The sequence below is a fragment of the Stenella coeruleoalba genome (assembly GCF_951394435.1).
Source record: "Stenella coeruleoalba genome assembly, chromosome: 11".
NCBI classification, from domain to species: Eukaryota; Metazoa; Chordata; class Mammalia; order Artiodactyla; family Delphinidae; genus Stenella; species Stenella coeruleoalba.
The window spans coordinates 11,565,983-11,636,768 of NC_137157.1; the positions used below are offsets into that span (position 1 = coordinate 11,565,983).

General features: G+C 51.4%; 1 protein-coding gene and 1 pseudogene across 2 annotated transcripts; both read left to right on the top strand.

Annotated features, from left to right (window-relative positions):
* The first annotated feature begins 1,874 nt into the window (after window positions 1-1,874).
* On the top strand, window positions 1,875-12,541 carry TXN2 (thioredoxin 2). The gene is made up of 4 exons (XM_079937559.1): window positions 1,875-2,018; window positions 2,498-2,760; window positions 4,584-4,707; window positions 11,646-12,541. Exons 2-4 carry the CDS (start codon window positions 2,498-2,500, stop codon window positions 11,757-11,759), a joined length of 501 nt encoding a protein of 166 aa, XP_079793685.1. The 5' UTR covers window positions 1,875-2,018; the 3' UTR covers window positions 11,760-12,541.
* A 10,025-nt stretch (window positions 12,542-22,566) lies between these two features.
* Window positions 22,567-22,772, top strand: LOC307194461 (serine palmitoyltransferase small subunit A-like; annotated as a pseudogene). Its single transcript has one exon. The product of its transcript is annotated as a serine palmitoyltransferase small subunit A-like (transcript).
* Window positions 22,773-70,786: the final 48,014 nt, after the last annotated feature.

The following is a 70,786-nucleotide window of genomic DNA, read 5'->3' on the forward strand; positions in this document are numbered from 1 at the left end:
CGCCCTCCCCTGGTCTCCTGTCTGTGATGGATGAGGAACTCTATTTAGCGGAAGGCTGAGCAGGGGATGTGAACCTGTTCCAAGGAGTCCATCACCCCATTCCAGAGGGAGGTCCCTGCACAGCTGTGGCTGTGGCCCTGCCTGCCTGGGGAGTGAGGCAGTGAACCTGCCAGTTGGACAGAGGACAAATAACAGCACGATGTGGCCAAGATGAGCTGGAGAAAAACATGGCAATGATTTTGGAAGGGCACAATGGGCCCATGCAATGTGGTGGGGGAAGTAGGATTTGGAGTCAAAGATGTGATTTGGGTCCCTGCTCTTTGTTCACGGAACAAATAATCACTGAGCACCTATTACGATGCTCCAAGCCCCAAAGTAAGCATTGACGCACTGGTGACAGAGTGGTAAGCATAGCTGCCTCCCAAGTAAGCAATGGAGAGACACAGACCCCCAGGTGCTTATAGTGAGTGAGGAATAAAGAAACTGTAACAATCCAGGGTACTGAGTCTGGTGATTGATAGACACACAGGGGCTGTGGAAGCTCAGTGGACGGAATCTACCCCTGCTCGAGGAGGATCAGGTTTGTGTCTCCAGAGACGATGCCTCATCTGGTACCTGGTAGCATTTTCTCAGATGGACAGTAGAGGGAAAAGCCTTCCAGTTGTAGGGAGTAGCAAGTGCAAAGCGCAGGGATGGGAGAGACATTTAGGTGAACTATGGTTCTGTGATTCCCACTGGCTGGAGTGGAGGTGTGAGATAGGGCTCTGCCAGTTTACCTGCCTCATGACCCTGGACAAGTCCTGGAACCTCTCAGACTATAAACTGCTCCCTGGGATATCAAAAGATACTTGGTTTAATTAGCATCTATGGAACATCCTCTGTGAGCCAGGCACTGTATCAGGTTGGTGCTGGGCATACGGAGATGTGTCAAAGCTACAAATCCCTACTCACAGGAAGCACATGGTCTCGTGGAAGAGACAGACACTATGCACTGTGTTACTAAGAACCATGAACAAAGCACCGGAGAGAAGGAGGCAATTAACGCTGCTCAAAGAAGAGGTGATGAGTAAGTGCTCTACCAAGTGGACAGAGAAAAAAGCATTTCAAATTAAGCAAAGGCAAGGAGGAAGGAAAAGGCATTGATGTATTCATAGAACAGGTCAGGAATGGTTGTAAGGTAAGGTACAGGGTGCAGGGGAGACAAGGGGTGACTGTGACACCAGCCTGGGACACACAGGTGCCTGGACCCCTGTTGTCCATGGCAGTGACAATGGGTGTGAAAGCAAGGCCCAGGCCCAAGCAGGTTCACAGGTCACCACACTTTCTGTGGGGCCTCAAAGGCAGGCCCTACAAGTACTACCACCATCTGACATCTTGTCCGGGCCCAGTTCCCCAGCACTCCAAAGAGACAAGCTTGAGGAGCCTGGGTGGAGGACAAGCCCAGCCATTTATGCCACGTATTGGGAAACAGAAGCCCCCAAGGGCATAGTGACTTGCCCGAAACCACGAGGTGATACAGTCGCAAGTGACAGACAATGGCCACAAAGCGTCCTCTTGTTGCTCCGAAGCCGCACTGAGACAATGAGACAAAGGGGTGCGATGCTGGCTGACATATACCGCAACAAGAGTTTGCAAACTCCAGAAGCAGCCCTCCCTCCCGCCCTTCTTCTCCAACTAGTACCTCCCTGTCGCTCCCTCCTCCTTCACCTCCTCTTCCGGACCCTCCTCTGGAGCCCGACAGCCTCTTCCGGTCCCTCCCCCTGAGGACCCGCCCCTCTCGCCGGTCCCTTCCCTAAGGGCCCGCCCCTCTTCCGGTCTCTCCCTCCAACAGCCCTTCTCTTCCGATTCCTAACTGAGGCTTCGACCCCGCCTCCCGTCACGTTGCAGAAAGGCTTGCTCTAGGTAGCCTGTGCCCGGAAGTGACGCTTAAGGCCCTCCCCTGAGGAAGTGACAACAGGAGTGCCCTTGACCGGTGGGGAGGGCCGCGCTGTGCATGCCTCCGCTCTCGCTGCAGGGAGGTAGGAGGCCCGTGGGGGTGGCGCGAGGTGGTGTCAAGGCGGCTGAGGCACTCTGCTGGCGCGATCCTGCGCGGGCCGGCGGCCGAGCGGACAGAGACCTTGGGCTGGGGGAACTTGCTATCCGGGGAGCCGGGGTCCCCGGTGGCGTCCCGTTCCTTCCACACACACGTTCCTCCTTTTTTAGTTCCCCCCTCCTACCCCGTGCCTCTTCGTTCCTCCTTGAATTGTTGCGGTTCCTCTTTCCTGATCCTTTAACAGCCACCCCCTTTGTCCTAAATTTCCCATTAAAACACTTTGAAAAAAAGTAATCGATAGAGTAAGGACTTCTCAGACCGCCGTGGGTTCCAGCGTTGATTCTCATTTAATAATTGGGTTATTTTGGACATGTCACGATTTACCTGAGCCTCGGAGTTTCCCGTATACCTCTCTTTTAATGGTGTATTGACTGCCCCTACTCTTCCTGCCTCTTCCCCTCACAGATGGCTCAGCGGCTTCTCCTGAGGAGGTTCCTGGCCTCCGTCATCTGCAGGGAGCCCTCTCAGAGTCGGTGGGCACCCCGTGCGTCCAGGGCCCTGCAGACCGCACAGTGCAGTCCCAGTAACCTGACAGTAACACCCAGCCAAGCCCGGTCAATATACACCACCAGAGTCTGTACGACGACCTTTAACATCCAGGATGGACCAGACTTTCAAGACCGAGTTGTCAACAGTGAGACACCAGTGGTTGTGGATTTCCATGCACAGTGAGTCCTGGGAGTTGGCAGAAGACTGGGGTATCACTCGTTCAGGTATTTGTTTATTGAGAGCCTGCTATGTCTCAGTGCTACATTGGATTCTTCTCATTCCAAAGATTGATGAGACCCAATCCCTTCTCTCAAAGATTAAGTATAGTTTGGCAGGAGACAAACTAGTAAACAATCTTCAGAACTCACTGTGATCGGTGCTGCGAAGCACTTATGTTGTGTATCTCACTGCCCGAATGGCCCCGGTCATCTTCAGCTTGGACCAAAGCAGGAAAAATATGACTCCAGCATCATCTGACTTGTGGTGTATCCCAGTTCCTGGCCCGTTAGAGAGTTGATTTTATTTTAACATCTTGCCACCTAACCTGGGAAGGGCTGGCAAAAAGTTATCAGTGCCACCGCAGTGGTGCCCAGGCATGCAGGGGATGGGCAGGAGTTTCTTTCCAGTGCTGTGTGAGTTTGTTTTAGGGATATTTAAATGTCTGTGGCCTTCTGATTGTTGGCCTGGCCTTCTTCATTTCCGGACCTTTGAGGCCTGGCTAGACGCCTGACTCCAAAACTACTGGACAAACCCCTCAGAATGGGGCATCCTGAAAGAAGCCAGAGTTAGAAGTTGGAAGGCCTTTTGCGCAAACCAAACCACTGACAGATTCTTTTGCTTTCTTTCCCATTCTTTCTCTGACTCACTGTGTTGCCTTGGGCGGGCCATGTGGTGTCCTTCTGCCTCCCTCTCTTCACTTTGATAGGAGATAAGGTCTTGCAGACTGGGTTTTTAGGTGTTGTGAGTTCATTAAAATCTCTGAATGCAAAGGGTTTAAAGGCTGAGAATAAAATAGGAGTCACCAGTCGGGGGTTCATGAAAGGCAGAGCTGTCCTGCCCTCCTGGTCTGATGAGCATACCGGAGAAGGCTTCTAAAATGGATGAAAAGTGGGGTGATGCCTTATCTTCTTCCCCATAAAGGAGGCAGGGGGTGAGTTTGTTCATTCAGTGCCAGGCACTGCCCTTAGTGGCACGTACTTAGAGATGACAGTCTAGGCTTACCATCTAGAGGGGAACACCTGTGTTAGTGCAGTGACGGCAGTTGACAGAGGGCCTGGGGGATCACAGGGTAACCTGGGGCTAAAAGAAGACACTTGGAACACAACCTTGGATGCAGTCCCAGACCTTGCACAAGTCTCGTAACTTGCTTGGGCCTCAGTTTCTTAGGAAGACGTTTTCTTTTCCTTTGCAGGGTTGAGGGTTCTGTGTAGTAAAAGTTGAGAAGGTCCTGGCACAGTGGCTGGCAGTCGTAGATACTCCCTAGCTACTGGTTTCAGTTCCCTTAGTTCCGAGTCCGTGAGGTGTTTGAAGTAACTCTGCAGCTTACAAAGCATGTTTATCCACGTTGTCTTAATTGATTTCTCATCATAGCTTCTAGATCCAGAGTCTCGCTTTCAAATGAGGAAACTGAAGCTTCAGAACAATCAGCTGGTTGGCAGGAGCCTGTCTTTGAACCTAAACCTTTTAACTTCAAATCCCGCTTTCATCTATATGACAGTGTATTTCTTTTAGATATAGTGAAATACGTGAAATGACCTTTCTAAGAGTCTTAGGATGAGGCCCGTGTTTTAGAAATCCAGGACCTGTAAAAATTTCCCAATTGCAGAGTCTCCTGGAGTTACCTGGCATGTCAGCATTACAGGTTAATATCCAAACACTGTAAGCAGAGGTGATGAGGCCAGACAGTCCCTCGGAAAGATGTGGGTCAAGGGAAGGTCCTGGGAAACCGTAGACTGACTGGCGAGCGCTTTTGTGACGGGATGCTTCTCCTTCCCCTTCCGAGGTGGTGTGGTCCCTGCAAGATCCTGGGGCCAAGGTTAGAGAAGGTGGTGGCCAAGCAGCATGGAAAGGTGGTGATGGCCAAGGTGGATATTGACGACCACACAGACCTCGCCATAGAGTATGAGGTATGTTTCGGCAGGGGATGGCCACGGGGCAACTGGTGTGGGGATGCTTGGGGCCACAGGGTAGCTGGAGACGTCTTGGGGGCCGCCAGGAAGCCAGTAAGGGGGTGTCTTGATTCTTTCTAGAGATCTCAGGGGTTCAGAGCACTTCAGATGTGACTCCCTTGGTCCTCTGAGCCTCCTGTCTCTCTTCACCACCTTTAGGCAGTGGGATGTGTGACCCCAAACACCAGGTTTTTCTCGGAATCTTGGGAAGTTGATGCCCTCCCTCATTCATGGATTCATCCATCCATCTGTGAGCCCTACGGCGTGCCAGGGGTACATGATTCTGGCGCAACTAAGATGAGCTCCTTGTCCCCGGGGTTGGGGTGGGGGAGTAAAGGGGATGGGGAATGTGTCACGGTAGAGGGACCCTCTGAGCAGAGCCGTGAAGGATGGGAGAAGAAGGCAGGGCCGAGAGCACAGCAAACACAGACATGAGCTGTTCTGTGCCTGACTGGTTTGTGCGTTCCTTCAGCAGACACGTGTTCAGAGTCCCTTTGAGGCCAGGGCTGTTACTTGGTGGTGAGGATGTGGCAGTGAACAGAGCTGACGGAATCCCTGCCTTTGTGGAGCCTGCATGCTAGTATTTTAGATTGGGCATCCACAAACTTGTTCTCTAAAGGACGAGGTGGTACACGTTTGAGGCTTTGCAGGGCATTGGTCTCTGTTGCAATACTCACCTGTCGTGTAGCACGAGAGCAGCCACAGAAAGTATCTAAACAAATGGGCGTGGCCGCGTGCGGGTAAAACTTCATTTACGAAAACAGGCAGCGGGCAGCAGGTTTGGCTCGTGGGCCGCTGATCCCTGCTTTAGATAATAAGTGCCGTGGAGAAAAAGAAATCAGGAGCGGGGGTGGGAGTGCCGGGCACAGGGCTGGGGAGGGTTTCCTTTTTTAAAGGGTGGGCTCGGGAAGGCCTCGCTGAGAAGCTGACAGCTGAGCGAAGACCTGGAGGGAGTAAGGACCGAACCAGGCCGCTCTTCGGAAGCGCGATCCAGTGGAGCAGACATCCTTTGCAAAGGCCCTGAGGTCAGGGCCGCACGCGTGTGCGCACAGAACATCAGGGCCTGTGTGCCTGGAGCAGGGCTTGCCAGAGGAAGAGGGGCAGGAGATGCGTGGGATGCGGAGCGACCTCTGGGCCTCGGAGGCCACTTTGTAGTTGGAGAAAGGGGAGCGGTCCCTTGTGGCTGGATGGCCACGGTGAAGGGCCGAGCAAGCGGTGAGAGGACAGCCAGCTGGGAAGGCCGACTGCCGCCCAATTGGAAGGGGCCTGGATGGCATTATTCCGGAGCCAGGGTCGCCCCTGGTGGCCTGTGGGCCACATCTGGCTCACTAGCTTGATTGGTCTGGCCCTCAAAGTGTTTTTGTTTTTTTTTTTTAAATGCTGAATCAGATGCTGTTATTTAAAACTCAGAAGATTTTACAGGAACATCCAGATTTCTGGTTCTCTTGAAACATCTAGATCTGGCCAGAGCGAACTACATCCCTCCCTGGTAATAAGTGACGGAAAGAGGTGGCATCTCTCTTTCTCAGAGTTTGGAAGTCCAGGTTCGACTCTCTCTAGACCAGGCAAAGTAGAGATGCCCACCCTCCAGCCAGTCCCTGTGGCAGGAAAGGGATGGGGGTGGGGGTGAGAATAGGCTGGCTGCCCGTGGAGCTGGGGCTGGGGTGGTCACTCAAAGGAAAAGCCAGCTTCGCTGACCAGAGGCAAAGGAAAAAGATGCTGGGCAGGCAGAGCCACAGATGACGGCTGCAGATGGTTGGGGGGATATTACCAAAGTAAGACTATCCATGGCACTGGGTGACCGGGGGCCGCTTACAAGGGCTCCAGGGAAGCAATGAATTGTACTTTTTTTGTTTTTGTTTTCAAAAGCTCTCCCACTGATTGCCCAGTCAAGAGGGTACTTGTCTGACCATTTAGGGGCCCCTAGCTTTCACTGCTTGCCCCTCCCTCCCCCAGAGACCCACGGCAGCTGTGGGAGTGAGGGTGTGGTCTTCTGGTGTGAGCTTAGGGCTGGAGCTTCTGGGCACCCCAGGGTGATGGGCAGGCTCCAGGCTCCCTCCCTCCTGAGCTTCAGCTTCAGGCATTGGAACTTAGGCCAACATCCTGAGCCCCGACCGTGTCTCAGCAACTGTAGTAGCTGTAAGGATACAGAAAAGAATCACCCAGTTCCTCCAGCTGTGGCCACACGGGTGGCGAGAATCCCCAAGACCACCCCACCTGCATTCCAGGGAGCCTGCATTCCAGGTGATGTACGGCCGGGCCCTGAAGCCCTGTGGTTAAGCCTGGGAAGTGTGTGGTGGGGGAGAGGTCCTCTTGTAGGGTCTTCTCCCTCCGTCCACTGTCCGCATAGTACGGCGTCATATAGAAATTCCTCAAGGCTGCTGGGCCCACGTCCCCTGGACCCGGCCTCCTGGTTTTGCCAGGTCCTGGGCTGATGTCATTGCAGGGTTTAGGAAGCTCCAGTGGGGATTCTTCCTGACCCCTCCCCGACCCCTTCCTTCCTTCCTTCCTTCCTTCCTTCCTTCACACCTGTTGTTTTGAAGAGAGTCTGAGGAAGAAGTTTCAGCTAAGAGGTCCATAGTGCCTCCTGGGACAGCTTCCTCCGAAGCCTGAAGGCCTTTTCCGAATGGTGGGTGGACTTGGAGAGACTGCTTTCAGTTATTCAGGGAATATAATTCTTCCCAAGCTCTCCTGCCACCCCCAAGCCCAGCACACACCCTCTTCCCGTCCCTCCACACTCTATGCTTCAGTCAACTGTCCACCCTAGAATTTCACCATCTCCCAAAGGAGAGGGAAGGGAAAGTGGCCCGGGGCCTTGGGGTGCCCCCCCGCCTCTGCACCGCTTGGCTTGGCGGAGTGAAGAGCTCTCTGCTCCCTGTCGCCTCAGGTCCTCTGCTGGGTGCCCCCCAGTCGTTCAGACCCTGGGGAGAGAGCGGATCGGGCTGCAGACCTACATGCTTTCTTCTGGGGCTTCTGCTGCTCGCCTCACACTTGGAGTTTCATCCTTTTATTTCTCATCTTACAGAGAATGCCCTTTAAAAACATTATAAAAAACAACCAAAAAAAAAAAAAAAAAAAAACAACCAAGTAGCAATAATCTTAGCATAGAAACAAACTACTGTCAATATTTGGGGTACCTCGTTTGAACTTTTTATTTGAATTTTTAATGGTCCACATATCCTCATAGACAGTTCATTGAATAGTATTTCAGTATTAGTGAAATAACGCATAGCTGGAATGCACAGTACTTCCGTCATTACCATATTGCCTTATTTTGAAAGTTTTCTAAATCAGCACTTTCAAACATGAGTATGACCTGGGATATTGTTAAAAAGCAGATTATGATACAGTGGGTCCGAGAAGGGTCCAAGATTCTGCATTTCTAACAAGCTTCCAGATGATGCCACTGCCGGGAGTCCAGGACCCAACATCGAGGAGCAAAAACCCTGAAGCTCTGGGCCGGCCTTCTAGGGGAGGTGCCGTCAGCGAGTGGGTTTGGACAAGTGGATAATGACACGTATCCACCATTACCGTCTCACACAGAAGAGTTTCACCATCCTAAAATCCTCTCTGATTGACCTTTTCCTCCCCTCTCCTCCTGAACTCCTGGCAGCCACTGATCTTCTTACTATCTCCGTAGTTTTGCCTTCTCCAGGATGTTATATAGTTGGATTCGATTCTTTCAGTAATAGTTTTTCCAAGAACCCTCCTGTATCCAAAAGCATTTGGCCTTTCTCTTTTGAAGCATGAGATCCTTTTAATGTTTCCCCACATTATTATTAATAAATATTATTAATGTTTATTAAACATTAAACATTATTAATGTTTCCCCAGCAGTCCCTGCCCTGCTGGGACTCAATGTTTTTATCTCCAATCCCTTGCTCTTGGGCCGAGGTATAACGTAGTTTGATGTCACAACAGCAACGTCACACAGATCTTGTTTCAAATTCCAGCCCTATCGCTTAGTCACTCAGCCTTTGAGCCTCAGTCTTCTCATCTGTAAAATGAGCCCACGTTGAGGCAGGAGTTGATGAGCCAGCACACACAAATGGTCCGGGTTGTCCCTGACACGTAAAAAGCACCAGTATGTGGCTGCCGGGGTGACAGTGACCTTTTCCTTTGTGTTCTGCAATTGGCCGAGGAGGAGGTCACCAGTCTCCTGTGACAACTAGCACTGTGCCCGTCCGCCTGTCCCTCGGGAGGTCCTTTGCATTTCACAAATGGAGGAAATTGGGGTGAGACGGGAGAAGACCAGGCAGGGACACCAAGCTCAGTGGCAATGTGGGCTGGGGGGCTGCAGGTTGGTGGGAAGACACACACGCACACCCCTACGCCTCCTGAGTTCCCGGGGCCTTCAGCCAAGCATGGAAGCCTCCAGGTGGCTTCACGAGCAGGAGCTCAGCGCATCTTAGCGCATCTTTTCATCTCTTCTCCGGCCTCTTGGTTCCCTCAGTGGCACCAGAATTGAGAGGGGAGCTGAATTCTCGCTCCACCGCGATCCCCTTACACTTACATTGCCTTTCCAGAAGAATGTGCCAGGGACCTGTGCACTTCCATTTAAGGCAGTCTTTACAGGCACCAGCCCTTCCAGATTTGTGAACCAGACTCAGGGTCAGCAAAGCCACATCCTCCTCCTTGGGGGTGAGGGAAGTCCAGTCACAGCCCAGGTATCCCTGAAGTGTCCTAGAAAATCCAGCTTCTCGCAGGCCCATGACTCTGTGTGTGTGTGTGTGTGTGTGTGTGTGTGTCTGTCTGTCTGTCTGTCTGTCTGTCTGTCTGTCTGTATATCTAGGCTCAAACCTCAAAGAACTCCCTTGATCAGTAATGACTAGATTTTGGTTGTCATGAAAACACAGTTGCAGTGTGTCTGCTGTACACCCAACTGCAGCATGGTCTGTGCGTGTGTAAGCACACGTGTGAGTTTACACAAATGCGATTGTAAAGGGAATCATCTAGAATTCTGGAGAAGAACTGAGTCTACTCCAAGCCACCTCAGTGAGCACAGCGTCCTGCTCAGAGGGAGGACGGTAAAAACAATTAGACCACTGCTCAGACACTGAGATACAGTTTTACCTCAGTTAAAGAAGCACAGGACAGCATGGGATCCAGCATGGGCGAAGTGGAGCAGTTCGTGCCTGAGCCTTGGGCCTCAGTTCAGAGCTGCCGGATGTGAGGCCGCTGCCTCCACAGACCAGTAGAGGGCGCAGGAGACTGCATGTGCGGGCCCGGGGCGCCTCCAGGGACTGCATCCTGGAAGGACCCCTTCTGGGCCTGCAGACGGGGCAGCCATGTGCTCAGCCTTGCACTTCGTGCTATCACACGTGCCAGGGGCGCGAAGGACGGAGCCAGTGGTGGCGCCATGAGCAGGGGCACGTGTGGTGGTCAGCCCACCACCAGGTGGGTCTGCCTGCACATTGCCTCTGGGAAGCGTGTCAGCTGCCACCAACAGCAGCCCCAGGACAGCCTTGAGGGCACCTGAAGGCACTAACAGGGACAGGGACTCTTGTCATCTTACCTGTTGTGTTTGTCCCCAAAGCCCGTTAGAAGAGAGGCGCACAGCCTGCCACATACTGAGACTGGGCCGGTCAGGCCCGCGCTTCTGTTTTGTAACTGACATATGCACAGTCAGAACGTTCCAAATCTTAGGCCTGGCTTCCCAGGGTGACTCATGGGCAGGACAGCACTCAGGACACGTGAAGAACTGGTACGTTTGTAGAAATCGCTACAAATGTAACTAAGTGTAACTACTTTGTAGTTACAAAGTAACTACAAGTTACTTTGTAGTTAACTTGTGTGTTAGAAAAGTTTGTGTTTATTTTGTTCTGTTTATATAGTTTTTTCAAATGCCATCAATGCCAGGTGGGGAGCCCAGGCAGCAGAATGCGCGATGCCAGAGCAGGTCTTGGGCCTCATTTACATACCACGTGATCTGTACAGGTCCCCTGGGGGAGCTTGAGAAAATGCTTCACAGGCCAAGAATGTCCAACCCCCCTAATAAATTAGGTTCACAAGGCTGAGCCCCTCCTCCCACACTGCCCAGTGTGAGTCATTGAATTTCTGGAGCCTGTTAACCATCGTGGCGTGGAGCTGAAAGAGGTTGCGCGGGACCCTGGGTTTTCCTTTTGTGATGTGCCCTCTGTGGCCTTCATTTGTTGAGTGCCCACTGTGTGCCGGGCACCGTGCCGAGTGCAGGGCGCTGTGCTGAGAATTTGCAGAGATTAGCCGGCTCAGCCCCTATGCCCGCTAATATAAGCCCCAGTAGTATCTCCATTTGCTGATGAGAACACGGACACTTCGAGTGATGAAATGGCTCGCCCAGAACGGCCTGAGATTGGCTCAGCCGGCCCCAGAGCGTGAGTTCCTGACTACGCAGCTTTATATCCAAATCTTTAATCCCTGTCCTAGACCTGCACCATAGAAACTCATCCCCATTTCACAGAAGAGGGCGCCGAGGCTCTGAAGTTGGCGTGACCCGTCCAAGGCTCCCAGCTGATGAGTGGCAAGGCCAGGATTCCAATTCTCCTGGTCCCCGTGTGCCAGGCCGCCCCTCGGGGCGGTTCTCTTAGCCCCTCAGCTCCTCCCTGCCCACAGCTCTGGCCTGCAGCTGCACGGGTTATTTTAATCTCTCCTGTCATTCCAGCCAAACCACTGGGACAGTGAGTCAGGCACACAGTTGGGGGAGGAAGGGTACTGCTGGGAGCCCACAGTGGAAAAGTTTCTCCGGGAGCGGACCTGCAGGCCCTGCCGTACCCTGCGCAAAGGGAAGGGGGCCCACCCGTGGCTTTGGGCAGCCACTGTCCTGCATGAACCACCAGCCCTCTCCCCACAGCTTGGGAATAACGGTCAAGAGGAGCTCACCTCTGAGTGACTCGGCCTCCTTTGTCCCCTCCACCCAGGTGTCAGCTGTGCCCACCGTGCTGGCCATCAAGAATGGAGACGTGGTGGACAAGTTTGTGGGCATCAAGGATGAGGACCAGCTGGAGGCGTTCCTGAAGAAGCTGATTGGCTGACAAGCAGGGAAGCGTCCTGACTGCCCCTGCCCGCCTGGGCCCCGTGTTCCCGGGGGACCCCGATAGCACTCACAGCCCTTCTGTGCTGGCCCTTCCCGCCTCCTCCCTCTGTCTGGCCCCCGTGGGCCCGTGCTTTGGAGACCAGGCCTCCAAACACAGGAGCCTCAAGTGCTCCCAACCCGGCTGACCGCCAGGGTGGCTGCCCAAGGAGCAGTGCCGCCGCCGAGCTGGGACAGACGTCTCCCCACCCATTCTCTGTCTGCTCCCTCTAGGGCTGGTCGCCACGCTTCCAGGTTGCAGGGACAGAGTCCCGGGGCCAGCCTGCAGTAACGGCTTGGTCTCCCTGCTCCCTTCTGATCTGAACCCCGGTGCCTGGCTCATCTGCCTCCTGCATTTTTCTTTCCTGCTGCTGTTTTGTAAAAAGAAGAAGAAGGAAAAGAGAAACCCAAACAAGTGAGAGTAATATACATAATTCCCTCATTTTTTTGTAGGTCTGTAATAAAGAACTTTATGTGGTCCCGTCTACCTCCCGCTGTGAAGAACAGACCCTGGGCCCTGCACTAGCTTACCATGTCCACCCCCCACCCCCACCCCCCAAAGAGCCACCTCCCTCTTTCCTCCCAGGCGCCGGGGCAGCGGACGTGTGTTGGGCTGGGGGCATCCTGCAAACCCTTGCCTCTGAAAGGCTCGAGACACTACCCTCCTTTACCATCATCTGGCCCTTCAGTTCTCCGAGCAGGAGACTTCACGGAAAGAACTGGACCAATAAAACTAGGGTTTGCACTGTCGACGGCTTCCATTCTGTCTGGGCCCTGGGAGCACCGTTGGCCCCTTCCCAGGCTCTGCCCCTGTTTTCTCCTCTGACTCCCACAACCCTCTTGCCCTCGACCAGCCCCTCCTGTGACTAATACCGGTTTCAGTGGTGGCCACTGTTCTGAAGATGCCTTTACATACAAGTAAGGCAGAAGGGTGTCTGTTGTCCCCATTATGCAGATGAGGACACAGAGGCTGTCAGGGTACAGAGCCCAGGTTTCTACCCAGAGCTGGTTGCCTCTGCAGCCTGAGCTCTTATAACTGATCCTCAGGGGGGCCTCTTCTGCTGACAGGCCCACACTCCTGCAGAAGCCTGGCCTGCCCCTCTCCCCACCCCAGCCCATTGGGAGGTGGGCTGTCCTTCCTGTGTGTGTGCGCACAGGAACTCCGAGGCCTCAGGGCCAGGCTCTCTGCCCCTTCTTGTTCCCAGCCCCGCCTTGGCCCGTGAAGGAGGGTGTCAGGCACACCAGGCTTACCAGCTGGGAAAGCCCACCCCTCTTCCTCATGTGGCCAAGCTGCCCTTTGGCTCACTTGCCCAGCTCAGATGCCCGCTCACTGGGTGCCAGGCGGCAGGGGTATCCCGGCACCCTTCCCTTTGGCCCTGGGGTGCTGTGTGCACTCTTCTCAGTGTCCTTGGTGTCCCTATTGGAACTGCCTGTGTTACCACAGGGTCTTTGAGGGGGCGGCCCCAGGACTGCCTTGGGAAGGCTGCTGTGACTGGCGCCAGAGGGCGGAGTTGGCTCAGAAGCAGGGCCTGTGGCCTCTGGAAGGCCGCAGGCCTGGGCTCTGTCACAGGCATGTGGAAGGGGAGTAAACCAGCAGCTGGCATTCGTGGAGAAAGGCCAAGAGCCGTGTGTAAGATAAATGAGAACAGCCAGTACGTAGAGGGTACTTCCTGGGTGCCAGGCTCTGTTCTAAGCACCGCCCCCCCCCCCCGGCAGCCCCACAAGGCAAGCACTGATCATCGCTCCCGTTCACGCACGACACCCACTCAGGGAGGGTGGGGACGTTGTCCAAGACAGGAAGTCCACAGGCACCTGGGCTGGCCCTGCGCCCGCACCTCCCCCGCCGCCCTACGGAAGGTAGCGTGTGATCCTAATCTCACCGCGGGCTGACAAGGCAGGCAGCTTCAGCTCCTGTTACAGAAAAGGCACTGATGCAGAGTTGGGTAACTCAGAGACGCCCAGCGGGTAAGGGTTGGGACGAGAATTCAGAGCCGGGCCGCCTGACTCCCGAGCCCGGCCGTTCCCGCTGTCCTCTGCCGCTCCTTCACAGCTGCCCACTGCCAAGCGCTTTGCATACACGCTGCCTCCTTTAGTTGCTCTCTTCTCTTGCGAGGCAAGAATTATTTCCACGTTACAAGTGAAGGCACTGGTTCCAGGAACTTGACTTGCCCAAGGTCACGTCTGAAACGTGCCAATGCCGGATTTGAACCCGGGTGGGGGTCTGGCCCCTGTACCCGCCCCGGGCAGGTGTGGAGAAGGGCTGGCAAAGGCCTCTGAGCTGCCCGGAGCGCCCTCTCCTTAAAAGGTGTGCTGCGGGGCGAGGTGCGATGGTGCCGCCTCAGCTGGCTTCTCCGCCTGTGAGGCTGGACGCGGCATGAGTCACTGGCTGTGAGTGCAGGATCCTCAGGGTGATCCCGGCTGACTAATTCCACGGCGCTGATCTCACCAGGACACCGCTGCCTCTGCATCGTCGGCCCCACCGTTGCCCTCTGGGTGCCTCGGGCTCCTGGGCCTGTGGAAGAGGGGTTGGCAGTGCAGCTGTGGGGCCTGGCAGCTCTGCTGGGGTCAAGGGGACACCCCCCTCCCCTCTGAAGCACAGATATGTGCAAAGCCCAGGAAAGGGGGCACAGCCACGGGCTCCCCCTCAGCCCCGAGACGTCCTGGGGTGTGGCTTCTGTATGCTTATTCTCGTAATACCAAGTCTATCCAGTTGATCCGGAGGCGGGGGGGTGGGGGGTGGGGAGCAGAGGTGGAAGCTTCAGTTTGTAGAGTTTATGTTCTCTCCTGTGACCCCTACAGCTCCCCTGCCAGGCAGTTCTCCCCATTACACAGATGAGGAAACAGCGCTGAGTGACATCAGCGGAATGGCCGAGACCCTGTTCCGGATGGGAATGCTCACTACCAAAGAGCCTTAGCAGGTCTTAGAAACATTTGGATGGAAGAATGGTGGTCACTACTGTGGGTTCCCTCTACGCCGATGAACATGGGAGGGAAACTGACCACAGCCCCAAGAAGCTCACGCCCTAAGACAACAGAGCAAAGGGCAGCAGGTCACCCTAAACGAATGTCAGAGTGCGAGGGGGCCTGGGGTAACTTCTAGGCTCTCAGAAGGGCACAGGGAGGCGGAGGCTTGCCCAGGTTGCAGAATGTTTGTGACGAGGACCTGAAGCCGAGTGCCCTGACTTCAGCCAACCCTGAAATGAAGACGAGTCACGGCCTTTTCTTCCCTGGGCTCCAGGAGCGGGAGCGAGGAGGGCAGCCGTGTCTCTGAGAAGGGCAGTCTCCAGCGTCAGGACCTGAGGTCAAGGGCATGTTATTGGGGCCACGCCAGTGCCCTTCCCAGCACGCCCTGCCTGGGGCTCGGGGCTCGGGGCTCGGGGCCAGCTCAGCCCCTACCCCAGCTGTCTGGCGAAGGCTTCTCTGGAAAGTGAAGGTAGTTTGGCCAGGCTGCCGGAAACCCCTAATGTTCAGCCCCTGGGCTGAGAGGGTCCAGAGAACAATGTCGGCGGAGGGCAGGATGCTGCGGACAAGCCAGGCTTCCAGGCATGCTGCCGCAGTTCCTCTCCGCTGCCTGGAACACCGGCTGCAGGCGTGACCCTGAACCCCAGTCCCCAGGCTGGCTTCCATGTCTCTGCCGGAAATCTGGGAGCCTCCCCTCTTCAGCCACCTCCTGACAGCCTTTTGGAAGCTGGGGGCCACCATCAGTCAGTCCACAGTGGTGTAAGTAGGGCCAGAAGAATCATATCTGGGTTCAGACCCTGAACTTGCCACCCACCAGTGGTGGGCATCACCATTCTGAGGCTCAGTTGTCACATCAGCAAAATGGGGATGATGGTGGCTGGCGCTCGCTGAGTGTGTTTCACCCGTGCCATCTCACCGAGCCCTCACAGCCACCCAAGGAGGTAGGGGCTATCATTATCACCATTTTACAGATGAGGAAACTGAGGCCAAGAGAGCTTAAGTAACTCGGCATGAACAGGTGTCAGAGCTCAGACCTGAACTCAGATGTGTTTGATTCCAAAGTCTCTGTGTTCTTACCCATTAGCTGTACCATTTTGTCTTTGGGGCAAAGTTTTCCACCATTTTGAGCCCCGATTGCACCATCTGCAAAGTGGGGCTAATAACAGTCACCACGGAATGAGGTCATCCTGAGGATTAGACCTGCTGCTATACCCAGCAGGCTCTTGAGAAATGTCCTTTGCTTTGCTTTTCCCCTCCCCCCAGCTTCCCCCAACTCTAAGCTACATCTTAAACAGGAAACACCAGATTTCCCGAGATAAGAACGCCAGCACCTCACAATGGGAGGGGCCGGTCGCGGTGCCAGGCTGTGGGTCTTGTATTTATTTGGCTCTGTGTCCTGGCTCTGACCCCCACCTCCACCCCCTCCTGCTCTAGAGCTCGGCTCAGTGGTGCCTGTGGCTCCGGCAGCCTGGGGAGCTAGGTGGTGACCTCACCCTTGGAGAATGCCCACTGGAATTCACCCTGAGTCTGGTCCCCTGTTCTCCATGCCTCCCGGCCACGTCTGACTGGCCTCTCGCTCAGCCTCTGAGCCAGCTGTCCCCACACAGCCACGGATGGGAGCACCTTTTGTGAGCAAGGGTGCCACTGTTACACAGTTGCTGATTTCTGACTGAGCTGGTTCCCCACCTTTAGCCGGCATCCCGGCTGCCCACAGGCAAGTAGCTGTCCGTCTGTGGTCCGCTGCGTGTCTCAGCATCTGGCAAGCAGGCAATCCGGCATCGGTTCCTTTGTGTCCCACCCTGCCAGGTGTGCCACCCACATCTAAGCCCCCAGCGCCCACCTGAGGTAGCAACTCTTGTTACCATTTCACATATGAGGAAACTGAGGCCCAGAGAGGTGGTGTGATGTGCCCAGGACACACCCTGGGAAAGGAGGGTGCGGTGGCCCGACCCAACCCCTCTACCTCTCCCTTTGCCACTGTGCTACCCCCAGGGGGGGTCATAGGACCCCTGTTCTCATGCCAAGAGTGGGGACTTTGGGCGTCTCTTTCATCTACCTCCCCCACCCAGTCCCCGGGCAGGAGGCGGAAGATTGCTTTGCTTAGGATCTACTGCTAAGGCTGGAATATTCTCTCCAGTCCCAGCATGGCAGCTCCACGCCCTAACCTCAGCCAGCCAGTGTGTGTGGATGCCTCTCTGGGCTGCCTGGTGCTAGGAGTTAGAAGTCAAAGCAGAGGAGGACACAGCCCCCGCCCTCAAGAAGCTTACAGCAAGCACAGGGATACAATGTAGCCAACCCCCCCCCAAGAAGCTTACAGCAAGCACATGGATACAATGTAAAGTATAAACGCCACAGTAGAAACAAGTAACATATACCGTCTCCAAGATAAAGCACAGAATGATCGGAAGCCCTGAAAAGGAGCAAATCTGCAGGGCTGTCAGGTAAAGCATTGAGAGGAAGTGAGGTTCAAGAAAGGTTTTGTTGGGACTTCCCTGGTGGTCCAGTGGGTCAGACTCTGTGTTTCCAATGCAGCGGGCCTGGGTTCGATCCCTGGTCAGGGAACTAGAGCCCGCATGCATGCCACAACTAAGATTCCACATGCAACAACTAAGAGTCTGCATGCCACAACTAAAGGTCCCACATGCCACAACTACAGATCCCGCATGCTGCAATGAAGATCCCACATGCAGCAACTAAGACCTGGAGCAGCCTAAGTAAATGAATAAATAAATAAATGGTTTCGTTTAGGAGAATTGAATAGGAGTTAGCCCGAGAGGCAAGCAGTAGGAAGAGCATTCCAGGCAGAGGGAACAGCATGTGCAAAGGCACAGAGGTGGGAAAGTACATGATCTATCTGTCCAAGGAGGAAAGCTGGGGATGGAAGGGGCTGAGTGGGGCCCCACCAAGGGGGATGGAGCCAGGCTTTGAATGGGGTCTTGGAGTCACATAGACCTGGTTCCAATCCTAGCCCTCCCCCTCACTAGCCAAGCCTCAGTTTTCTTCATCTCTGAAATGGGAGGATAGTACATAACCTCCTCATGGTTGAGAGACTGACATGCGATAATAAATGTAATGTTAGAACATAGAGCTGTTACGTGGTAAGTATCATGTTAAAATTTTCTAGGCATGTGCATTAGCGTGCTAGGGCTGCGTAACAAAGTACCGCAGACTGGGTAGATTAAACAACATAAACTTATTTCTCACAGTTCTGGAGGTGAGAAGTCCAAGATCAAGGTGTCAGCAGGGGTGTTTCCTGGGGCCTCTCTCCTTGGCTTGCAGACGGCTGCCTTCTCACTGTGTCCTCCCAAGGTCTTTCTTCTGTGTGTGCATCCCTCATGTCTGTTTGTGTATCCCAATTTTCTTTTCTTATAAGGCTACCAGTCATATTGGATCAGATCATTTTAACGTAATTACCTCTATAAAGGCTGCATCTCCAACTACAGTCACATTCTTTTTTTTTTTTCCTGTGCTAGAGAAAATCACATCCTAAGGTCCTGGGAGTTAGGGCCTCAACAGATGAATTTGGGGAGACACAACTCAGCCCATAACAGCCTGTTTTATGTAGTTTAACAGTAGTGACTAACACCGAGGGGTTCTAGACACTGTTGCAAACACTCTGTGTATTAACTCCTTCAGTGCTCGCATAATCCCAGGAGGTAGGTCCTATTATGAGCTCCAGTTTATGGACGAGGAAACTGAAGCACAGAGGGCTTCAGTTACAGCCTCAGGTCACACAGCTGGGAAGGGGCAGAACCAGGAGGTAAACCAGACAATCTGACTCCCGTGTCCCTTGCTCTCCTCCTGTACAGCCTTCCCACCACCCCACAGCTGCGGCTCTCTGCATTCCCATGACCATCCTTTAGTGTATCCCCAGCCAGGGGACGTCACTCAGCGAGGGTCACACCCTTAACCTTTCCCCCATGGTCCAATATTTAGGGAGTTTTCAGTTAATTTTTTTATCCATTATAAATAAGGCCAGAATGAACATGTGTGGACACAGAGCTTATTTCTTCCTTTAAATTTTATAGATGTGGGACTCCCAGGTCAAAGGGAGCATTTTATGGTGGCTGGGAGCTCGGAAGGAGTGTCCCAGGCCTGAAACCTGAGCTGGAGCCCTCCACCGGCACCTCCCACCTGCTGGTTTACTTTGGGGGAGGGGAGGCCGAGCAGCAAGAATGTCATCAGACCTGACCCACCTCCAGCCACCTTTTAGTCTCTGCCTCCTTTGCCTTAGAAAGTTCCACGCCCTGGAACTTCCCTGGTGGCGCATTGGTTAGGAATCCGCCTGCCATTGTAGGGGACACGGGTTCAATCCCTGGTTTGGGAAGATGCCACAGGCCATGGAGCAACTAAGCCCATGCCCACAACTACTGAGCCTGCACTCTAGAGCCCGCGAGCCACAACTACTGAGCCTGCGAGCCACAACTACTGAAGCCCGTGCGCCTAGAGCCCGTGCTCCACAACAAGAGAAGCCACTGCAGTGAGAAGCCCTCGAACCACAACGGAGTAGCCCCTGCTCTCCACAACTAGAGAAAGCCCGCGTGCAGCAACAAAGACCCAGCACAGCCAAAAATAATAAATAAATAAGTTTATTAAAAAGAAAAATTTCCATATCCCAAATTCTGACATTTCTGAGATGCCCCAAGTCCAAAGCAACCTTTTTCTTTTTTTGGTCAGGCTGTGCAGTGTGTGGGATCTTAGTTCCTTGGCCAGGGATCGAACCCGTGCCCCCTGCAATGGGAGTGTGGAGTCTTAACCATTGGACTGCCAGGGAAGTCCCCAAAGCAACCATTTTTATAAGGATCTGGTGATGGTCATGGGTCTGGGGTAGGACCTAGGAGTGTGCATTTTTAAAGCCCTAGTGATTTAGATGCAGAGGATTGTGGACTAGGCTTTGAGAAAACGCAGCTGCAAAGATCACAGCCCTAAGCCCCTCCTGGTTCAGCTCTTTGGGCTGCCTTCCCTGCCCACACCCTTCCCATGGGGCCAGGCACAGAAGAGGACTCTCCCAAGATGAATGAGTGAAGCAACGGATGAAGCGTGTCACCTACTAGGGAGCTGCTCCACGCCAGGCCCTGTGGCTGGTCTGGCCCTCATCCTCATCCCACCACCCAGACTCTATTACAAAGCACCCTCTCTCCTCACCTAGGAGGCCTGGCTGGGCTCCAGCACCTCTGCCACTTCCCATGTGACTTTGGGCACCTCTGTGTCCTTGGGCCACCGAGTACTCCCTCCCCATGAAACAGATGTATTTGTTCCTCTCATGTTATTTCCTGGATTAATCGTTCCCATCTCACAGGGACCCTGTGATGTTGAAATAAGGGAAGGAATCTACTGAGGCTGGACCAGGAGAGGGAGAGGGAGCCAGAGAGGATGGGGGCCTTGCCTGGGGTCAACCAGCAAGAGGAGAGAATCGAGAGCTGGCTCTGGGTTCCCACTGCCAGTTTTTTTTTTTTTAATTTATTTATTTATTTATTTTTGGCTGCGTTGGGTCTTCGTTGCGGTGCGCGGATTTCTCATTGCGGTGGCTTCTCTTGTTGGGAGCACGGGCTCTAGGCACACAGGCTTCAGTAGTTGTGGCACGTGGGCTCAGTAGTTGTGGCTCACGGGCTCAGTAGTTGTGGCTTGCGGGCTCTAGAGCGCAGTCTCCGTAGTTGTGGCGCACGGGCTGAGTTGCTCCACAGCATGTGGGATCTTCCCGGACCAGGGCTCGAAGCCGTGTCCCCTGCATTGGCAGGCGGACCCTCAACCACTGCGCCACCAGGGAAGCCCCCCACTGCCAGTTCTGAGGTTGTTCTTGACTGAGGTTGACAGGGAGGTTGATGGGGAGAGTATTTCTACAGGAAGGGAGCGGGAAAGAGTCCCCCTGGGGGTGCCTTCTCCCTGCCAAGTCCCCCCCAAAAGGCCTTGCCTTCCATGTCCGCATTTGCTGGCCCTGCTGAGTACCACGTGGCCCGGGAGGTAGGGGGGCTTCACGGTGGCTACAGGTGGGGTACCAGCTGCCCAGAGGGCCTGGTGTTCGCTCAGCCTTTGGCCCTGACCACCCAGCCATAGCCAGGCCAACGTCAGGGCTGCGCGTCTCAGGCCACAAGAGTGGGCGTCTCCTCCTCAGCAAGGGGAAGGAGGGCAGGCTGTGTTGAGCCAGCCCTGGCCCTCTGTGTCCCGGCGCTGGCCCCGGGGCCTCTGGGGAACCAGCGGAGAAGCAGCTGCCCTGGACAGTGGCCCAGGAGGATGAGGCCAGCGGGGCAGGAGCTGGGTCTGCTCGGGCTGGGGCAGCCTGGGAAGATGAGTCTCTTTGCACATGTGAGGCCCGGGCCGTGCCGCCACTTGCTCAAGAGGGCTTGACCTCTTCTGGCTCCTCTCTGGGGGCTGCATTTCCCAGCACTCTGCTGGCCCCAAGTCTAACCTCAGGGCGGGAAGGCCCTCAGAGACCAGCTCCCTTCCCCTGCTTAATAGAGGAAACCAGGCCCAGCGAGGGGAAGGGAGGAAGATGGCGTGGGAGCCAGAGGCCAGCTGGGGAGGGGCCAGGTCAGGAGGTTGCCCTTCAGAGACCCTTCTCCAGCTGGCCAGCCACCAGACTGATGCCACAGGTCCACACGTCCCTCTCCCCCGCCAGCCTGAGAGCCCTGAGGAACCTCCTTCTCCAGTCACAGGAGTGGCCATGAGGCTGTCAAAGTGAGCTGAACTCCTAGCCCCAAGTCTGTGCCCTTCTCTTCCCCCCCACCCCAGTTGTGCTGTGAGTTTGAATTTTGGAGAGAGTAAGAAAGAGTAAGAGGGAGACTGATTTTTTTTAGCGGCCCAGGCCCTCTGGACTGGAAGGCGTTGTCTCCTCTTCAGGAAACTCACTAAAAATCTTGGAGACAATGACACAGGCCCAGAGGAGGGCGGAGGTGGGGTTCCTCACAGACTAGGGTTTGGAACTTGATCTGGAATGACCAACCATCCTGGTTTGCCTGAGACTTAAGGGGGTCCCCGGGACACAGGACTTTGAGTGCTAAGAGGGGACGAGTCTTGACTCTGCCTCTCACTGTGTAATTTCACCTCCGCATGCCTCAGAGGTTCACCTGGACACAAGGGGATCAAGAGCCATCCTACATCCCTCCCGGGGTGCCCTGACGCTCCCTGGGGAGGCTGTGGAGGGAAAGTCAGAAGATGCTACATCCCAGCAGATGCGTGGTCTATTTTTTCAATGTGAGTGGTGGCCATTCCGGTGAGGGACCACCTCCACCCCTCCCCCCACCACCTGAAATTCACTCATTCACCCCCGAGAACAGAACATCGGCACCTGTGCCAGGCGCAGGATATGCACGGCGGAGAGAGAAGAGCCCAGCTCTCATGGAACTCGGAGCACGAGCGTGGGTGAACATAGTCAGATGAATTTGTTCAACACACTGTCTTGAGCGCGGTACGGACATTAACTCATTGGACCCTCACAATAACATAGTGAGGTGAGCATTAATTTTTTAATTAATTAATTAATCCTCATTTTGCAGATGAAGAAGTTGAAGCTCAGAAAGATTAAGTAATCAGTAGAGAAGTCGGGGGAGGACATTAAGAGGTACCTTTTTGAAGGATAAGCATATGTCTGAGTGTGTGCAAAGGAAGGGTTTTCTTGGAGGGAAGCACGGAACAGCAATGATGCCTCCAGGGAAATGCATTGACATAAGACAGATTAACAGGAGAAAAACGAACAAAAGCTTAGTAACATGTATACCTTCTGTATACATGGGAGATTCCCAGGAAACTGAGTAACTCTTCTGGCCGGACAGACTGACGACTGGCTGCAACACGGGAGGTGCGTGGCAGGGATGGCGCTGGTGCGGGCCTGGAAGCAGATGTCCTGGTTCTACTACCAGTAGCTGCCGGTCATGGCACTGTACATGCTGGAGCCCTGGGAGCGGACTGTGTTCAATTCCACGCTGGATTCCATGTGGGGATGGCACTATACATGGGATATGTCTTCACGCTTCAGCACATCATGGCGATACTGCACTGCTTTGAAATTGTACAGTGACCAAGATGTGACCGAAACCAAGAGGTTCCTTAAAGAGCCGCCATCTGAAATTGGAATGAGACTGTCAGATGTCATAAGAAACTCTACTAGATGTCAACATAACCAACCCTATGAATATAAAGACTCAGATTCTTGAGTAGAACAGGAAAAGTGTCCTTACTCGTGTGTGTGTTGTGTTCTTTATTTTTCATTTTAAAAGAGGCTCTGGTATAGTAGTTTTTGTCTATTTTAACATTGTAATCATTTGCACTTTGATATCAGTATTTTCGTAACCTTTGTGACTGTTTCAATATTACCCAGTGAAAGCTTTTCTTAATGTAACTTTGAGTACATTTTAATTGCTTTCTATTTCTAAAACTCAAACTCATTTGTTGGGCTTTACCATTCTTGTATGGCATATACATCTGCCTGGTTATATTTCTACTCTTGACCAAAGTTTTGTAAGAAAAGATTCAAGATTAGAGGCAAGGGGCTGGGGAGAGAGAATATTTTATTGAGAACTGTTTACAAAAGACGTATGTGTAAGTTTGAACTCAGGATTACAGTTTTAGCTATCTGGACTCTACTCTTAAGAGCTTTTGCTTTAAAACTCTTCAAGTGTTTCTTAACAATGAAAAAGAAAGATCTTGCTAGAGTTAGAATAAGGAACATTTCACCTTTTAAATATTTAATTCTTTGTGGGCTCATTTCCAGAAAACTTTGGTGATGGTTCTTGCGAAAAATGGTGGTTAAGTAGCATTACCGTGTAATGCTTATACACTGTAGAGTTTTTAATAGAAGGTAAATCAGTTTCCTCTGAGGGCCATTAGTAACAATGGACTTCCTTAAATTTAGTTTCATGATTGTAATGGGTGCTGCAAATGTATTTGCACACTGCAATATGATGAGATGAATTGTTAAAAACCATAGCAAAAAGAAACGTAAACTTGGTTAAAATCCCCTTACTCTCTGTATTGGTTTTTTTTTTTTAATTTTTATTCCTTAAATGTAAAATGACCACCTAATTTTTTGATGTAAACTCATTAAATTAAAAAAAAAATGTTGGGGCTGAGAGTCACTTATGGGAGGTGACCATGAAAAGCACAGTAAAGGCGGGTAAGGTTGTTATGCAGATTTAAGTCCTTACCTTCTCCTTGGATAAGAGTTTCTAGAGATTAAGAGCCATCCTACTCTCCCTGGTACAGAGAGGGAGACACCCTTACAAATAGAGATTTCCCTTATAAATGTAAATTTTTCTTCCAAAAAGGTAACTTACGCTCAGTTTTCAGAGCTTCTCTCATGTTTCATATACCGTATTTTGGGGTGGTATATTTTGCTCCCCTTTCAACACAGCCTGTGGGCGCCTGGGCGTCTGTGAAGGGCTGTAAAGAGCAATTGGACAGATTAGGGTGGTAAAATGATCTGGGCAGTGAGGAGCAGGTGGAGGGAGAAGACAGGAGGTCAGGGAACCAGTGGGCTGACTGATGCTGGACACTTCCTCTTAGGTTTGGAGTCTTGTCCCACCAGGAAGGGCTCAATCAACCAAACACTTCCGATGAATCAATGGCTAATGTTTAGCCAGGCCCTAGGCTGAGCCCGGGGTTACAGAGACTTCCTTAGTGCGAGCTAGGAAAGGCATCCACTTGGGACAGACCCGGCCGGGAAGGCGCACCGTCTGACTCTAAGACCCGGTGAGTGAGCGCTCCAAGATGCGGTCACTAAAGCTACCCCCGTCGCCCCCCAGGTTCCCCAGTAAGGACCTGCGACCGCGTTGAGGTGAAGAAGCCCGCCCACAATCACAAAGGGAGTCAGTCAAGTTCAGCCCGTGTGAGACGGGGCCGGCGCGGGTCTCAGCCTGGAGACGTGCGCGGGGGGAGTCCTGAAAGGGACTCTGGGCACCAGGGGGCATCACCGCATAGGCCCACCCTTGCAGGAAAGTTTCCCGCAGAGGTTCTTTTGACTTAGGGGCGGGGCCCGCAGGGTAGGACGCCCCGCCCCGCCCGCGCCGTCCCGGCCGCGCCTGCCCATATAAGGTGAGCACGGGTCGAGCGCCCAGTTGCAGGAGCTGTCGTCACCTGCGTTCGTCTGCCGGCCTCTCGTTGCAGCCCGACCGCCGGGGGCAACCTTCCAAGGCCGCGCCCCTCAGCGCCTTCCTGCCGGGAAGCGTCGCCCCTCCTCGCCTCGCCTTGCCGCCGGGGGCGGCTGCCCTGGGGCGCCGGCTCCCTTTGGGGCGCGCACAAACCCCGGCCACACCCGGCCCAGGCCCGGTTCCCGAGCACCTGCACCGGCTCCGTCCCGCTCGCCGGAGTCTTGGACCCGCGGAGCGAGCGGGCAGGAGTGGTTGAGGCAGAAAGTTGGGGAAGAGGGTAGTGCTGGGCTACCTGAAAGCCCGCGTGGGGTGGGAGGAAATCAGCCCCCTTTCAAGGACGGCCCAGCACACCGGGCGCCTGTTGAGTGCCTGGCATGGAACTCAACTTTTAAAAAGTCAGTGGCCTCCGCCAATTCGCATGGAATGGCTCAGTAAGAGCCAACACTCAAGAACCACACGACTTGGGTTCGAATATAGCTACATTGCTTACTGGCTTCGCGTCCCCGAGGGTCGCAGGTAACCGGAACCCCGGTGTCTGTGATTCTGAGTTCAGCCTTAGCCCTTGGACTTGTTTGCCAGAGTTAGGGAGTATGGGTGCAGTTTTTAAAAACAACGCGGTGCTTATTTTTCACGTTGCAGTAAATCCTGGTTAGCGTCAAGGAGGGTTTTGCCAGATTTCTCTAACACTTTAGCAATCTCTTTTTAGCAAAGGAAAGACAGGTCTCAGACTGGGAGCCTTGGGCAAGAGATAGGTAAATTTAAACACATGACTTGTGTATGTATGTGTGTGTGTGATGATGATTTAAGAGTTTCCATTGAGAGTTTAGAATAACTATTTATGACACTTGGCTTTCCATATATACATGGTGGTGACATATTTGCTTAATGTTTTTAGTATGAAAATGTTCACACATACAGGGGCATAGAGAATAATAGTACAACAATCCTTCATACATTCATCTAATGTTCACTTTAAAAATCCATGCATGTGGTCTTCCCTGGTTAAGAATCCGCCTGCCATTGTAGGGGACACGGGTTCGAGCCCTGGTCCGGGAAGATCCCACATGCTGCGGAGCAACTAAGCCCGTGTGCCACAACTACTGAGCCTGCGCTCTAGAGCCCGCGGGCCACAACTACTGAAGCCCGCGGGCCTAGAGCCGGTGCTCCCCGCAGTAAGAGAAGCCACCGCAATGAGAAGACCGCGCACCACAAGGAAGAGTAGCTCCCGCTCCGCTCGCCGCAGCTAGAGAAAGCCCGCGTGCAGCAACGAAGACCCAACGCAGGCAAAAAAAAATTTAATTAATTAATTAATTTAAAAAAATACATGCATGTGTTAAAATGTGAACTGACTTTTTAAAAGAGAAAAATAAGATGAAAGTATAAAGAGTGCAGAGGCAAAACTGAGCGTGCTGCCTGCCTGAGGTTGGACCTGGACCGCCTGCTGCTGCGCTGAGCCTGGCGGAGTGGAGGAGGCCTTCTGCCCATGTGCAGCGGGTAGAGGGGAGGCGTGAGCCGCTGATCCCCCCAGGGAGCCCAGATTGGCCTTGGCCTTGGCTGCGCACCGCCTGCAGCATGCAAATTCCTCCGCGCCAGAGCGCCCCACTCGGCTGCCTCTAGACTCAAGTCACCCCGCCTGGGTTATTTCTCCATTCGCTTTTTTGCCTGCCCACCTGGGTCCCAGGAACGCATTCCACACACTGGGGCCAGAGGAATTTTCTTTTTTCTTCCTTTTCTTTTCTTTCTTTTTTTTTTTTTTTTTTTAGTATTTATTTATTTATTTGGCAGTGCCGGGTCTTAGTTGCAGCCTGCGGGCTCTTTTTTAGTTGTGGTATGAGGGCTCTTAGTTGCGGCATGCCTGCGGGATCTAGGTCCCAGCCAGGGGCCCCTGCATTGGGAGCACGGAGTCTTAACCACTGGACCACCATGGAAGTCCCTAGAGGAATTTTCTAAACCCTGAATCTTACTACCTGTCTCCGTTATAAACCCCTCCACGGGTCTCCCTTGTGCCTGCAGGAAAAAGACCCAGCCCTTAGCAGGGCAGCCTTCCCGTGGTCTGGGGCCCACAGACCCCTCAGCCCCTTTTCCTACCACTTCCTCTCAGGTCAACCTGAGCCATTTGCAGTTTCCTGAATGTTCATTCAGCAACTAATTAATTCGCTAGGATGCAGCACCAGAAATGGTGCTCAGCAGTGGTGAGCGGCACAGCAAGGCAGCGGCCAAGCCCCCTCTCCTGGAGCGTAATGTATAGTGGAGGAGTTCAATAAATCAGTGTTTAAAAAATTATTTTAAAATGTCACGTGCTATAAAGAATCTACAAAGTAGCAGGAGAGTTTTTGCCTTTTGCCTGGAAGACCCCCATCCCACCCTGACCTGCTTTAGTCCTTTCCCTGGTGGCTCTTGTCATCCTGTTAGATGCTGGTACATAGTCATCAGCTCCATGGGGTCCCTTTGCATGTGTCTTTACTGGGGCTGTTATCACACTGGGATGGTGATTGACATGCCTGTCTCTCACATTGGACCATGAATTCCTCAAGGAAAGTCGCCTTACTCCGGATGGTCTAGTGTCCCCAGTAGCTTGTACGGTACATGGCGCTTAGTAGGTACACAGCAATTGTTGGATGACTATTAAAAGCAGTAAACCTTTGCACCAGGACCCCCAGACCCAGAGCAATTCAACCTTCAGTCAATATACCCTCACTTATTTTAAAGGAAACATTTCATTCATTCATTAAATCAGAGTGTGCTAAGCTCTCCCACCCCCCACCCCGCCTGGCTCCGCTCCCCCTCCCCAATATGGACCAGTTGATCTACAGAGGTTGAGTGCTGTGCTGGGGCAAATCATGGGGCTGCCAACAATGAAGGGGTTATCCTGCCCAGTGGAGTGTCATGTGAACTGTGAACAGGGCCTCCTTGGGTGAAGCCAGGATTGGGCGTCAGGCTGAGAGAAAGGGGAATTTGAAGGAGGCAAAGACGTGTGAATGAATGCAGCTGCTGGGGTGGGGTCCCCAGTGGGGTGTGTCCAGAACATGAGCTCTCCTGGGTGAGCCAGGAGCTGAGGCAGGTAGGTTGGGGCCAGATGGGAAGGGCCCTGCATGCCAGCTCACTTTCTCCTGCTGGTGAGCAAAGGGTTAGACATGGAACCTAAGGCAGTGGCTTTTCAAGGTTTCTTGACTGTGACCAGGAGTAAGATGTACATTACATCACAACCTGGCACGACACCCAAAATTGAAACAAGAATCTCATAAGACAATTTACTCTTACTCTGATATTTTCTCTTCTATTTTGTTATCGGTGTGATCATTATTCTTATTAAATTCCGAGTGCAGGGACTTCCCTGGTGGTCCATTGGTTAAGAATCTGCCTTCCAATTCAGGGGACACGGGTTCGATCTCTCGTCGGGGAAGATCCCACATGCCGCAGAGCAACTAAGCCCACGCACCCCAACTACCGAGCCCACGTGCTCTGGAGCCTGCACACCACAACTAAAGAGAAGCCCGCATGCCGAGAAGCCCATGCACTGCAACTAGAGAAGCCCGCGTATGGCAGCGAAAGATCCCTCATGCTGCAACGAAGATCCCACGTGCCGCAACTAGGACCCAACACAGCCAAATAAATTAAAAAAAAAAAAAAAATCTAAGTGTGACTCACTAAATTAATTTCAAGATCCACCAGTGCGTCACAACCTGCAGTTTGAAAAACATTGACCCAAGAGTTCTTCTCCAGCCTCAAACCTAAGGGTCTATGCTGTGAGGCTCGATTCATAAAGAATTTTAACTTTTAGGATCCTGAGAGGTGGCCCTTCCCTTCACAGATACTTTAACTAGTAAAGCAGCCTAAGAGGGTGGGGCAGTTCCACCAGCCTCCTCCGTATCCGTGTGCCCATCCCCCATCACCAGGACCCCATGGCGGCAGGGTGCTCCCAGACGGAGCTCCCAGGTGGGTCTGAGATCCAAACAAGAGCAGAGCAGCCTCGGGACATTTCCCCCTGCTTTCCCCCTCCCCAGCCCCCCAGCCCCCCCACCTTTGCTCTGAGAAATCTCTACTTGGCACCCAATTCCCTTGCCAGGCTTTGAATGCCATGGGTCCTGGAATGCTGGGGTAGGATAAGGAGAAGTGGGTCGTTGAGGCCACATCTGGGCTTTGACCTCTGTGCCATCCCCAGGGGCCAGCTCTCCCCTGTGCTCTTGCCTGTGCCAACCACACACAGGCTAGCACTTTGGCTTAGTAGAAGGTGACTGTAGGGGCCACAGTCCCTCCACCCGTCCAAGCCTCTGTCCAAATTGCTCTTCCATGTGCCCTCGTACACTGTCGGTGGGAATGTAAATTGGTGAGCCACTGTGGAAAACCGTGTGGAGGTTTCTTAGAAAACCAGAAATGGAACTACCGTATGACCAAGCAATTCTATTCCTGGGTATATATCCAAAAGAACCAAAAACACGAATTCAAAAAGATACCTGCACCCCAGTATGTTCATAGCAGCTCTATTTACAATTGCCAAGACATGGAAGCAACCTAAGTGTCCATCAACCGATGAATGGATAAAGAAGGTGTGGTACATACATGCAATGGAATACTACTCAGCTGTAAAAAGAAATAACATCTTTCCATCTGCAGCAACATGGATGGACTTGGAGAGCCTTATGCTAAGTGAAATAAGTCAGACAGGGAAAGACCAATACTGTATATCACTCATATGTGAAATCTAAAAAAATACAACAAACTAGTGAATATAACAGAAAAGAAGCAGACTCACAGATACAGAGAACAAACTAGTGGTTACCAGTGGGGAGAGGGAAGCGGGGAGGGGCGAGATGGGGCGGGGGATTCAGAGATACAAACTGTTAGGTATAAAATAAGCTACAAAGGATATATTGTACAACACAGGGAATATAGCTAATATTTTAAAATAATTATAAACGGAGTATAACCTTTAAAAATTGTGAATCACTATACTGTATACCTATAACATATAAGATTGTACATCAGCTATACTTCAATTTAAAAAAAAGTTCCTCTTCCATCTCAGAGGGTCTCTGAGGCCTCTGGAGAGATGGGGGAAAGCTGGGCTGGAGGTGGCTGCAGCTCATCACCCTTGGCTCTCAGAACATCGGAGCTAGAGGGGACCTTGGAAATGGAGCCCAACTCCCTGGTCTGATCCATGTGGAAATGGAGGCCCAGAGAGGGGAGGGAACTCGCCCAAGATTATGTGGGAGTTAGTCTCAGAGTGAGTCTGGAGACTCAGGTCCCTGGCTCTTAATCCAGTGCTCTTTCTTTTCATTGTTACGTCTTGGTGGAAAGGGGGAAAGGGCTTGGAGAAATGTCCTGTCTGGGAGAAGCTGGGTTGTGTGCTCGCCAGAACCCCAACCCGGGCGACCTGTGTCCTGGCTGCGCTCGGCCACCTTCTTTCTGTGGACCCTGCTGGAGACACTGCACCCTCTGGGCTGCGGAACGAGGGGGCGGGACCAGGTGAGTCCTGTAACCCATCAGCTCTGAACCTGAGCTGCCCTGCCCTTTCCTCTTGTGTGTGTGTGTGTGTGTGTGTGTGTGTGTGTGTGTGTGTGTGTGTGTGTGTGTGTGTGTGTGTGTGTGTGAGCCCTCCCTCACCCCAAGATAAGAGGAGACCCCTCTCCCTCCTCTCCCCCGCCACACTCGAGCCTGAGCCACCTGGAGGAGTCACAGGGGAGGATAAAGCCTGTGGGAACCTGTTTTACCCAGGAACTTGCTGCTTCCCTGTGGGCCTCAGGTGGCTTCTAGTCCTTTTTTTCTGGAGACACTGGATATGGCCTGAAATCCAGGCGGAGGGGCTCTCCCTGAGTCTTCCTGGCCCTCGTCACAGGCTTTGCCTTCTCAGTTCACTTACCTTTTCCATGTAGGCGTCTTGTCTCCAATGGGACTCACAGCTTCTTGGGGCTTTGAGACCCTTCTGTGGGTTTGAGACCCTGTGTCTGCAATCGGGGGATCTTACAGCGGGGAGGGATTGGAGCCTCTCCCCAGGAGGGGCAGCGCGAGTCCTGGATAAGATTTGGGGCTTTCAATGAAGAGTACCTGGGTTCGAGCCCAGCCCCCTGCTGGCCTGCTGGGTGGCCTTGAGGAAAGCAGATTTAACCTCCCTGGGCTCAGAGCCCTCATCTGTGGACTGAGGCTAGTCGTTACCACTGTGAAGAGTAAATGAAGGGATACAGGTAACGCTCTCAGTGCTGTGCTGGCATACGGCAGGCAGGCGTTAATTGTGCTGCAGGGAAGAAGGGATATTCATCTGGTGTGACGACACGTGGCACACCCTGGAGAAGGGAGAAGCCTCAACTGTGCTGAGTGCATCTCCCAGTTATCCTCACAGAGACCCTGTGAGATAAATGTATTCATCGCCTCATTTCACAGACACGGAGGCTCAGAGAGGGAAGGGACTTGCCTAAAGGCCACAGCCAGGAGGGAGGGAATCTAACCCATGGCTCACTGCCTAAGGGGCTCTCGACCCTCCTCCCATTTCCCAACTGATGCAATGACATTCCCACCAAATGGACCCGCAGTCCCTGTGTCGTAGTCAGCGCCACCCGTGATACCAGTACACCACAGGCTGGGGGGCTTAAACAGCAGACATTTATTCCTCGCAGATCTGGAGACTGGACGTCCAAGATCAGGGTGGCAGCATGGGCAGGTTCTCGGTGAAGGCCCTCTTCCTGGTTCACAGACAGCTGTCTTCTCGTTGTATCCTCGCAAAGTGGAGAGAGAGAAGGTTAGCTCTCTCCCTCTTCTTTGAAGGGCACTAATCTCATCATGGGGGTGTCCCTCCCAAAGTCCCCACCTCCAATCCCGTTAGGGCTTCAACATAGGAATTTGAGGAGTCACAAACATTCAGTCTGCTATACCCTCTTTTCTCAAGTCCCACCCAACTACAGAGCTTCTCCAAAGTTGAACAGTTCTGATTACTGGCCGGCTCCTCCTTCTAGAGAGACTGTATAATATTGATTGGAGTTCTTCGGTTTCAAGCCACAGAAAGGAATTCTGAATAACTGAGCAGAAAACAATGGGGGTGGCAGTGTTTACTGGAACACAACCAGCCTGGCTGCTGGAATGCAGGGAGGGTCAGATGCCTGAACCTCCCCAGGACGCTTCTTTTCCCGGTGGTTTCTGTACCTTTGGCTGTTGGTTCTGAAAGAGATGACTTTAAGGTTAGGAGTGTCTGAGCTCCATCTCAGGAGTCCCACAGAAGTGGACTCTACCACTTCCTCTTCCGTGGCTGAGTTTGGGGACCACCTCTCCAGTCTCTCTCCCGAGTGCCTCTCATCAAGGTTCAGATTCTGGGAACTAAAGTTGGGTTGCCGGGTTTAGTCACAGGCCTGCCCCAGGACCTTGTGATTGGCAGTCCTGCCATAACCAAATGGAATGAGGGGGAGGGGTGGATCTCCAAAGGAAAGGATTGCTGTGATCAGAACAAGAATGTAAGAGATGCTGGGGAGGCAAATCAGCAGCTTTCCAGCCAGGAATTCTACCTATTGGCCCCAGACCTGGCCTCCCTGAACATCAATTTCTTTCCCTACTTTCTCTCTCCTTTCTGACCTCTTTCCCTCCTTCCCTCAAATATTTATTGAGTGCTTGCTCTGTTTCAGGCACACTGCTGGGCCCTGGGCATAAAAAGATGAATCAAACTCAGGGCCAGCTCCTGGGAACTCATCCAATCCAGATCAGCATACGCTGCTGCTCAGCCTTGTCAAGGCCAAGGCAGACATTGCCAGTCAACCACAGAGCAATTTCCCTGGGAGCCTGGGCTTGGCCTCAAGATCCTGCTCAGCACAGAGCTCCAGGCAGCCAGTGCTCATCAATTAGGGTTGGTTCAAAATATGGAAACTCTTTGCTGTGCCCAGCCAAAAACATTCCTCTTTCCCATAACATTTCTGACATTTAAAAACAGCAGAATTGGGGCTTCCCTGGTGGCGCAGTGGTTGAGAGTCCGCCTGCTGATGCAGGGGACACGGGTTCGTGCCCCGGTGTGGGAAGATCCCACGTGCCGCAGAGCGGCTGGGCCCGTGAGCCATGGCCGCTGAGCCTGCGCGTCCAGAGCCTGTGCTCCACAATGGGAGAGGCCACAACAGTGAGAGGCCTGCGTACAGCAAAAAAACAAACAAACAACAACAACAACAAAAAAAACAGCAGAATTCCCCTAGGCTCACCACCAGGGTCGTTTCTTCTCCTTAAGGACAATGGCACTGGTGCCTTCAACTCCTGACTCTGGTCGACTGTTGAGTCAACGTCGCGGTTGGCAGCCTGAGCAAGTTCCTGCGGACAGAAGGACTGCATCTGAGTCCCGTACCTACCACTGCAGCCTTCTGAGCATCCCTGGGTTTTGGATGAATCGTCTACAACTCCTGTAAGAAAGTACCACACGCTTAGCGGCTTAAAATAAGACAGATGTATTAACTGACAATTAATTCTGGAGGTCAGAAGTCCAAAATGACTCTTATGGGGCTAATATCAAGGTGTCCGCAGGGTTGTATTCTTTCTCTCCAGGTAAGAATCTGTTTCCTTACCTTTTCTGGCTTCCAGAAGCTGTACACACTCCTTGGCTGATAGCCCCACCCGCCATCTTCAAATCACACGGCTCCAACCTCTGCTTCCTTTCTGACTCTCTAACTGCTACGGTCTTCTTTAGCAGTGGTTTCTTCGTCTTTTTTTTTTTTTTTTTTTTTTTTTTTTGCGGTACGTGGGCCTCTCACTGTCGTGGCCTCTCCCGTTGCGGAGCACAGGCTCCAGACGCGCAGGCTCAGCGGCCATGGCTCACGGGCCCAGCCGCTCCGCGGCACGTGAGATCTTCCCGGACCGGGGCACGAACCCGTGTCCCCTGCATCGGCAGGCGGACTCTCAACCACTGCGCCACCAGGGAAGCCCAAGTTTCTTCGTCTTTAAACGGGATAATAAAGCCTGTGTCTTCTGGGCTTGTGTGAGGCTCGGGGGGGATTAGGTACACGAGAGCATTTTGCAAGTTGTAAAGAGTGGTCCAGATGTAAGAGCTCGTCCTCATCATTTTCCCAGGAGCCATCTGCAAAGGGCTCCCTGTGAATCTCGGGGATGAGTCACTGAGGTGATGTACTAGCAAGCGCTCCATAGACGGTCACTGTCCTATAGACCCAGCAACACTCCAGGTGCGCAGGGGTCGCGTTATCTGAGGCTGCAGGTGAGCCTCAGGGTCTGCATCAGGACAGGGACGTCTTGACCCCCGGCCCGGCGCGTCTGCTGCCCACACACCTGCCCCCACCACTTGGGAGTAACCTGAGCAAGTCGCCCTCCATCTGCCCCCAGGCCTGATGCGGGTCATCGTCAAACCTTACTGCTAGGAGGGCTTTAGAGGTCGGCTGATCCTGTGGTTTTTCTTTTTCTTTTTTCTGCGTTTTTTCAACGTATGTATCAGCAGCAAACTGTTTCTCCAAAGGACACCCTACCTGGAAACCCAATAGATGGGACATGTGAGTGTGGAAACTCTGAGTCCCCTGCTGACCTCTCCAGCCTCCTGTCTCCTTGGGCCCCCACCCCAGACCCACCAACCAAAGGCCTCACAGCCTTGGGAGGTGGAGCTTGTTCAATCTTGCTCCCCTTCCAGACCTTTCCTTCTCCTCTCTCCCCTGAGGCAATGTGCCTAGTGCTTAAAAGTGGGGACTCTGAAGTCCCAGGACTGGCCCCTGCACTTACCTGCTGTGTGCCTTTGGACAAGTTACTTACCCTCTCTGGGCTTCATCCCTCTCATCGGAGCTATGGGTATGAGACGATAGTCCAGTGGTAGGGTTTTACGAGGAGGAAATGCAAGTCCACGCAGCTGGCCTGCAGCCGCTCCTGACCCCCGGGGCACACTCCCCAAGCTCACTATTGACACAGGTGCAGCGCCTCACAGACACCCCAGGTCTCACCTGCCCTGCTCTTGTTTACCCATCAATAAATTCATCTGGGGCACCTCCTCAGTGCCAGGCTGGGCGGGGTCTCACTGGGAGACCCTCAGGAATCAGGCAGGGCCCTCCTCTGGGCAGCTCTGAAGACAGGAGCTGTCCCTCTAACATTCTAGGGCTGTGCGCTGGCAGCCAAAGGGTCTGGAGAGCCTGGGAGGGGTGTCAGGGTTCAGACTTAATTTTGCATCTCAGGCTCTGTCCCTGGGCTGAGCAAGAATGGCCTCTGGCCCCTTGACTCGGGAATGCAGAGAATTTCTTACCACCACTAAGAAGGAAGGGGACAGGCCTCCCAGCTCTAGAAGGATCCAGTTGTTTGCTAAAACCACAGCCTAGGAGAGGTGGGGGGGGGGGGGAAACGAGGTCTGGGGTGTGGGCGGTAGAGATCCTGGCTCTGATTACCCTATGGGGGAGGAGAGGTCTGTCCCTAAAAAGGAAATTGATCCACAGGGTGGATGGATGGAGAGCAGGCAGGAAGGGAACTGTCCCTCCCACAGTGGCTTCAGCCCTGGCTCCCGGCTACCAGGGCATGGGGAGGGCTGGTCCTTCGGCCTCTAGGCACCCCACCTCCCAGTCCAGGGCCCTTCTCATCCCAGCTCCCTGTTCCATCCTTTTCTCTATTCCCAGGACTTCATGTCAAATGCCTCATTTTAGGGTCTCTATGGACACAGCCTCGTCTCAGGCAATGTGTTCAGTAACTATTTATTGTGTGCCAGGCACCGCACTTGCTGGGCAACCCGGGGAGGGGGACAGTATGACCCATGAGGGCAGCAGCTGCCCCTTATCTTCTGCTGGGTCCCCAGGGCCCAGCTTGGCCACACAGCTGGTCAGATGGGCAGGATTTGGTCCAGCTTTTCCAGTACCTCTAGGCACTCTCTCTCCCCCAGAGACCTCTCCCAGCATCCAGGGGCTCTAGGCCTTACCCCCTCCTCTCCCCCATTCCCCAGCTCTGCTGCCTGCCATCCCCCACTCCTGGGTTTGCTCAGCTGCCTGTGGGATCTGTACTCCACCTCCACCTCTCCCACGGCCAAGGTCAGCGGACCAGCCTCCATGGAGACCCGGGCCCCACGTAGACCCCAGCCGAGGGGCACATGATGTCCTAGACTATTCCTAGGCTGGCTCCCCTCGGCCCACCAGGACCCCATTCTGAGTGGTCTCCCAGATGGAGACCTCAGAGGCCAATTTCCCTTGCCCCATGCATCGTTCAGGGTTCAACAAAAGAAACAGAACCAGTAGGCTACATATATGCTGTGGACAAAAAAAAAGGTCACCTGCCATTTCAGCGAACAATGAAGATTGCCTGCCATCAGGCCATCAGCCCCTGCAGCTACTTCCAAAGGTGCACGCTGAGGGGATTCAGGATGGAGGAAAACAGGCCACTGGCCCTAGATAGTGAAGATGTACATCAAAGGAATAATTCCAGTTATTCCAGTTGCTTGCATCTTCCCATACACAGAAAAGAACTATCATTAACTTGAGATGTCTGGGTTTTTTGTGGTTAGCAGTAATCTTTTGATGTTCGACTACATGTGTTTTTTGTTGTTCATTTGTTGTTCGTTTGTTTTCAGCAAAAACTCCTATATCCTGGCTCCTCCCTTACTTCTTTGCAATAGTCCCTCAGAGCTACCCAAGAGGCTGCCTCCCGGGCTGTGGTCTCAGTAAGGTCACAGAATATAACATAATTCTCACCTTTCAGGGTGTGCTCTTTTTCAGTGGACAGTACTGAGTGATGGATGGACCGATGGTAAGGACCTGGGTCCTGCAGCTGTGGGAGCTGTCCAGACGGGTCTGAAATCGGCAAGGCCGGCCATCAGGAAGGGCCTGCAGAACGTTCAGCCCAGGCTGAAGCTGTGGTCCGCAGCGGAATTTCTTCCCATCGCTGCATCTTTAACTTAAACACACCCGCAAGGTTCCTTTTGCCTTATAAGGCAGCATATTTGCAGGTTTTCCAGATTAGGATGGGAACACCTCTGGGAGGCCGACCACAGCCCCCGAGAGGCCGCCACCCTTCCCGTTCATTCATTCATTCATTCTCTCATCCCTCCCCCGCATGGTCCACCTAAGCGCTAGGCCTGTGCTGAGGGCCGGGGGCACAATGGGAGGCAGTCTGCAGCCCCGCCCTCGAGGGAGGCCACTGTGGAGGCTGAGGCAGCCAGAGAAACAAATGACCGTGATGCACAGTGGAGGTCAGGGTTCAGAGGACTTTGGTGACGCGGTGCGGGGTAAGATCTGGGAAGAGAGGAAGGAAAGGCTGGCTTGTATGGAGGGAGGAGGGTGTCTGTGGGACAGGGGCTGTGCCAGGGCGTGAGGGATGCCACGGCTAGAAAGGAATGGTACCCTTTCTGCAGTCAGGTTTATTCCCACTCTTTGTGGCAGGAGGGGAAGGAATCGGGTTCTAGGAAAACCAACACTGAGGTACTAGGGAGTGGAAAGCAAAATTCCCAAGGTTTCTGAAGAAAACAATGGAGACCCGAAGGGATTGTCGAGGGGACCTCTGGTTAGTCCTTGAGCCGCAGCCCCCTCCTTCCTCCCCTCCCCGCGCCCTCCCGCTCCTTTTACATCAGGTGCTGCTGGTTTGAGAAGCGCTGGCAGGTGGAGAGTCCAGGCGGGACCAGCGAGACTGGGGCGCGTTTGCTCTGCCCTTCCTCCCACAGAGAGTGGCAGGAGAGAGGCCCAGCCAGGCCTTCCCTGCCGAGGGGCACGCCTGAGGCTGGGGCACTGCCAAGGGCCGCTGGGCTGGGCCTCGCTGCGGGTGAGGCCTGTGAAGGCCTCTCCTTTCACCGCCTTCTCTGAGGGCCCCCGGCCTCGCCTCCTCCAACTGCTGAGTGCTAGGGACGCAAGGGAGAGTCAGGGTGGCCTGTAAAAGGAGAGTTCAGGCTCCCACCACTTGCAGCTGAGTGACTGGGGTGGGAGGTGGGGGAGGGCGGATTGGGAAGGTCTCCTTTCCTCTGCTGTCACATTAGGGTAATTCCCCACCCTCATTCCTGGCCCAAGGTCATCAGCTCCGCTGCGGGGGTGGGGGGTGGGGGTGGGGGTGGGGGCGAATCCTGCCCACGGTTGCAAAGCCCCAGTTACTTCACCGCCTGCTGCCATTAACCACATCCGCAGCCCATTCGAGAAAAATCTCCAGCGAAGCAGCATGTTCACCACACTATCCAGTGTCTCCCTCAGTGTCACGTTGGGGGCGCAATAAATACCCCTCTTCCTTCCGTCAAATATCGCACGTTAATTAGTCTATAGTGTGGCAGGTGCTAGGCTGAGACTTAGGCTTTAGACCTTTCTTCACTTTACAGCTGAGGAAAGGGAGACTCAGAGGGGTGAAGTGACTTGCCCAAGGTCACACAGCAGGTAACAGAACGGATATTTGGACCTAGTTCTTCTACCTGACTTTTTCCACTTGACCCAAAGTGTCCCAGCAGGGAAGTGTGGAGGCAAGGAAGGGGGTGGCCTGTTAGGGTGGCGGCCAGAACATCAGGAGATGAGCTGGGACAGGTGGGCTGAGGCAGGGTCACAATGAACATCAAAGGTCAAGGGAGGAACCCGTGAGGGTTTGGCCTTCATCTTGGGGGCCACAGGGACCGGAAGTTTGTTCCTGCTTTGGGCCCTTGTACACCGAAAGTAGTCTCAGGCAGAGGGTTTGTCCCAAGCATTCAGTTTTCTCATCTGAAAAATGGCACGAGTATATGGATAAGTGTTGATAATCCCAGTGGAAAGTTTGAGCGAAACACACCTGGGTTAAAATCCCAGCGCTGCCCCTTCATGGTTGGGGGATGTTCACAAATGATGAAATTATTTACCTTTCCTGCACCTCAATATCCAGCAGGGGGAAATGGGCCTGATGACACTCTTGCAGGGCCCTGTGAGGCTCAAAAGGACAAGTCATGTAAGCACCCAACAGTGTAAGCATCTGACAGTGGTAGCTGCCACTATTATTGTTATTACCATTAGTCAGGTCTTCTGGGTGGGTCATACCTAGCACCAAATTCGCTAGCCAGGGAGCTCCCAGGTATTCTGTGGGTCCTCCTCCCCTCACAGAACTTGAAGCCCTTTGTTTTTGGCTTCCTGTCTGTTCCTGTGCACAGAAGCTCAGACTTAGAATAGCTGCTGTTTATCCCCATGATTATCCTACTGAGAAGAGTGAGAAAAAGACTGGCAGGGAGACAGGAGACCCAGGGCCTAGCCCCAGCTCTGCCCTGACTTGCTGTGTGATCTTGCGTGAGTCATTTCCCTCTCTGGGCCTCATACAAGGGAGGTAGACTGGACGACTCTGAGAACCTTTCATTTCTTACCTTGGTAACTGAGGCCTGGAGATAGAAACCTTTGCTGTGCCCCAACCCTGCTATGTGCAGAGCCCAGTTCAGAATCAGGCCTGGGAATGGATGCCCACCAAGTTCAGGTGCCCAATTCGTGAAGCCCCCAAGGACTTGATTATAAGGAGTTCCCGTAATAGAGCGAGGGGGGCTAGATTCAGCAGGTTAAAATAGCTCTTTATGGGCCAATATGAAATGCTTGCAAAGACATGTTAAGGGAAAAAGGAAAGTAAAGGACAGCATGGGGTAAGATGCATCCTGTATTAAAGAGGGGAGATGGGGGCTTCCCTGGTGGCGCAGTGGTTAGGAGTCCGCCTGCCAATGCAGGGGACACGGGTTCGTGCCCCGGTCCGGGAAGATCCCACATGCCGTGGAGCGGCTGGGCCCGTGAGCCCTGGCCGCTGAGCCTGCGCGTCTGGAGCCTGTGCTCCGCAACGGGAGAGGCCACAACAGTGAGAGGCCCGCGTACAGCAAAAAAAAAAAAAAAAAAAAAAGTGGAGAAAAGGAGAGGAAGGATGTCTGTAGAAGCAACTGGAAACACAGGCTGCCTCTGGGGAGCGGGCCTGGGTGGCAGGAATGGGAGAGTGGGAGACTTTTCATGGTGCCTTCTTTGTACCTTTTGAATTTTGTACCACGTGAATATTTTATCCAGGCAAACAAATTAAATAAGTAACATAATCAGGCAGTTTTGCCCTGACCCAGCTTTGTCCTGACCCAGCTCCCCGCACGCTTAACCTCCTGCATTCTGGAAATACTCCAGGGCTTGTGTTGTCCTTATCAAAATTCCTTTAGGCCTTTGACTCCTGTCTCAGCCTGACTGCAGCATCCACCAGCCTGTGGGAGTGGGGTGAGTCACAGACACCCTCGGCCAGCTGTTTGCCATCTGCAGGCCTTCCTGGAAAAGAGCCCCTTCCAGCTGTGGCCCCCATCTCTGGAAAGCCGCTGGTACCCCTTTCATCTCTCTTTCTCTTACCTCTCCTGATTGACTGGAATTCAAATGAATTCAACCCCCATTTATTGGGTGTGCCAGGCACTGTGCTAGGAGCAATGAAAACCTCCCGACAGATCTGAAACGGGGGGATTACTAGAGCAAGGAAAGAAGTGTGGGGCTGGGGTGGGGGGTCATTCTATATGTATGTCTGCAGGGAGGTACTTCTGAGTACTTTTCTTTTGTAGTACCGCCTCCTCCAGGAAGCCTTCCCTGATGACTTCTCCCTGCAGACATTAAGGGCCCTGACTCCCAGCCCAGGGCTCGCCTGGAGCTCAGACCAGCAACACAAAAGGCTTCCAGAAGCAGGGACTGCCAGGCACTCAGACCCTGGGCAGTCCTTTGGCAGGTGGCACAGATGGGTGGCACTAAGTGCTGTCCCAGAAAGGGACCTGCCTACTTTATAACATGGGGTGACTCTGCCCTGATTGGGCTCTGCTCACAGCAGCCTGCCAGGGCAATCTGGGCAGGGGAGGGCCACCTGATAAAGCCTATCTCATGGGCCCTCCTAAGGGAACCAGATAGGAATCCTGCCTGTTTACAGGTAAGCAAATGAAGGTTTAGGGAAATGAAGTGGCTTGCCCCAGGTTCCTAGGCAGGGATGACCCAGCTGTGGCAGGGCCTGTACTGTTTCCACGACACCATTGACACCATTCTGCCTGTGCTTGGAGGTCCACAGCCCTCCCACAAAAACACACATGCGGGGAGGGAGGGAGACGCAACAGGGAAGACATATGGGAACATATGTTTATGTATGACTGATTCACTTCGTTATAAAGCAGAAACTAACACACCATTGTAAAGCAATTATACCCCAATAAAGATGTTAAAAAAAAAAAACACACATGCGTTCCTGACAAGGAGCCTGGAACCCTGCCATGAGCTCTCTTTCTTCCTGGTTACCATGAACAGCCCCTAAAAAGCAGCAGGCACCCCTGAAGGAATTATCAGCCATTTCTACTTGAGTGTAAATTAGTTATCAGACCCTGAGACTGGAGCCGAATGCAGGGCCCTGCACCAAGTGACACATGGCAGGTGAAGAGGGAGAGGTCCCTGGGCAGGGCTGTGCCCTGGGAGTGGCTGGGTGGAACTTCCCTGGAAGCACCTGTGCCCTGGGCCCTGTGAAGTGTCCAGGGCTGGAGGTGCAGGGCGACGTGGAAAGAGCACTGACTTTTCTCGGGTTCCAACCTGAGCTCTACCACCTCTTACCTGCGTGGCATTGGGTGAGCCAGTCACCTCCCTGAGCCTCACAACCTCACCTGTGCCACGGGGATACTATTAGCGTATCTACCTTGCAGGTGGGGGTCCATCCCAGGGTTCTCAAATTGACTGAACATTGGAAGCCCCTGCAGGGCTCCTTAGAACCTAGGGTCCCCACCCCAGAGTTTCTGCTTTAGTTAGTCTGGGGAGGGGCCTAACTAACTAACTAACTAACAAGTGCCCTAACAAGTTCCCAGGTGGTTCTGGTGCTGCTTGTGCTGGGACCACTCCTCTACAAAAGATCTCTATGGGAACAGACTTGTGGTTGTCAAGGGGAGGGGGACGGGGGGTGGGGGAGGGATGGAGGGGGAGGTTGGGATTAGCAGATGCAAACTGTGATACAGAGAATGGATAAAGAACACGGTCCTACTGTACAGCACAGAGAACTGTGTTCACTGTCCTGTGATAAACCATAATGGAAAAGAGTACGAAAAAGAATCTCTGTATGAATATCTACATATATGAAACAGTCACTTTGCTGTACAGCAGAAATTAACGCAACATTGTAAATCACTGTACTTCAGTAACATAAATTTTAAAAAAAGATCTCTATGAAACTAGGAGATCAGGAAGGGGGGCAGGTGCAGAGCAGAGCCTATAAAAGACGCTAAATACACACTTGACATTTTGCAGGGATTTCACGCCCCTTCACCACAGTTGGACAGAGGGTACCCAGGAGGCAAAGAAGAGGTGGCTACGGGGCCGAGGTTCAAGGGTCAGGGCTCTGAGCTCTCTCCAATAACCCCTCCTTTAATCCCCCCATCTACTCTGTAACACTGCAGTGAGCAGGTCTTTTGCACCTACTTCATACATGAAGAAACAGGCTGGGAGAGGTCATGGGACATGTCCAAGGTCATGCAGGCAGCAAGGTGGAAATTGAATCGGAAGCCAGACCTCTGACTCTGAGCCCTGGACGTTTTCTAACCACCACACCGCCTCTCCTAAGGGTCATCCAGCGGATGTAAAAATATATTAAGAGCAGCGCAAACCCGTGCGGGTGGTTCTTCCCCCCCTGGATGGCCCGGAAGCCCCAGCTCTGCAGAGACCGCTCTTTGCCCCCAGGCTTTGGTTCGTGCCACCCCGTCCCCCAGTTCCTTGCCCTTATGGGTCCTTCTGTCTTCCTGGAAAGGGACTGTAGCCATTGATGCTCCCCCCGCCCCCAGGCCCTGATGCAGTGCCAACACCCAGGAGGTGCTCAGTGAACCTGGGCTTCTCCTCCCCTCCTCCCCCGGCCCCAGCCCAGCTCCCTGCTCTCCACGCTCCTGGGAAAGGCGGTCCTCAGAGCCCCTCAAAAGTGAGATCCTCCCTCCTGAGCCCCGGGAGCCTGCACAGGCTGCCTGAGTGGAGCGGGAGGGAGGCATGCTGCAGCCCCCCAGGCCAGCTGACAGGGTCAGAGGGGAAACTGCATTTCCTGCTGGGCCCCTGGGGAGCCTTGTCTCTCAGAGAGGCCGGCTGGGTCTCTGCACAGGAGCTCCTGGGGAGAGGGGGCAGGGATGGGGGAGGAAGGAGGGAGGAAGAGGAGAAGGGGAGAGAGAGGAAGGCAGGCATGGAGAAGAGGAAGGACAGGGCAAAGGGGAAGGGAGGCAAAGGGGAAGGGAGGCAGAGGGGGTTGCGAGAGAAAGAAAAAGAGGCAGAGGCGAGAACCAGAGACAGAGGGTGACAGAAGATTGGAGAGCATGAGATGCAGAGAGGAAGAGGCAGGAGAAAAGCGTCAGAGAAGCAGGAGAGGGAGAGCACGTTAGAGACGAAGTAGAAAGAGGTGTGAGAAAAAGACAGAGAGGCTTAGACAAAGGCCAACAGACAGGCAGAAACCTCCCGAGACCAGGCAGACGAGGCCCCGAGGAAACACTTGAATTTCCCACGCGTGGCAGATTTTCTTTTGGGTTTTCTTTGCGTCTGTGCTGTGAGGCTTCGGGCCTGGGGCCAGCACCACATCGAATTGACCAATAAACATCACCGTCATGGCCACTGATGGCCTGATGGGTAACGGCCCAGCCGTAGAATTTGGAGGGAGCTGGCTGGGCCCGGGGCGGGGGGTGGGAAGTGGTCAGCTCCCTACAAGCCATGGGGAAGAGTCTCCCTGGGGCCCTGACCTGTAACAGACTCTTGGGAAAAGCCCCACCCCACCCTCCCCCAAGCACATCCAGAAATTCTTTTTTTTTCTTTTCTATTATAGTTTATTACAAGATATTGAATATAGTTCCCTGTGCTATACAGTAAGACCTTGTGGTTTATGTCTTTTATGTACAGTAGTGTGTATCTGCTAATCCCAAACTCCTAATTTATCCCTCCCCGCCCTTTTCCCCTTTGGTAATTGTAAATTTGTTTTCTATGTCCTGAGTCTGTTTCTGTTTTGTAAGTAAGTTCATTTGTATCATTTTTTAGACTCTTTAGGGTCTCAATTTATGCCTCTGGGACAAGGACATTTCTCAAGGGGGCATGGAACACTTTAAACCAACCATTCAGTGGCTAAAGAAGATTTGGTACATAGATACAATGGAATACTACTCAGCCACTAAAAAAATGAAATAATGCCATTGGCAGCAACATATGGACCTAGAGATTATCATACTAAGTGAAGTAAGTCAGACAGAGAAAGACAAATATATGATATCACTTATATGTGGAATCTAAAATATGACACAAATGAACTTATTTACAAAACAGAAACAGACTCACAGACATAGAGAACAGACTTGTGGTTGCCAAGGGGGAGGGGGGTGGGAGAGGGTTAGATTGGGAATTTGGGGTTAGCAGATGCAAACCATTATATATAGAATGGATACACAACAAGGTCCTACTGTATAGCACAGGGAACTATATTCCATACCCTGTGATAAACCGTACTGGAAAAGAACTTTAAAAAAGAATGTATACGGAAACCCACCATTCAGGCTTCCTAGTGGAAAGAGTCTGGGCTTTGAGGGCAGGCCAAGCTGAATTCAAATCCAGACTCTAATATCTACTTGCTGGGTGACCTCAGGCAAATGACTGCCCCTCTCGGAAGATTCCATCTCCCGAATGTGACTGAGCCCGCTGAGGAGCTATTGCTCTCATCCCTGTGCTCACCTGGCAGGAGCTTTCAGGGGTTCCAGGCCTCCTTCCACAGGCAAAACAACTCCATGAGACTTTAGTGAGTCATGTGGGGCTGTGAAGGAGGGTTACAGTGCACAGGAGGCAGGAAATTGAACAGAAGTGCCCATTAGTCCCCTTGATCCTCCCTGTACAGTCCGCTCTGGGCAGTAATAGCTCTCTCTCTCTCCCCCTTTCCTTAGGCAGCCACTCTAGTCTCCCTGGCTCTGACATTTAGCCTTTTCACTACTTTTCTTTCTCTATGTAGCACGAGTTCTTGGAGTCTTTTAGCCTTTTTACCCCAGGAAGGAGTTGAGCATCGCTGCTAAGAGCAAATCTCCAGAGTCAGACGAGCTGGGTTCACATTTCAGTTCTAATTCCTGTTACAGGTGTGGCCTCGGATAAGTGGCCTCGCCTCTACATGCCTCAATTTCTTCACCTGTTAAATGGGTGACTAATAACAATGTCTACCAGAAAGAGCTGTCTTGAGGATTAAATACGTTAATATAGATAAAGCATTTAACAACAAAGCCTGGCACAGAATAAACACCAGATAAATGTTAGTGATGATTATTATTACCTCCTAAGTAGACAAAGGACCCTGCTTAAGATCTACCCTCTTTCAATGGCAGGGAGGGACTGTAAATAACAATTTTCCCCATCACAATTTTTCCTGATATACATGAAGTAGGCACACTAAATCCATGTTCATCGGGCTCTGTGGCTGCCTGACATTTTTGAAAACCCTTCCTATGTTTGGGAACATTTTCACATTATGATTCTTACCTCCTTTTCCCGCCTCTTTTGCAGCTGGGAAGCAGGCATGAGACTCAGGCTCTGCCAGTTAGAAGTGACACATGCAGGAGACTTGGGTCGCAGGCACCAGGCTGGGGATGATGGGTTGGGGTTGGTGACATGCCAAGTCCATTTTCTAGCAAGAGCGATGAATGGTGGGGTGGTAGGTGCCCAGCACCTCAGGTCAGTGGGCAACCTTCAGGTGGGCCTTCCCTGGAGCTGTCCCATCGTGTGGTTTGGGTTTGCTTCTTGCTGTGTAGCCTCTATGCCTGACTCTCGGTTTCCCTTACTGGTTCTATAACGTTCTTTTTTTTTTTTATTGAAGTATATTTGTTGTACAATATTATGTAAGTTACAGGTGTACCGTATAGTGATTCACAATTTTTAAAGGTTATACTCCATTTATAGTTTTTACAAAATATTGGCTTTTTTAACAAAATATTTCCACATGTTATAAAACATATCATTTCATATGTAGCTTATTTTTTTTTTTTTTTTTGCGGTACGCAGGCCTCTCACTGTTGTGGCCTCTCCCGTTGGGGAGCACAGGCTCCGGGCGCGCAGGCTCAGCGGCCATGGCTCACGGGCCCAGCTGCTCCACGGCATGTGGGATCTTCCCGGACCGGGGCACGAACCCGTGTCCCCTGCATCGGCAGGCGGACTCTCAACCACTGCGCCACCAGGGAAGCCCTGTAGCTTATTTTATACCTAACAGTTTGCACCTCTTAATCCTCCACCTCCATATTGCCCCTCCCCCTTCCCTCTCCCCACTGGTAACCACTAGTTTGTTCTCTATATCTGTGAGTCTGCTTCTTTTTTGTTATATTCACTAGTTTGTTGTAATTTTTAAATTAATTAATTAACTTATTTATTTTTGGCTGTGTTGGGTCTTCGTTGCTGCATGCGGGCTTTCTCTAGTCGTGGCGAGCGGGGGCTACTCTTTGTTGTGGTGCGCAGGCTTCTTACCGCAGTGGCTTCTCTTGTTGCGGACCACGGGTTGTAAGTGGGTGGGCTTCAGTAGTTGCAGCACGCAGGCTCAGTAGTTGTGGCTCGCGGGCTCAAGAGCACAGGCTCAGTTGTGGCCCATGGGCTTAGTTTCTCCACGGCATGTGGGATCTTCCTGGACCAGGGCTCGAACCAGTGTCCCCTGCATTGGCAGGCGGATTCTTAAGCACTGCACCACCAGGGAAGTACTTGTTGTATTTTTTTTAGATTCCACATATAAGTGGTATGGTACAGTATTTGTCTTTCTCTGACTTATTTCACTTACCATAATGTAACCTTCTTAATAGCATTTAGTCCAGTGGTTCTCAAAGTGCAGTCCCAAGACCTGCAGTTAGAAACTTAGCAATACTGGGAGCTTGTTAGAAACACAAATTCTTTGGCCCACTTCACACCTCCTGAACCAGAAACTGTGAGGGTGGGGCCCCGCAGTCTGTATTCAACAAGCCCTCCGGGGGATTCTGCTGCTGGCTCAAGTTTGGGAATCACTGTTCTAGTTAATTCCCGTTCTCGTTTCAAGGCAGCATGGATTCCACTGTTTGCGGCTGCGTGCCCTGACGGAACTGATGTCTCTAAATCTCTGGAGAGTTACTAGTACAGCCTATTCAAAAGTTCTGGACATACTTTAGTGCCCAGTCTGCTTCATAGTCACATCATCATGTACATCCTGTCACCTTTGCCACATTCAGTTGGTTAGAAGCAAATCATGGTCCCACCGACACTCAAGGGGAGGGGATTCCACAAGGAGGCGACCACCTGGAGGTGGGCTCATGGGTCTGCTCTAGGGCTCAGCCACCACAAGCAGCCTGAGCAGCTCCTAGAGTCGAAATTCAAGTTAAATGAGAAGAGGACATGAGACCCATACAGGAAAGTTGTTCCCATCTTTTCTTTTCTTTTTTTTTTTTTGCGCTGTGAGTCTTGTGGGATGTTAGTTCCCCGACCGGGGATCGAACCTGGGCCCTCAAGCACAGAGTCCTAACCACTGGACTGCCAGGGAATCCCCTGTTCCCATCTTATGCCATGATCTCTTGAGAGTAAGAAATCTCATCTTGGGCTTCCCTGGTTGTGCAGTGGTTAAGAATCCGCCCGCCAATACAGGGGACACGGTTTGAGCCCTGGTCCGGGAAGATCCCACATGCCGTGGAGCAAGTAAGCCCGTGCGCCACGACTACTGAGCCTGTGCTGTAGAGCCCGAGAACCACAACTACTGAGCCCGCGTGCCTAGAGCCCATGCTCCGCAACAAGAGAAGCCACCACAATGAGAAGCCCGTGCACTGCAATGAAGAGCAGCCCCTGCTCGCTACAACTAGAGAAAGCCCGTGGGCAGCAACAAAGACCCAACGCAGCCAAAAATAAAATAAAAAATAAAACAAACAAAAAAAAGAAATCTCATTTGTTATTTGTGATTTTCTTCAGTCCCCAGCCCGGCTCCTGGCACATAGTCGGCCCTTAGCAATACCGTGTTGGATTGAATTGTTAAACTAGGTGACAGGGCTTCCCTGGTGGCGCAGTGGTTGAGAATCTGCCTGCCAATGCAGGGGACACGGGTTTGAGCCCTGGTCCAGGAAGATCCCACATGCTGCGGAGCAACTAAGCCTGTGCACCACAATTACTGAGCCTGTGCTCTAGAGCCAGCGAGCCACAACTACTGAGCCCGCATGACACAACTACTGAAGCCCACATGCCTAGACCCTGTGCTCTGCAACAAGAAAAGCCACCACAATGAGAAGCCCACTCACCGCAATGAAGACCCAACACAGCCAAAATTAAATAAATAAAATAAATAAATTTATTTTAAAAAAACAACCAGAAAAAACCTAGGTGACACATTCAAGCTCTCATTCATTCAGCAAGCATTCACTGAGCCCCTCCGGGGCGTCAGGCCCTGTGCCAGGTGCCGGGACACCGGGTGGAGTAAGGCCAGGGCTTTGTGCTCCCTGGGATGGTAACTTGCAGCTGAAGCGTATGACAGTTTCTGGTCTCTGAAGCCCTCTCGTGTACGCGCTGTGTGACCCTGAAGTGTGGGTGCTGTTGGAGAGACGGAGGTTCGGAAGCATAGACTCTTGGGTGGGGCCACTCTACAAGTCAGCAGCGGAACTCTCTTCCCCGTGCTCTCTCCCAGGACTGCCTGGCCCGGCACACGTTGGACCCCAACCTCAGGGCACCACCTGGGGCTCCTTCTCCGGCTCAGTGTTTTTTGTGGGTGCCCTGTGGTGACCCCCAGCGGAGCTGGGATGTCCTCCTTGGAGAAGGCGCCTGGGGCCCTGGGAGCTGGGGAAGGGTCTGATGTGTGTGCCCTCTGCCTCCACCGCAGGCCCGATAAGAAAGTGACCACAGTCCTTTTTGGGTCACTTTCTTGGTCAAAAGAGGAACATAGTTTTGAGTGAAAAGGGAAGATATAGCGAGAACTGCCCCTGAGTGACTTGGTCAGGGCAGAGGATGGGACAGCAAGTTATCATCGCAGGGACCCGCCTCCTACCGCCCTGGTCCTGGGGTGCCTGTGCTTTCCTGTTTACTACCTTCCTTTTCAAAACGTATTTCTCTCGCTCAAGATCCAGGGTTGAACCTGAAAACAACCCTGTGAGTCCCATTTTGGAGGTGGGAAAAGTGAGGCTCCAACAGAGCTGGAAGGGACAGAGAGGGGAAGATGCATGGGGTGGGTGGCTTCCTCTGCTCCATTGGACGTTTGTGTTTTCCCTCATCATAACCTCATCACTCTGTCCCATGTCTGCAGGCCCCTTGAAGGGTGGGGGGAGAGGGGATGTCTGGTTTGTCACTGTGTTCTCAGTGCTCCTGTGGGATTTTGCTGACTGAAGGAGTGAGGGTATGCAGATACATAAGTCACAGGAGGGGGCCTACAGGAGCCAAAAAAGTGAGGCCATAGGGAGGCCAGGCTGCTTGCCTCTTACCGTGTTCCTGGCCCTCATTAGTGCCAAGCCTGAGCCTTCGAGAAGTTTTCCAAAGCCAGCATTCACTCCAGCCTTACTACAAGCTGGGCAATAAGGTAGGTGCCATTATTGTACCCACTTCACAGATGAGGAAATTAAGGCTTCCAGCAGAAAAGCATCTCCTAGACCTCTGACAGGATAGTCAGTGGTTCTGTGCAGGCCCCACTGGGAGACTTTTGGTCCGAGTAGTTCAGAGGCATGTGACTTCTGTTTTATCCCAAATTAAAAAAAAAAACTCATAATAACACACGAGAAAGGTCCATGTGGTCCAACCATCCAGCAGCAAACCTTCTGTTTTCCTTCGACATTCAAGTCTGTCTGTGGAGATTGTGCCTGGCGGCTCCTGCCAGAGTCTTCTGGGATCTCAGCAGAACTCATGTTTTCTAGATGAATACAAACGCCAGTCTCCGCACCCCCTGGCTTTTCTTTGGCTCTGTGGGAATGTTCACCCCTTTGCATTCCTCCAGCTGTGTATGGGAGTCCCTAAGGAATTTCCTCTTGACCAGTGACCTCTGAGACTTTAGGAAGCAGACCTTCCCGTTTGGCTCACTCACTCCTCTCCCCTCCCCAGGAGTCAAGCTTGAACTCAGGAGGGCTGCTTGTGGGAGTAATCCATTCATCCGTTCAAAGGTATAGATTGAAGCACCTCATACACGGCAGGCACTGATCAGAATGCTAGGGGTATAGATGTACCTTCTGTGTGGGCCTGCCACCCTCACGGATTTACAATCCAGCAGGGAAGACAGATATTAAGTTAACACTGATTAAAACAGTGAGATATCACTTCACACCCATCACAGATCAGAAAGGTCAATACTCTCAAGTGTTGGTGACAATGTGGGGAGACGGGAGGCCCCAAGTACTGCTGTGGACATGTGAATTGGTGCAGCCATTCTGGAAATACCTGGCAGTATTTGGCAAAGTTAAATCTGGGAATACCTTGTCACCCAGACATCTTATTTCTGGGTAATCATCCCATAAACATAATCATCTCTTAAAATTCCCTGAGGCAACCTGGGTAGAGATGTTCACTGCAACGTTGTTAGTGGCAAAATGTACCAGATCCGTGCTAGGGAAGCTGGAGCAGCAACAAGAAACAACATACAGGGGCTTCCCTGGTGGCGCAGTGGTTGGGAGTCCGCCTGCCGATGCAGGGGACGCGGGTTCGTGTGCCGCGGAACGGCTGGGCCCGTGAGCCATGGCCGCTGAGCCTGCACATCTGGAGCCTGTGCTCCACAACGGGAGAGGCCACAACAGTGAGAAGCCCGCGTACCGCAAAAAATAAAAAATAAAAAATAAGAAACAACATACAATGTCTATACAACAATGAGGAGAGGTAGATCGTGAAGTATCAATAGTAAAGAGAGCAAAATTTCATTTTTGAAAATTAAAATGCATGCAAGAAGTCCTTAAAAGGAAATTTACAAGATTCACGCGTATTTGGGGAAGGTGAATAGGAGTGGGGATCAGGGAAGCAGGAAAACATAAAATGCATAAGAACATGGTCTTATATAAACCACCAAAGATGAACTGCTATACCCTGAAAGAACGTCAACTCAACTCTATGTAGCTGCTGGTCCATAGATGCTAAATAAAAACAAATAACTAAGCCTAGTAGAGACCATCTGAGGGTCACATCCTGGGCTACTCTGTGTCCCTAATTCTCCCTTCTGGCCTTGGCCCGGTGCCCTGAAACCAGCCTTCCATGTTTGGACTCTCTTTTACCTTCCAGTGAGTTTTCTTTCCCAGAACTCTCCTGGGCCCCATGCAGATAGGACCATGTTGGATGCCCCAGAACCTCCAGTCTTACCTGAATCACAGGTGAACTCGGCTTAGGTCTCAAGTGGAGATTCCAGCTGCACCTGAACCATGGACCCATTCACCCCCACCCCGTTCTGTAATCATTTACTGGGTGCCTGCTTGCTGTCAGGAACAGGCAGCATAAAGACGACTGGCAATGACGAGAAGCACTTCTCTTTTGCATGCAGCGTGACAGGCTCTATCCTAGTGCTTCATTTATATCAACCCCCTCAAATCCATTTAAACTTGTAGACACTTGTGGCATTGGTTAGTTGATCACCGTGTCCCTAGAAAAAAATGGTTGGGCGGTCTACTAGACTCTTTACTTGATCAGTGTAAGTGGCAGAATTCCAGCTCAAGTGAACAGAGCCTAACTTGAGTCACCAAAACAATCACTGCCCTTGACCAGCTCCCGGACTTGAACCAGTTTACAGACCCAGACAACTTGAATGAGGAGGGTGCTGGTTCCCCTTGAGGAGGGACCCCACTACACCGTCAGAAAGTTACCGTCTTTATCCTTCTCCCAGCCTTCCCCAAAGGGACTTCCAGCCATATACCTGGGTGACAGTGTATCAGAGAGAAGAAGATAATCAGACTTTTCTGGCTCTGAATTGACCCTAATTCCAGGAGACCCAAAACGTCTCTGTGGTCCACCACCAGAGTAAGGGCTTATGGAAGTCGGGTGATCAATGGAGTTTTAACTCAGGTCTGTCCCACACTTGGCTAAGTGGGTCCCCGTAACCCGTCCTGTGGTTATTTGTCCAGTTCTAGAATGCATAACTGGAACAGACATACTCAGCAATTAGCAGAATCCCTATAAGGCAGACACTGTCATTATCATCCCCATTTTATAGAGGGAAATACTGAGGCTTAGGAGATTAAATTACATATCCAAGGTCACACAGCTGGGAAGCTGGGATTCAAGCCATGGCAGTTTGGCTCCAAATCCACATCCTTAGTCATCATCCTATACTACCCTTAAGTGCTTGCTGCTTCGTAGAGGAGAGAAGCAAGTACACAAATAACTGCAATGCATTGTAGAATTGCTGTGACAGAGATGAACGCAGGGATTATGTGGGTCTGGCTGGTGGGATGGGGTCAACCAAGGGTTGCCAGCAGAGATGGTGTCTAAACACAGTGGTAAAGGATGAGCTGCAGTTAGTGGGACTAAGGTGGGTGGAGTGGGCAGAGGGGTCTACAGAGGAGAGGGGTGGTGGCAGGAACAGCGAGGGGGCAGCATGAGTGTCCATGTGGGTGGCCCAGGCTGTGTGGGCTCAGGTGCAAGAGATCACGAACTCCTGGACGTGAAGGTGCCAGGGTGCCTGGGAGGGCTGCACGGGCCGAGTCCTGGTCCTGCCTCTGAGGCCCAGCCCAGCTATTCAGACCCAGGCCCATTCTCACACTGCTGCAGCCTGTGACATTCCAGAGCACCCCAGCATGGAGTTTCTGTACATCAGGCCTTGTGGGTAGTATTGAGCAATGCACTCTCATCCCAAAATAAACATGTTTGGGGCTTTATTTTTGCTCCTTCTTTATTTATCTCCCTGGGCATCTCCCTGACCCCCATCCGAGGCCCTGGGAGGAGGGAGAAGGCTCTTCTGCAGCCCTTGGAGGGTGGGTGGCCTTTTGTTAACGTCTCTCATCCCGGCCACGTGGACTGAAGCGGCCGTCCTTGGGGACAACAGTTCTCTGGTCCTTTACAAACCAGCGGCAGCCTGGGAAGTGAGGGAACACACTGCCCCAACCCCCCAGGCCCCACCCCTGCCATGGATCCAGGAAGAAGGGAGGGATGGACATGTGTGGGGTGGTCCATTCTTTCTCTTAACCCTTGCTTCACCTGTGAGATAGGCAGTAGTTTAACCATTTCGTAGAGGAGAAAAATCTGGCACAGAGAGGTCAATGAACCAGCCCAAAGTCGCACAGCAGCACATGGAGGGGTGGGTTGAATCACCCTGCTGACTGGCTATGACACTCATCTTTTCTGCTAGCCCACCCTGTGGCTTGAAGCATGGACAGTCCAATGTCTTTAGGCTGGTGGAACCTGGAGGAAGAGACACAGAACGTACAGAAGAAAGAATCATCATTTTTCTTCTCTCGTTTAGTCTTGGTCCGAAGTGACTGTATGAAAATAACAATAACTAACTTATTGAGTGCTTACTTAGTTCCAGGCACTGGAACTAAGAACTAAGTTCTGAGGACTTTATTGGTATGAAGTCCTTTAAACCTCACCACAGTTCTGTTGAGCTAGGTGCTATTGTGATCCTCATTTGATAAGTGAGGAAACTGAGGCACAGAGACGGAAAGCAACTTGCCCAAGGTCACACAGCTCATGAGTGGCAGAGCTGGGATTTGATAGCAGGCTGTCTCTGGAAACTACTCTTTTTTCTCCTTAATTAATTATTAATTGGGGTAAAAAACTAATATAAAATTTACCATTTTAACCATCTTTAAGCATATAGTTCTGTGGCATTGAGTACATTCACATTGTTGTGCCACCATCCACCTCCAGAACTTTCTTTCACTTGCAAAACTGAAACTCTGTATTCATTGAACAGTAACTTCCTATTTGCCTTTGGCAAGAAGCATTTTACTTTCTGTCTGTAGGACACTGACTGCTCCAGGTACCTCTTATAAGTGGAATCATACAGTATTTGTCCTTTTGTGTCTGGCTGATTTCACAAAGGAGAATGCCTTCATCCATGTTGTAGCATGTCTCAGAATTTCCTTCTTTTTAAGGCTGAATGATATTCCATGATATGTATATATCAGATTTTATTTATCCAGTCATCTGTTAATGGATACTGGGTTGCTTCCACCTTTTGACTACTGTGAATAATGCTGTGATAGATGTCGATGTACAAATGTCTCTTTGAGACCCTGCTTTCAATTCTTTTGAATGCATAGGAGTCCAGAGACCACTCTTAACCCCACACTTCCTGCCTCTTGGCAGAATCCCCATGGGGCTTGTCTTTGGCCTTCCAGTAGTGAGTCTGGCCAGGGGCCGTTTCAGGGAAGTCAATGTGATCAGAGAAGATGCCCTTGTCCATCCTCCCCCACTCCCACCTCCCCAGATTGGTTTCTAATCAGCCATTCTCATGAAGGTGACAAGAAGCTGGGGAGCCATCTGCCTAGATGTGGTGGACCAAGGAGTGTGCGTGAACTTCCAGCCACAGAGAGCTCAGAAGCCGGACTCCCTGGGCCACAATCCAACCTTGAAGCTGCCTGGCTTTGTGACCTTGACTAAGTTCCCGACTTCCCTTATTTGTTAACTGTGTGATGGTGTCATCATCATCACCGGCATCATACCCACCAGTATCTTTTTTTTTTAATAATAATGAGATTGATATTATTTATTTATTTATTATTAATTAATTAATTTTTGGCTGCGTTGGGTCTTCGTTGCTGCACATGGGCTTTCCCTTGTTGTGGCGAGTAGGGGCTACTCTTCATTGCAGTGCCTGGGCTTCTCCCTGCAGTGGCTCCTCTTGGTTCAGAGCACGGGCTCTAGGCACGTGGGCTTCAGTAGTTGCAGCACGTGGGCTCAGCAGTTGTGGTGCACGGGCTTAGTTGCTCTGCAGTATGTGGGATCTTCCCAGACCAGGGCTCGAACCTGTGTCCCCTGCATTGGCAGGCGGATTCTTAACCACTGCGCCACCAGGGAAGTCCATACCCGCCAGTATCTTATTGTATGGACCACATGAGCAAAACATGGCAAGCGCTCACAACAGTGTCTGGCTGTAATTACAGGTAGAGCAGAGCCCAGTGGAGCGCCAAGCCCTCCAGCTGAGAGTTGAAACACCTAAGCCTCAGCTCTGCCACTTCTTGTGTAACCTTGGGCAAGCGACCTCATCTCTCTGAGCTTCGGTTTCCTCATCGTTTAGAGATGATTATACTTCCCCTGCTTCACTCCTGGGGAGGAGATCAGATGAGACCCTGGATGTCTGTGATGCTGATCTAGTCACCTCACTGTCTTAGGCACCCTTGTTGCCTGTGTGTTGGTCCCGTGTTCCAGTTTGTGAGGGGCAGGGGCAGGGCCTCACACTTGACACCTCCCTCATTAACTGGATGGGGTGCTTCTGGACCCCAGAGCTCTGTCCCTAGCCATTTGTAGTTGCACTGGCAGAGCCCCAACCTCAGGGAACTGAAAGGGAATGTACTGGCTCACACCAGGAAAAGTCCAGGTAGAGCTGGATGCAAGCGTCTGATGAGGCTCTCAGGACCCTTCTCTATCTCTTAGCTTTGCTTCCCTCCATTCAGGGCTTATTTCCAGGCAGGCTGTCTCTACATGATGGCAAAGACAGTGAGCTGCTCCAGGCTCACAGCAAACCAGGGAGCAACCTCAGTGGAAAGAGAGTTTCTTTCTTTAAATAGTTCCAGCAAACATCCTGGGGCTGCCTCCCACTTTCTGAACTTAATCTCAGACCATCTCAGAACATATCCTGGGATTCTGATTGGTTAGTTCCATGTCATGTACCCACTCCAGACTTGGGTGGTTCAGCCCCACTTGAACCCTGGAAACTTGAACCATGACCCGTGTCTCCCCAAAAGAGAACTGAAGTGCTATTATCAGAAGCAGGGCGGGCAGAGACTACAGGTGACGAATACAGGTGTTAAGAGCCATGGTCAGGAAGCCTAGTTTCTGGTCTAAGCTTGATCACTTATCCCTGTGTGGCTTGGAGAAAGTCACTGTCCTTCCCAGCCTCAGTTTCCTCATCTATAAAAGGGGGTTTGACTCCATCATTGGGTCCCCAGCCTGACTGCTGCTGGAATCTCCTGGTGAGTTTTTTTTTTAATTAATTTATTTATTTATTTATTTTTGGCTGTGTTGGGTCTTCATTGCTGCACGCGGGCTTTTCTCTAGTTGCGGAGAGCGGGGGCTAGTCTTCGTTGCAGCGCGCAGGCTTCTCATCACAGTGGCTTCTCTTATTGCGGAGCCCGGGCTCTAGAGCACAGGCTCAGTAGTTGTGGTGCACAGGCTTAGTTGCTCCGTGGCATGTGGGATCTTCCCGGGCCAGGGCTCGAACCCGTGTCTCCTGCATTGGCAGGCGGATTCTTAACCACTGCGCCACCAGAGAAGTCCCTCCTGGTGAGCTTTTAAAAATGTAGATTCCAGGGAGTTCCCTGGTGGCCTAGTGGTTAGGATTTAGGCTTTCACTGCTGTGGCCCGGGTTCTATCCCTGGTCGAGGAACTGAGATCCCCCAAGCTCTGCAGGTCATGTGGCCAAAAAATAAAAAATAAAATAAAATAAAATAATAATAAAAATGTAGATCCCTGGCCCCATCCTAGACTGTTCTGATTCAGCAGGCCTGGGGTAGGACCAAGGACTCTGCATTTTGGACAAAAACCTCACAGGGTTCCGATTTGCTTTTGGATGAAATGAGTCCCAAGATCTCTCGCATTCTTATGTCCTCTGATTTTAGAGTCAATTAATATTGGCTAAAAGGCTGAGCAGGCAGACACAGCAATGTCCCCCAGATACTCCACTCACTCCCCAGCACTGGCCTGCACCCTTTCACTTGGGCAGGGCCTGTGACTAGTTCTGGCCAACGAGATGTGTGAAAGTGACATGTGTCACTTTCGGGTTACGGCAGTTAACGGCAGTTAAAGCCGAGGCCCCAAATGTCAGGCTCTCTCCTGTCTGCCTTGATAATTTGTGAAGCAGAACCTGAACTGCCAGGTCACTGCCACACACAGCAAAGATGTGACAGTAGACACAGGGGTTTCTGCCCTGTGGGCTTGGGCCTTGAGGTTCGAACTGCCCTCCTTTCTCAGCTGAATGGGCGCCTCCAGTGTAGAGCAGTGGTGGCCCCAGGGGAGGAAGCAGGAAGGCTGTCCAAGGCCAGAGGCTTCGTAGGACATTGGAGAAGTCTGGGTGTGGATTGGCTGGGTGGCCCAGAGCTAGCCGATATTCCTGTAAGGCATTAGGGTCTGGGGAGAGCTATTGCTCCCAGATGAGGTGTTCAACCTTATCCGGGTTGGAGGAAAAGCCCCGCAGGGAGGAGTGAGTCACCCAGAGTCCTGAATACCCCTGATGCCAAGGAAAATCTATCCAGAGGGCTTCCAGATCGAGGTCATTTCCTTCCATAGAGCATGACTTCAAGTGGCTTTGAGAATGTTTACACCAACGGATGGTCAGTCCCTTCAGAGGTGACCCTTTGTTGGATTTGGCAATTTTCCCTGTGATCTTAGAAAAAAACATGACTCTGCTGTTCCATGGTACGTTCTGGCCTGTGTGGGTACCAGGTTATACTTTGCATTTGGGGATCTTCTTACTGCAGAGAAGGCCTCTACCCATGAGATTAAAATTTAGCTTTAAATTATTACATTTTGATTGTTATTATTTATTACAGACACAATGCATTATATTTCCATTTTAAATTTATTTTATTTATTAAAAAAAATAATACATTCCCATAATATAAATCAAAAGATACAGAAGGATGTACAATGAGAAGCAAGTTGTGTTTTCAATCCTGTCTCTCAGTCCCTCAGTTCCAGAAACAGAATCCAGGGAAATTTAAAGAAAAACTTGCTAGTAATATTAGAGACCGTTTATTAAAATTTGTTGTGTACTGGGTGTATAGTAGGCATTTTCCATACACCATTTTACCAATGTCCACAATGGCCCTATAAAGGTGGTATATTGCAGAAGAGGAAACTGACCCTTTGACAGGGGAAATCACTTGTCCAAGGTCGCACAGAGAATAAAAGGCAGAGCCAGGGCCAACATCATGCTTTTTCCCAATGTGCTGGCTGCCTTGCATTATCACTAATTAACATTGGTGTAATGTTTTTAAACTGTGTCACAAGATATTTAGGCCTCATAACAATCCTTTGAGGCATATGGGGAAGACATTCTGGTTGTATCCCGAAGACAGATGAGGAAACTGAGGGTCCGGGAGGTCCCATGTTTGTTTCTAGCCACCACACGTGTCTTGGCCCTGTGCCAAGGGCCTTATTAAACCTTAACGCATTTAATCCTGAAAACAGCCCTTAGACTTTTTGACTTTAGAATTGAATAAAGCGAGAGAGTGGTAAAGGTGACTTTCCTAAGGCGGGTATCACAAATAACTGGGGAAACCAGAATCTAAACCCTGGTGGGTCTAACCTCACTGTGATACACGCGGGCCTCTCACTGCTGTGGCCTCTCCTGTGGTGGAGCACAGGCTCCGGACGCACAGGCTCAGCGGCCATGGCTCACGGGCCCAGCCGCTCCGTGGCATGTGGGATCTTCCCGGACCGGGGCACGAACCCGTGTCTCCTGCATGGGCAGGCAGACTCTCAACCACTGCGCCACCAGGGAAACCCTCACAGTGATACTTTTAAAATCATCAAGCACTATGACTTGCAGAGATGGAAACCCCTTGCGTTTTCCATTTGACTAGCCCATTGATCCTCACATCAAAGCCAGGAGGGTAGTGTTATCAATCCCAACTTCCAGGTGAGGAAACTGAGGCGTAGGGAGCTGAGGCGGAGTGTCCAGTCACACAGCTAAGAAATAATAGCGGCAGGATCTGAGCCTGCTTCTGACCCTCTGCGGGGCTTTCCCCCACACCCACTCCCAGATCTGGGACCTGCTCCTTCTGATGAAGCCGCGTCCTTTTTTCACGTCTGTGGGTAGTGATTTCACCGGACCGTGTGAGCACCTGTCAGGAGTCACGCGGAGGGAGGGAGTCAGTCCAGAGGTCAGACGAAATGACCTCTAGCAACCCTTCAAGCCTCAGTTTCTGTGATTCAGTGCCGTCAGTCTCACCTCGGCATTCCATTTATGCCCCAGTCCTCATTTCTCCAGCTCCTGAAGTTTCTAAACTCTTTTTACCCTTGGCAGAAATTTTACAGACTACTCCGAGCTCGGTCAGAACAGGAAGCTGGCGGACCTGTTGCACCTCAGCAACCATTGGTTGTCGTGGGGGTGGGGTGGGGGCGGGGCGGAGAATCGATCTAATTTACATAAATGTGCTCATTGGTTCATGAGACAGAAGTGGGCAGGCTCAATCAATCCACCTGGCAGAGGGTGGAGCGCGCAGGACTTCCGGGCAGGAGGGGTGGAAGGACCACCGCGCCCGGCGAAACAGGCCCGGCTGCGTTTGTGGGTCAGAGGTGCCAACCGCCTGCACTCGGTTTACAGCCTTTCCGCAAGTGCGGCCTCGCTGTAAATGTGAATCTGCTGGGGCAAGACACAAAACACAGTAACAGGACTTCCCTGGTGGTGCAGTGGTTAAGAATCCTCCTGCCAATGCAAGGGACACGGGTTGGAGCCCTGGTCCCAGAAGATCGCACATGCCGCAGAGCAACTAAGCCCGTGCGCCACAACTATTGAGCCCGTGTGCCATAACTACTGAAGCTCGCGTGCCTAGAGCCCGTGCTCCGCAACAAGAGAAGCCACTGCAATGAGAAGCCCGCGCACCGCAACGAAGAGTAGCCCCCGCTCGCAGCAGCAACTAGAGAAAGACCGCGTGCAGCACCGGAGATACAACGCAGCCAAAAATAAAATAACTAGAAAATAAATAAAAACACAGTAACATTAGGGAAGGGCAGGAGTGGGAGGGAGATTTTTATTGTAAAACCTTGTATGCCCAAACTGTGAACCTTGGAAGCTTATCAAAACATATATACACATATTTAGTAAAAATAAAATATAAATTAAAAATATAGGGGCTTCCCTGGTGGCGCAGTGGTTGAGAGTCCGCCTGCCGATGCAGGGGACACGGGTTCGTGCCCCGGTCCGGGAAGATCCCACATGCCGCGGACCGGTTGGGCCCGTGAGCCATGGCCGCTGAGGCTGTGCGTCCGGAGCCTGTGGTCCGCAACGGGAGAGGCCACAGCAGTGAGAGGCCCACGTACTGCAAAACAAACAAACAAAACCATACATGTATGTATGTGTAATTTTTGTATGTATAATTTTAATCTTATATTTAATTTTATTTTAAATATATACATTTTTCAAATTTATGTTATTAGGCTCCCATGGTATTTGTGTATATGTATTCCACATATGTGTGTGCAGATAGTTAGAAATCGGTATGCCTTTAGATATAGATAATAGATGAATAGATCATCTTAAGACACTACCAGAGACATAAACTCCAAACTTCTTAGCCTGGCATTCAAAGCCCTCTGCAACCCACCCTAGCCATCTTCCCACCTGCCCATCAAACCTGAACACAGAGCTACAGCCCGTGGATTGTTCTGTGTGCCCGACCCACCTTTCTGCCCCTGCATCTTTGCCCTTGCCTCTCCCTCCACATGGGATGCTCTCTCTCTACTTACAGCTTCATCTTTGCCGTTCCACCCAGCTTCAGGGATCACTCAGAGGCCTCCTCCTCCTTGACCCACAGTCACAATTGATCTCTGCTTCCTCTGTGATCCGAGGGCACTTGGTTTGTACTTAGAATGTCCACCAGAATGGCTCGCCATGGTCCCCACTGGTTCATTAGCCCAGCGCCGCAGTCTGGGCCCAGTGTCATTGATTGATTCAACAAACATTTATTGAGCACCTCCTCTGTGCCAGCCACTGTTCTAAGCACTGAGAATAGAGCAGAGAACCAGCCCTATAAGTTCCTGCTCTCCTGGAGTTTATGTTTTAGTGAAGATAAGTGTTAATGGATAAACCAAGGCAGTGTATCATTTGTCAGGCTGAAACACACTCATGAAGAAAGCTAAAGCAGGAGAAAGGGGCTGCCCTGGACAGGGGGTGTTGGTTCTCATTCAGATTAGGGGTGTAAAGATGGTTGTATGGAGGTGACATTTTAGGGGCGACCTGAATGAGGTAGGGAGGGCAGCATCAGTAGTGTTCCAGGCTGAGAGAGGGAATGGCCATGTGTCCAGTCAGTGCCCAGCAAATAGACATTGAATTAAACTGGACAATGGAGTAGGGGGAGAGAAGACAGTCACAGACCCAGGAGAGAGTAGGGGCAGCTTCTTATCTTCTCCAGGAGAAGCGAACTTGGTCTCGACCCAAGTGACTGAGCTGTAACCAGTAGCACAACCTTTGGAAGCCACACCAAACAAGTTAAACTTCTCTAGGAAGGCAGCGTGGAACTGCTGGAAAGAGCCTGATTCTCAGCTCAGTCCTGGTTTTGGCCCTTGTCTATGTGACCTTAGGAGCCACTTAATCTCCTTAAGCCTCATTTTCTACCCTATCTGTAGGGTGATAACACCCATCTTGCTGACATAGGGACCATTTCTTCATCCCTAACCGTGAACCAGGTCCTGTGTTAAACTGTTCCCATACCTTATCTCACTTACTACTCACGACAACATTTCAGTAACTTGCCAAATTCTGCGGCAGGATTCCGTTGACGTGCCGTGAAGGTAACGTCATGACTGGTACTTTCAAAACTGAAATAGATTAGAAAATATCAGAGTACTGGGGGGTACCTGTTTCATTTATGTAAGAGTATTTGTATTACGAAATATATTTCTTCTAGTGGGTTGGGGGTAAAAAACAAAAACTCTAAAAACAGCCTTGGGTAAAATGCCTGCTGTAGCCTTTGGCATGTAGGATTTGCTCCATGCAGGGTTGCTATGGGAATGTGACGAGTTAGGCAGTACACCTGGAATTGCTCAGTGACCCTGGGTCCTGGGACCTCCATGCTGGACCGATGCTAACAGCAGGACTGCTGGATTCATAGTTCTTATTACGCCTGCATGATGATGATGATGATGAAGGTCCTAGAAGACCATACCCAGCCTGATCCCTCTGTTGAGGACTCTCAGGCCAGCCTCTACCCCCTGTCTCCATCTCCAGACTAAAAAGCAGTAGAAGTGAAAATTATATTCACAGAAAAACCTGCACATGGATGTTCATAGCAGCTTCATTCATAATTGCCAACACTTGGAAGCAACCACAAGGTTCTTCAGTAGGTGAACAGATAAATAAACTGTGGTACCTCCAGGCAATGGAATATTATTCAGCACTAAAAAAAAAAAAAAAAAAAGAGCTATCAAGCCATGAACAGTCATGGAGGAACCTTAAATGAATTATTACTAAGCGAAAGAAGCCCATCTGAAAAGGCTACGTTCTGTATGATTCCAGCTATATGACATTCTGGGAAAAGCAAACTATGGGGACAGTAAAAAGATCAGTGGTTGCCAGGATCTGGGGAAAGTGGGGGAGAGGGATGAATTGGTGGAGCACAGGGGATTTTTAGGGCAGTGAAAAAACTATATGATACTATAATGAAGGCTACATGTCGTCATACATTTGTCTAAATCCACAGAAAGTACACCACCAAGAGGAAACCCTGATGCGAACTGTGGATTTGGTGATTATGACGTATCAGCGTGGGTTCATCAGTTGTAACAAATGTACCACCAAAAAGGGTTCTAGTTATCAATTCCTCTGTGTGTGTGTGTGTGTGTGTGTGTGTGTGTGTGTGTGTCCCCACACCAAGAAGCACTGCTCTGGATACCAGCTGGGTGCCCTAGAGTTCAACTCAATTCTGGCACTATTTACCTGAAGATGGTGTCAGATCCCACAGGTTAAGGGCTCCGTCTTACAAGACCATTCCCTTCTCCCACTTTAGATGCCAACCACAACTCCAGGTTGTCCCCTGTGCTTCTGACCAACTGCTCGGAAGTTCTAATGTCTTCCTCACTGGGTTCAATTAATTTTGAACTCAGGAAACCCATTTACTCACTAGACCACTGATTTGTTAGGAAAGGACGTAAGTCAGGAACGGCCAGATGGAAGAGTTGCATAGGGCTGGATATGGGGAGAGGGGGCGTAACTCCCATGCTTTCTCTGAGTGCACCACCGTCCACGTGTCTCCCAGCCTGGAAGCTCTCTGAACCCTGTCCGTTTTGGGTTTTTATGGAGGCTTCATTACAAAGGCTTGCTTGATTAACTCACTGGCCATTGGTGGCCTGATTCAACCTCCAGCCCCTCTCCCCTCCCTGGAGGTCAGGGGGCTGGGAGAGAAAGTTCCAACCCTGACACAAGGATGGCTCCCCTGACAACCAGTCCCATCCTTAAGTGGGGTCCGAAAGTCATGACAAAAGACACCCTTTTTGCTCTCTTCACTTAGGAAATTCCAAGGGTTCTAAGATCTGTGAGCCAAGAACTGTGGATGAAGGCCAAATATATATATGAAAAATATATTTTGGTTATCTGAATGACCAAATACATGTTTCTTGTAAACCACAATGTCTCAACCGCTCTGGTGGGGGACATTGATAACGGGGAGGCTATGCATATATGGAGGCAAAGGGTATACGGGAAATCTCTGTACCTTCCCCTCAATTTTTCTGTGAACTTAATCATGCTCTAAAAAATAAAGTCGGGACTTCCCTGGTGGCGCAGTGGTTAAGAATCCACCTGCCAATTCAGGGGACACGGGTTCGAGCCCTGGTCCAGGAAGATCCCACATGCCCTGGAGCAACTAAGCCCGTGCGCCACAACTACTGAGCCGGCATGCCACAACTACTGAAGCCCACATACCTAGAGCCCGTGCTCCGCAACAGGAGAAGCCCACAGACCGCAAGGAAGAGTAGCCCCTGCTCACTGCAACTAGAGAAAGCCCGTGCACAGCAATGAAGACCCAACGCAGCCATAAATAAATAAATAAATGTATTTTTAAAATTTTTAAATAAAGTCAGTTTAAAAAAGGTCAGGAGGGGCTTCCCTGGTGGCGCAGTGGTTGAGAGTCCACCTGCCGATGCAGGGGACGTGGGTTCGTGCCCCGGTCCGGGAGGATCCCACATGCTGTGGAGCGGCTGGGCCCGTGGGCCATGGCCGCTGGGCCTGCGCGTCCGGAGTCTGTGCTCCAAGACGGGAGAGGCCGCAGCAGTGACAGGCCCGCGTACCGCAAAAAAAAAAAAAAAAAGGGCAGGAGAAGGGTTGCTAAGAACTGGGCCCCTGGAGTCAGGCATCCTGGGCTGGAAGTCTGGCTCCATCACTATTAGCTCTGTGAAACTGAGCAAGTTACTCAATCTCGCTGGGCTTCAGTGGCCTCATTTGTAACGTGCGGAATGTAAAGAGACCTACCTCGTAGCGCTGTTGCAAGGATCACAGGAGGGAATATAAGAAACGTTCTCAGAAAGTGCCCGGCACATATAAACATCACCTGTTACTGTCCTCTTAAAGGCCATGGGAAGCCACCGATGGAGGGACTACAAGCAAGGAGGGAATTTCCAGCCCCCTGGAGACCACCTGAAAGCCAGACACTGCCATTCACAGCACCTGCCCCCCGCACGGGTGCTTCTAGCAGCGCGAAAACTTTGCCACCTGTTTACCAGGAGGCACCAGCTGTGAGCCTCCACCTCACGTGCCTTTGATGGCATCTCCCTGTCTTGCCCAAGCACTTTGTGGTTTTGTCTCCATTTCCTTTGGTTACATGTCTTTGAGGTACAGAGGCTACTCTTGGGCAAGAGCAGTGCTTCCTCAATCGGTCTTCTCTGCTTGCCAGGGTCTTTGGCCCTGGCTGCCTCAGCCGTGCTCCAAACCCTCTCTTATCTCCAGAATCTAGCAAGTCACCCTGTCTCCACTTTGGCCGAGACAACCATGTCCGCACTTAGGCCTCTCGAGTTTGTAAAGCACTTTTCCACATATTGTATCAGAGGAGCCTCATGCAAACAATCTTTTTAGATAGACAGGGCATGGAAACACTGAGGCCCAGCATAGTCAAGTGACTAGCTTAAGACCACACAGCGAGGAGGTGGCAGAGTCGGGACCAGTCCAGCCCTCTCTTCTATGTAACAATAAACCACCATAATCCACGTGTGTGGCACCTATGGTGTGCCAGGCACTGTGGCAGGGTCTTACCTGCATAATCTCATTTAACTCTCACCAGTGCTTCTTAAACTTTACCATGTATCCGAATCCCCTGGTCGTGATGTTTAGATGAAGATTCTGATCCAACAGGTCAGGGGTGGGGCCTGAGATTCTGCATTTCTAACAAGCTCCCAGGGGATACTGAAGCTGCTGGGTTAAGTGGACTTCCAATTTGAATAGCTGGGGTCCTCTCAGTGTCCTCAGACCTAGGGATCACCCCCCTCACTCTTTCAGGTGAGCAAATGTTGGCTCCAGGTGGTTAAGAGACTGCTCCGGACCACCCAGCTAGCAGGTGGTGGAGCTGAGATTCAAACCCGGGCATTCAGGTTCCCGATCCAGGGTGCCTGCCTTTATATCCCAGCTGCTTCACACGGGGGGTCAAATCGTTGGCTCCAGATCGCTGACACCCTATGACGTCACCTGACTGTCATCACCCAGCTGGGCTGGGTGGCTACCTACCATGGCTTCCCCATCTGGGAATGGATACGTTATGACCGTAAAGTCCTTTGCCACACAGAAGACCCAATGTTAAGGATGCGCCCTCAAAGGGAAGAGAGGCTAAGAGACACTCCCACACCAAATCAAAGAGGCCACGCTTGGCGGTGGGTGCCGTGCTGGGCCCAGTGAGTGGACGCCATGCTCTGTCACAGCATGGGCGTGGGACCAGGGCACCTTCAAATACCTGCTTCCATGGGACTGCAAAAGGCAGAGATCATTTTTATTCTTTTTCCTTTTATACCAGCTTTATATATATAATTCACATACCATAAAATCCGCCCTTTTAAAGTGTACAATTCAGTGGTTTTTACTGTAGTCACAGAGTTGTGCAACCGTCATCACTATCTAATTCCAGAACGTTTTCGTCATCCCCTGAAGAAACCCCATCCCCGTGAGCAGTAACTCCTCTTTCCCTCCTCCCCTCAGCCCCCGGCAACCGCTAATCTACTTTCCGACTCCATACATCTGCCTATTCTGGACATTTCAGAGAAGTAGAATCATACAATATGTGACCCTTTGTGTCTGGATTCTTTCACTGAGCATCACGTTCCCAAGGTTCCTCCATGTGGTAACACGTACCAGAACCTCATTCGTTTTCATTGTCAGATAACACCCCGTTGTACGGAATGCCACATTGTATTTATGCATTTCTCAGTCCGTGGACATCTGCGTTGCTTCCTTTCCTTGGCTATTATGCATAACGCTGCTGTCAACATGCATGCACATTCATGTACAAGTTTTTGTGTGAACATATGTTTCATTTTTCTTAGGTGCATACCTAGGGGTGGAATTTCTAGGTCAGGTGGTAACTTCATTTTAGGACTTTGAGGCACTGCCACACTGTTTTCCAAAGTGACTGTACCATTTTACGATACCAGTGATGCATCAGGGTTCCAATTTCTCTGGTATTTGGATTTATTCGTTTCCTTGTAAAGCTTCTCAGTGGGAACTGAGACTTTCACTTGGGCGATGCAATGTGGAATAAACACCCAGCAACTGCGCTGTGCTGAAGCAAGTTTGCCCTTGGAAACAAGCAGGTTTGGCCTTGAGGGCTGGTCCTCCCACTGAGCTGTGTGTTTTGGATTGTCACTTAACCTCTCTGAGCTGATTTTCTCTCTTGAGACCTGAAGTGGGATCTAGCAGTAGAGATCACGGGTAAGTAGAGTTTGAGGAGCTTTGGGCAACCTTGTCCTTTACTTATTTATTTATATTTATATTTTAAAAATATCACTTGAATATTTTATTTCATTTTTAATTGAAGTATACTTGATTTACAATGTTGAAACTTATTCTTTTTTTAAAAAAATCATCTACTCCCAAAGGCCTGATTCTAAAGTCACCCTTGCCCTAAGAGGGACCCACTGGTGGTAAAGAGCAGCCTATTGGAAGACAAATGGGTCTAGATTTAAATCCCCACTTTGTCTCTTACAGTCTAGGAGGCCTTGGGCTTGTAAACTTTACCTTTCTGACTCGCCAATTCTTCTTCTGTGAAAAGGAGATTAGACACCACATCCCAGGGTTGTTGTCAGGATAAAACGTCTTGTGGTCAGCATGCAGTAGATGACAGACACTATTTTTAAATTAATCAATTAATTGTTTTTGGCCACGCCACACGGCTTGCAGGATCTTACCCCAACCAGGGACTGAATCAAGGCCATGGCGGTGAAAGCTCCGAGTCCTAAGCACTTGCCCACCAGGGAATTCCTGATAGGCACTATTACTAAAACACGGAAGACCCATTCATTCCACTAGCATTGACCCAGATCCTATTGTCAGTTGCTGTGATATTAAGGTGATTTTCAGGTCTGCGCTCACAGGTTTGGGGGACCAGACAAATAAACAAAGAACTGTGTGACAGTGTGACCAGGGCTATCAAGAGGCATGTTTAAAGTTCTCTGTGACTGGAGAGGAAGGGGCGTGGCAGGCAGGCGGAGTGGCCACAGGAAGGTCTGGGTGGCGCTGGGGCCGGTGGGGGAGGCCGCTTTCTACAGGGTGGATGGTGGGGTAATATACTCCCAGAACTTGGTCTCCTCTCAGCTAACACCCCTCCCCCTCCGCTGCCCCCATCCAGGAGCCAGAAGTGGCCTGTCTACACTGAGGCTGTAAACAGGGCAGACCTTTGGCTTATAAATCCAGATCAGATAAAGGCTCAACACCCTTCCTGAGCATACATCCAAACCTCTGTGTATCCAAGGCCCGGTAGCCATAGGGCACTGTGGACACCATGAAAAGTGGATTTATAAAGGGAAAAGGGAGATGTGACATAAACTGGATTGGGGAGGGAGGCAGAATGGCACAGAGAAAAGGGCTTCAGATTATGACTCTGCTGTTTAATAGCCTGTGATCTCTGGCAAGTCAAAACTGCTCATTCTAGCCTCAGTTTACTCACCTGCAAAATGGGGATAAACACAACCTTCCTCAAACAGTAAAAGTCAAGATGAAGCGAGGCAGCATGAGAATGCAGGTGCAAAAGCTAAACGCTGTAAACCTGCATGAAAGTTGGTTATTGTCATCTGCTGAGTGGATAAGCAAAATGTGTGTATCCATACAACGGAATATCTTTCAGCAATAGAAGGAATGAAGTACCGATACATGTTCCTGCATAAATGAACCTGGAACACTCATGCTAAGTGAAAGAAGCCAGACGCCAAGGACCATATATTGTATGATTCCATTTACATAAGCTGTCCAGAATAGGCACATCTATAGAGACAGGCAGTAGATTAGTGGTTGCCTAGGGCACGGGGAGGAGGTTGGGGGGAAATGGGGATTGACTGCTAATAGATATGGGGTTTCTTTGGAGTGATGACGAAAATGTTCTGGAATTAAATAGTGGTCATGGTTGCACAACTCCATGACTATACTCAAAATCACTGAATTGTACACTTTACATGGGTGAAAGGTATGTGAATTATATCTCAAAAAAGTTCTTAAGAAAAATAGAGGCATGGTTATGTATTCTCCAGCACCCATCTGTGGAAAGACACCATGCAACAAACACAAATGAATAATTGTATTATCTAACATTGACGTCATGCTTTCACATCTATTCTTTTTTAAAAAGTTTTTATTGAAATATAGTTGATTAACAATGTTGTGTTAGTTTCAGGTGTACAGCAAAGTGATTCAGTTATATATATATATATATATATATATATTCTTTTTTTAGATTCTTTTCCGTTATAGGTTATTATAAGATATTGAATATAGTTCCCAACAGTAGTTCCTTGGTTATCTACCCCCTATATGGTAGTGTGTCTATTTTAACTTTTATTAGGTTATTTATTTGTTCATTCACTTTACAAACATTTAACTGTGCCGGGTCAAGGGGATACAGGCACAAACAAAGCAGTGATCTGTGCAGAGGAAGCTCCTGGCTCCTTGTTCGGAAGCAGGCAGGCTGATAGTACAAGGATGCTATGACAAAAACAAGCCCAGTGTGCTATGGGAAGAGGACCTCCGTACCAGGTAGGAAGATCTGAGAGGCCTCCTGAAGGAGTCAACACACTCAGAGGCTGAAGAGGAATGGGGAGAAGTGTGTGTGCATCTTTGAGTGACGGCAGGGAGACCAGGGTGGACCCTAGACGGAAAAAGGTAAATTGGGCTTGGGAGCCCATGCACCAGATTCCTGGCATGATGTTTGTTGAGTGTGTGCTAAGAGAGAGGCCCTGAGTACTATTCCAGGAAAGGAGAAGGCATGGTCCTGTGCTCAGTAATCTTTTTTTTTTTAAGATGTGATATATTTTATTTAATTAATTAATTAATTAATTATTTTTTGGCCATGCCGTGCGGCATGCGGGATCTTAGTTCCCTGACCAGGGATTGAACCCGTGCCCCCTCCAGTGGAAGCCTGGAGTCTTAACCACTGGACCGCCAGGGAAGTCCCAGTAATCATTTGTTGAATGAATAACAAATTTATAAAATAAGGACCCTCAGGACCCACCACCTCGGATACTGATTGGATGCAAATCTCCCCAGAGATTCCAACGTCCACTGGAGTGGAAGCTCCTCTGTAGGACCGCAGGTCACCTGAATAAGCCCAGTGTTTGCCCCACTTAAAGATGATGCAAAGCACCTGGAGGGCTTGTTAACATGCAGATTTGGATTCCGTGGGTCTGGGCTGGGTCCTGAGACTCCGGGCTTCTAACCAGCTCCCAGGTGAGGCTGGTGCCGCTACGCTGCTGGTCCGGAGACCCGAGTTTTTGCAGCAGGTCCTCGTCCTTTCCTACCCCTCCTGCCTCCTTGACACTTCCCACCCAGGCACCGAGCTGCTGAGTCCTGCACAGTCTGTGTCTTCTCCCCACTGGGGCTTGCACTCAGTTTTCCTGCCTGGAATAAGCTGCTCCTCCCGCTTCCCCTAGATGTCCTCCTTCTGCCCCCACACACCCCTCAAGTGCTTATTCTTTGCAGCCCTTACCAGGCTGTTCTGTTAGCACCAGCAACAGAGCAGAGACTGAAGCTTGTCCGTCACCAAATCCCGGCATCTGGCACAGGGGCTGGCAAGTAACCCACCCTCAGGAAATACTTGGGGATAGCACTTACTCCGCCCTGACTCCTGTGGGTGTTTGACGTACATGATGTCGTTTCATCCTCACAACCACCCAGCTCTGTAAGGAGTTATCATCATCCCCATTTTCCAAATGAGGATACTGAGGCACAGTAGGTGCTGGAGTCTGGATTGTGACCCAGGAGGCAAAAGACAGGACACGATGGAAGGGGAAACGTGTGGTCAGAGGATGCTCTATGTCAGGAGGAGGGAGGGGTCTCTTGCTAGAGGGGGATCGGGGTCTGGACGGATGGGTTGGGGCCAGCGGGCAGAATCGCCAGAGAAGGTATGAAAGCAGTGGTGGGACAGTGGCCAATTCGTAGAATGGGCAGGTTCAGTGAGCTGCTGCTGCTTGCGGGGTGAGTCCCTGCAGAGGACCAGAGGGTGACAGGTCTTATCGGGAGATTGGAGATAATCGCATGCAGCCCAGGAAACCAGGCTAGGAGTTTGGGCTTCACAAGGAAAGCACTGCAAAGGTTTTTGGCCGGAGAAGGGCAGAACGTAATCTAGGCTCTTTGAGGGCCAGAGCAGAGTCTACGAAGACAGAGCATCAAAATGAGAGGTTTTGGATTTTGTGCAGTGAGCACACCTGGGTTCAAATCTCAGCCTCACCACCTATTAGCTGAACAACCTTGATCAAGTCACTTAATGATCTGTGCTTATTTTCTTCTCTGTAAAATGAGGAGCAAAAGTCATGATGATTGGGTCGTTGAGAGTAATGAACCAATAATAATCCTAAAGTTGTTATCAGAACGTGAGCGATCTAGTATAATCTTGGACAAATTACTTAACTCCTCTGAGCCTCGGTTTCCTCATCTGTGAAATGGGGGAGAATAATAGTACCCACATCAAAAGACTGAGATGAGGATGTAATAAGGCAATGGATGTGCCAAGTGCTTAGCTCCATGCCTGACACATAGTAAGAGTTCAGTAAGTCTGTGCTGAGCTGATGCTCATAGCTGGGCTCCAGGACATCAATCTTGGGATGTGGAAAATACCAGTGGAAATGGGAAGAGACAGTGG

Bases quoted from the DNA above. Each gene is read 5' to 3' on its own strand.
- TXN2 (XM_079937559.1), top strand. From the start codon at position 2,498: ATGGCTCAGCGGCTTCTCCTGAGGAGGTTCCTGGCCTCCGTCATCTGC. The intron at 2,761-4,583 runs GTGAGTCCTGGG...TCCCCTTCCGAG, and splicing joins GTTGTGGATTTCCATGCACA to GTGGTGTGGTCCCTGCAAGA. The intron at 4,708-11,645 runs GTATGTTTCGGC...CCCTCCACCCAG, and splicing joins ACCTCGCCATAGAGTATGAG to GTGTCAGCTGTGCCCACCGT.